The sequence below is a fragment of the Helianthus annuus genome, chromosome 12, assembly GCF_002127325.2.
Source record: "Helianthus annuus cultivar XRQ/B chromosome 12, HanXRQr2.0-SUNRISE, whole genome shotgun sequence".
Taxonomy (NCBI): domain Eukaryota; kingdom Viridiplantae; phylum Streptophyta; class Magnoliopsida; order Asterales; family Asteraceae; genus Helianthus; species Helianthus annuus.
This window is the reverse complement of record NC_035444.2, coordinates 151,228,125-151,300,213: the sequence shown is the minus strand read 5'-3', so window position 1 is coordinate 151,300,213 and position 72,089 is coordinate 151,228,125. Positions and strand designations below refer to the sequence as shown.

General features: G+C 39.4%; 2 protein-coding genes and 1 non-coding gene across 3 annotated transcripts; 1 reads left to right on the top strand and 2 right to left on the bottom strand.

The window, feature by feature from the left end:
• The first annotated feature begins 51,892 nt into the window (after positions 1–51,892).
• Positions 51,893–56,403, top strand: LOC110895689 (14-3-3-like protein GF14 iota). The gene is made up of 7 exons (XM_022143013.2): positions 51,893–52,053; positions 53,366–53,672; positions 54,563–54,650; positions 54,760–54,869; positions 54,961–55,109; positions 55,784–55,830; positions 56,199–56,403. The coding sequence occupies exons 1-7, from the start codon at positions 51,981–51,983 to the stop codon at positions 56,208–56,210; spliced, it is 786 nt and encodes a 261-aa protein (XP_021998705.1). The 5' UTR covers positions 51,893–51,980; the 3' UTR covers positions 56,211–56,403.
• Positions 56,404–58,026: 1,623 nt separating this feature from the next.
• Positions 58,027–58,098, bottom strand: TRNAP-AGG. Its single transcript has one exon. It is a non-coding gene; the product is annotated as a tRNA-Pro (tRNA).
• An 819-nt stretch (positions 58,099–58,917) lies between these two features.
• Positions 58,918–61,742, bottom strand: LOC110895691 (PLASMODESMATA CALLOSE-BINDING PROTEIN 1). The gene is made up of 4 exons (XM_022143014.2): positions 61,580–61,742; positions 60,460–60,702; positions 60,338–60,371; positions 58,918–59,596 (listed from the first exon to the last, which is right to left on the bottom strand). Exons 1-4 carry the CDS (start codon positions 61,632–61,634, stop codon positions 59,287–59,289), a joined length of 642 nt encoding a protein of 213 aa, XP_021998706.1. The 5' UTR covers positions 61,635–61,742; the 3' UTR covers positions 58,918–59,286.
• Between the last annotated feature and the right edge of the window lie 10,347 nt (positions 61,743–72,089).

The following is a 72,089-nucleotide window of genomic DNA, read 5'->3' as shown; positions in this document are numbered from 1 at the left end:
TAAATGTACATGGTTTTTAAATATAAATTTTTATTTAATGGTTGCATTTAAATCTGACCTTTGGGCTGTTACAGATGCTATATAATACCATTGACAATTCAAATGTTGTTTCATCATACACAGATTCATTCACTGAAAGCCAAAGATCAACTGTTATTGTTTGCTTTAGTTCTTATAAATACATTAAAATGGAGTCATATTCTGACGATTTCAAGCAACGCTTTATTAAACAAATCAAAGAGCAAGTTTTGGCTGATAGGTCTACTCTTCAAGAGTTGAAGAGGTGTTTTAACGGACTACAACTTGGTCTCTGACAAGAGACAGGTTTCGAGAAACCTGAGGGCGATGCCAACTACTTCCGTTCGTGACCTATGTATTGCGAGTAATATAGAGTGTGGCGATAGAGACCTAGAGTTCATGAGAAAGATCAATGACATACATCGAGAAGTTCAGTGCTCCATGGAGTTGAAGTTAAAGTTTCTTGATTTTTGCTATTAGAGTTTAAGTGTCTGATTAGTTTTGTTTTTATATGTAATTGTTACTTTTTAAATACTTTATATGGATAATCATATTATTTTTACTTCTTTTTAAACTTTTCGATTAACATTGTTTAATCTTTATTTAATTTTCTCCTTTAACAATTCTTGAAGCCAAACAGTTTCAACAAACCCGAGTAACTTTTATCTGAATTTGGATTATGTTAAGATTGTTTGGTAGTTGTATATATTCTAGGGCTAAAGTCGAAAGATCCATTAGTGACAGCAACACTCAATATGCTAGTCTTATAGAGCCAAGTTTATATCTTTTAATATATGTTCGTTTATTTAACAACATATTTTGATAACAAACGAAGGTGAACACGAAAATAATTTTATAGCACTGAGATTAGATAAAGACGTATAACAGGCAAGAAAGTAATTTTATAAAACCATGTTGAGGTAAAATGAGAAAAACAACCGTGTAGTCATTTAACATGATTTTCGTCCTAATTTACAGCAAAAAGATGTCAATAAAAACCCTAATGAAGGCTACATTCAACCTAAAACAGTCTACAACACCCAAAAGTTAGAGTTTATACTATGCGGCTTGCTTAAAAAAGGTCTCGGAAACACACAAACAGATTCAAACTGAAACTAAGTTACAACACAGCAATGTTGAACTTCTACTCTAATCACATTGTTTAACACCATGAATGACAATATAAAGTTTATGCTTAAGATACATACCAAAAGTCTTTACGATAGAACAACCATTAGTTGTTGGAAACATGAAGCTTTGACCTATCAAAAAGTTTGATGGTTGTTTTGGTATCTCCAATGGCCTAACTACACTTTCAAGCTATTCAATAGCTTTAAACCTTGTCATAGCTACAAAAAATGAAAAAAAAAATCAAATAATCAACAATGTTTCTATTGTTTTGTTAGAAAGAATTTGAAGGCAAAATTTTTATATATAGATAACTACTCCTTGGACTTACCTTGAAGGTAGAGTAACACTAAACAATACCGTTTCAAACTTGAGGGAAAACAACACTAAAGGATACCGTTTCGTAATTATGACATCAGCGAGGACTACTGATATGCACAAAATGCAACAGATAAATTATATCAATTGTGGCATAAAACTAACCCTTTTTTAGTACTAATGTTGGAAAAAGTGTGCTTTTGTCTTCCTTTTGTATTTTCAGGATTAAATGAGCTCAAATTTATAAAAGAAGTAAAAAGACAGCAAAATCTAACATAAATACAAGAAAAGGAACAAAAGTGGAATGCCCGACCCCTCGACAACATCTTCCCAAGCAAAACTGTAACACCTCGAAAAATTTTGTCCAATAATGTCTTGACACGTGTCATAAGGTTCCGGTATGTGAAAACAAACTTTAGAGGGACTAAAAGTGACAAACGGTGAAAACTATGGAACGTAAGGGTCCAAAGTGTCAACAATGGATAAATAAACTCTATGATAACCCTACATAATGTTTATAACCTTAAACGGATGGTTCATGGATCATACGACGCGGAAATTGCACAAAAGTGAGGAATTACAAACTATAGGGGCCAAAAGTGTCAACATGTTGAATTTATACCTCTGAGTGAACTTTTGGCAGACCCGAAGCTTTTTAATGCTAAAATATACTCACTAGAATATGTGGTAAAAATTTCGTGAAGTTTCGATAACGTATGAGAAAGTTATGGCCAAAACCGTACTTGAGGGGCTAAAAGCGTCAACGTCGAATTTCATGGCTTTTCGGTTGAGCGCAAAGTTATCCGAGGACATTACCATGTTGGTAAATGTCCCAAGGTTCTTAAAAACCAAGTTTGGGGGTTTACGAGTCAAGATAAGTAGCCAAAACATCGCGTGCAAGGACAGGGACCAAAGCTGCCAAGTTTGAAAGTTGTTTGGCTGAGCAGCAGGTCAGGCGACCCGCCTGGACAGGCCCAAGCGGGCCGCGTGGGACTACCAGCATCAGAATTTCGCGAATTTTGCATTTTTGGTCCGAATTTGAAGTGTGTAACAGCTCATTCCACCTCCACAAGCTCCAATAAAACCTCATGCATGCCTATGGTAACAGTGGCCTCTCTATAACCTCTGAATCCATCTTTAAATCAGATCAAAACTCATTTTCTTGGCATTTGCATTTGTAAACAAAGAGCTCTCAACTCTCAAGAACTCTCTCAAGACTTCTGGAGCTAATCTGAACGACAAGGCCACCTCCTAGAGTTAGATAAGCTTCAATAGGACCTTTGTAAGCTTCTAATTCAGTCTCTAATTCGTTCTTGCATCGATTATTAGTAAAAGTCAAACTGTTGTTCTTATACTTTGACTTTCTGATTATACGAGTTTTACTCAGTCATTTCTCAAATTGAAACCACATATATGTTGGTATTTATGTGGGAAACAAACCCTCAAAAGGGTATTCTCTAATTCCCACTTTATGCATGCTAATTGTCGAGTCAAACTTGTTTCTAAAAAGTCAACTGAAATGGTTTTTGTGAAAAATAGCTTAAATGATAATGTAGAGGACATGCAATCTGTTTGATCATCATAAATAACTTATAATATATGTAAGAATGTGTTTTATCATCATCAACTCGACAATCTTTAGTATAAATACGAATCGGAACCGAAAGTCTTGTAAAACGACTTTTTCGTAGACTATCGATTCGGATTCGTACATGCATGTTTGAGATCTGTATTGGAGAGTATTTTGAACCATTTTTATTTTGGTAAAACTCTCTGGAATTTTTGTTGCTTGAGTCTATACTTAACCGATTCATTTGCATGTTTCCGATTATGCTTAAAAGTTGACTATTTTGCCCTTTTTGATATAAAACATGATTTTTGGAAAAGTGAAAGAGTAGAGATCTTTATTTCTAATATATAAACTTGCACCGAAAATTTCGGATCAGTTGGTGGTCCAGATTTTGACTTATGGCCAATAGCGTAAAATAAAGCTTTATGTTTAATAAACGGCGTATTTCGCATATAACCCACTTCAAGCCACGTTTTGATACAAAACTTTTTACCCACTGATGTTATATAATATTTTGGGATTTTTGATGATTTTTATTTAATTTTTGGCTGATCGTATCTTAGATCGCTAAGTTATTTCGGTTTATGCCGGTTTTGACCATTTAAGCCATAAAATGAGTTTTACACATCCTTTTGACCCGAAACCTTTTCCTACTGATTTTTTATGTTAAATAAATTATTTTAAGTATTCTGGAAATATAAAAATCTCAGTTTTCTTTTGAAAACCCGTAAACGCCTCTAAATCGTATTTTTAGCGTTTTTAACGCATAGTGAGCGTTATACTCATTTTAAACATATAAAACTTATACCTACTGATGTAATTAGTATATTTTCATATAATAACAGTAAGTATAAGTATATGAACTCAGATTTCCAGTTTTGGCATTTTTAGCCCTTGTGAAATTACTAAAATACCCCTACGGTGCATAGTTTGATTTTAAATGTTAAGTTTGGTTTATGGGTCATACCCTACTGTTATAATATGTTAAATGAAGTATATTTACTGTATAACCCAGACCCGAAACTCAGATTTCTAATATGACTCTTTTATATCTTTTAAATGACCAAAATGCCCTTATAAGGCATAAATCGAGTTTAAAATTATTCCGGGCAATATAGAACATAACTTACTGATGTTATATCATATTTAAAGCATATTATCTCAGGGAACTTGCATTTGACTCTTTTGGCTACCCGTAACGCCCTTTTTGCGTTCGGTTCAGTTTACGTAACTAGTTTGCGTAAATTGACCGAAACGGGTCAAACGTTATCATTTTTATATCAAAATCCAGAATGTATTTAGTATACCCATATTATACAAGTATTCAAACTTGTCGGGTCTAAATCACATTCTATCCGGTCTTTCGCTTAATCGTGCGCTTGTACCGTATCGTCCTTAAAACTAACCGGTCAAGCTTAGGCTTAAATAAAAGACCCGTTAGGAATCTAATAGGTTATTATAAACCTTTGTTCCAGATTAGGAGGCCCAGTAAAAGCTACCAACACTTATCATTTGTGACTTATACTTGCTCAGGTAAATACATTTTGACTTATTTTCCCTATACGGGCTTGGGGTACGGTATTTAAAATACCGCTTGATCGGGCGCACAAGTCCTGCGCCTTATGGGTGTACAGTCTTGAATAGCTTGTGCGACTCGTTTAAACAGTCTTGTCTTACTTTAGGCTTTGGGGGGTTATTGACCGTGTCCCGGATATCCTTGGCATTATCTTACGAGATGGCCACGACCAGAGCACGGGGTGTAGGCGTACACCCGGCGTGTATAACTCTTTAATGTGGTGTGTCATTTAATCTTTAGCCCGGACAGCAGATCCCGGGCCACCATAAGTACGGGTACATGTAAATCGTTCACAAGTTTATATTGCATAAATATCCCAAGTTAATAAAAATATTTATGCCTTGTGCATTTAAATCAATTTTCAATCATTTTCAAAATGAGTCAGTCGATTTGTATTTACCAGTGTAAACTGACGTATTTTTCCCAAAAGGTTAAGTGCAGGTACTATACGAAATAGGCTGGCTGTTTCCTAAGAGCGTCCACTATAGTCTCGCAAGCTCGGATGACAAATAACTGTTGAACAATTTATTCTTATTTTTTTATTTGATCCACCTGTGGATCCGTTTCAACTACTTATGATGTTTATTATGTCATTTTAATTAAAGTTGAAATGTATCTATTCTGCTTCCGCTGTGCATTATTATATTGTGTTGATTGTCTATGACGATGCCAACTACGTCACTGTACCCCACACCGGGCCCACCGGTGACACGTGGAAATCGGGGTGTGACAGGTTGGTATCAGAGCCAACGCTGAGTGAATTAAACACTAGTCCTTTGTGTTTAATCTCAGTTACACAATTGCACATTGCTCGATTTTCGAGTCTAGACAAAGAACTTAGGAAATGTTCGACATTTCGTTTATTTTATCGTTATTTTGATTATCAGCTTTGTCTTATATATTTTGTTGTGCAACTTGTTTAATTTTTGACATTTTGACAGGTTCATCATGCCGCCACGTATGCGAGGACGAGGAGGATTCGCCACATCACATGACCACGAGGCAGGACCCTCACACAGGCGAGCCCCATCAGCTTCGCACAACACTGCAGCCCATGATCTTTGGAGATCATTCGCCGAGCCAGCCAGGCACTCGGTATCTTTGAGCACCTCACCATCCCTGCCCCAATCATTTGGGCCCCACTCTGAGAATGGGCCCCATGATTCCCATGGATCCTTCATACCTCTTCATCAGTCACCTCACCACTACCCAGCACCAGCTTATCAGGGCCTATACAACCCTGATGCTTACTTGGATGAGCCAGTGGGTCATAACCCACTAGGACCGGAAGACCACTTCTCTGGTGGTAACGAGATGGAGGTTGACGAGGACACTGACCCTTCCCTGCCACCGTCCGGCACGCCTAACCATCCCATTGAGATATCGGATGGGTCACCATACAGGGGATCACCCTTCAATGGTGTTGACAGCTACGAGGAGAGGTTTAAACAGCATGATTGGTTTTACACCCCCAGCCAACACAACTCTCCCATGCACCAGTCTTACCACGGTTCTCCCGTGCACTCTCAGCACCAGTCTCAGCAGCAGCAGCTTCAGCAGCCGCCTTTGCAACAGGACCCATCTGAGGCCTTTTGGCGCGACGTGATTACTCCGTCGCCACCACCACCACCGGTTTTGCCTCCTCCGCCTCAGAGGACAAGGAGGAACGCGCGTATGTCTACGCGAGGAGGGATTCGTATTGCCACCCCTCGACATTTCGGCAGCGGCCGCTACTCGCCGCTCCACGAGGAGTCAGAGACGGGAGAGTCTCAGCATCCCGTCTCAGAGGTCACTTCTGCGACTATTGCGCCACTACCGCCGCAGAACTTTGGAGAGCCCATTCCTGCGTATGCTAGCGCAGCGCAGTTCAACCCGTTCGAGCCGACTTTTCCTCCCGGTTATGATTATACGGGAGATCCCTACTGGTTAGCTTCAGGCTACAACCCTCTTAACCAGGAGAGTGCTTTTGGAGGTCCCTAGGGTACGGGACAACCAGCTTTTGGATTCCCACCGCAGGGATACCAGCAGCCGCAGCCTCCACAGCCACAGCAGTATCAGCCACCGCCGCCGGCGCCGATGATGTCGCCACCGCAAGTCCAAGAAATCCTGCAAGGGATACACGACGTGCGACGGGAATTGGAAAATGATCGCCGACACAACCGCGGTATGTTCAAGAAGATGGTTGACTTGATTAAGGGTAAGAGTAAGAAGGATTATTAAATCCTTTGTTGTTAGCTCTTTTACTCATGTCCCTGCGTGGACATTTATTCCTGTATTCTACCCCTGCGTGGGTATATGTCTCTTATTCAACCCCTGCGTGGGTATGTTGTTCTGTTAACCCCTGCGTGGGTTTGTTTTATTTTATTTGTTGTTGTTGTTGTTATTTGTTTAGCCCCTGCGCGGGCATGTTATTCATGTTATTTGAATTAAAGTCCCGTTTAGGGCAAAGATGTACTAGTTACTTTATTTAAAATTTGAAATGGTTAATTTGAATTTCTCATTTATTTATGTGCATGAAAATAATATTAAAATAAATGGAAAATATCAATTTTTATTTGATTTGCCATTTTAATAAGAATCTTAGTAAGGTAGAACCTAGCTTGAATGCCTTATTTACAGGCCTAGCCAATATGGTAAAACCTGGTTGAAAAGATTCAAATCTCTGTTAACATCTGAAAACATGTTAACATTCCTGGCCAAGCGTGATCTGTAAAATCACACAAGCCACCCTTTTTAATAAATTATCTACAGATTATATCTGTACACAAGTCTGTTTGTGACTTGATACCTACGGGTTATGACTATGTCATATAGTGGCAGTTGTGGTTTATGACTCCCTGCCTAGTAAAGGATTATTTGTTTAATTATACAATTTCTAATCCTATGAAAATCTAAATTTATAATTTAGTAATTGTCCGAAGTGACTAGGCCTATTGTGCCAATATATATATCTCATTCCATAATATAGTTGCTAATAAAAGCCTTGAATGAAATTAATTAAATTAACTATTATGGTTATTAATACCATGGTTAATAACTCGTCTAGAACGATAATACTGTTAGGTTTCTAAATAAGACCTTGTCCTTTTATGTAGCTTAAAGCTACATGGCCAAATCGGAGGAGACCAACAGTCATTCTGGAGAACACCCAGATAATACCAGGATTCACGTCACTGGTGAAGAATTGCAAGCACTGATAGATAACGCTGTTGCCAAAGCTATGGATAGGCAATTCAGGGAATCTAGCGGTACTCGGAGTAGGACCCGAACAGTGTCGCATGCAAAGCCCAAGACTCATTCTGAGGCTCATAGTAAGCCACCTTCTAAAAAGAGTGAGCCGAAGAAAGATGAGGAGGATAATCACTCCTCCAACCACAGCAGTATTCCTAAGCAAGAAGTTAAGCTGAAGCATGATACGTACAGCAAGTCCTGTACGTACAAGTATTTCGTTTCTTGCAAACCCAGAGATTTTACTGGGGAAAAAGGAGCAGTTGACTGCATGACATGGATTGATGAGATGGATACAGTTGTTGACATCAGCGGGTGTGCTGATAGGGACGTCGTGAAGTACGTGTCCCAGTCGTTCAAGGGAGATGCGTTAGCATGGTGGAAGTCACTCCTACAAGCTGCCGGTAAGGCCACACTGTACGGTTTGTCATGGGAACAGTTTGTGGCCCTGATCAAAGAGAATTTCTGCCCGCAGCATGAGGTCGAAAGAATTGAATCGGATTTCGTATCTCTGGTTATGAAGAACCTCGATTGTCAAGCGTATCTTACTACGTTCAACACTTTATCTCGGTTAGTGCCTTATCTGGTGACCCCGGAGCCGCGAAGGATTGCTCGATTTATTGGGGGTCTGGCACCGGAGATAAAGGCAAGCGTCAAGGCTTCAAGGCCTACGACATTTAGATCCGTAGCTGATCTATCCCTCTCCCTCACTCAAGATGTAGTCAGACTGAGAGCTATGAAGAGCTCAGAGGAAAACAAGAGAAAGCGTGAGGATGACACCTCACGAAGATCTGAGAAACGACACAGAGGAAACAACGACCATAAGAAAGGGTCGGGGTTCAAGAAAGGAGATCAGTCAGGTGAAAAACCCAGATGCAAGAACTGCAAGAGACACCATTTTGGGAAATGTCGTTTGGAAGCGAAATCCCAGTCTTCCGAGAAACGATGTGGAATCTGCAAGTCCACAGACCATAAGGCATTGGATTGCAAGAAGATGAAGGATGCAACTTGTTTTGGTTGCAACGAGAAAGGGCATATCCGGCCAAATTGCCCAAAGAATGCAAAGAAAGCTGACGACGGGAAGAAGACTAATGCGAGAGTCTTCAGAATGGACGCCAAGGAGGCAGTTTCTGACGACAACGTCATTACAGGTACATTTCTTGTAAATGATGTTTTTGCTAGAGTCTTGTTAGATTCAGGAGCTGATAAGTCGTTTGTAGATGATAAGTTTTGTAAATTGTTAAACCTTCCTGTTAAAACCTTAAGTGTGAAATATGAGGTGGAATTAGCCGATGGAACCATAGAAACCGCCTCGACTGTTCTAGATGGATGTGTTATATCCATTAGGAATCATTCTTTCCCGTTATCCTTGCTTCCCTTTAAGCTAGCTGGATTCGATATAGTGATAGGCATGGACTGGTTAGCGCAAAACCAAGCCCAGATTGTGTGCAACAGAAAGCAAGTAGTAGTAAAGACTCCGTCTGGTGAGTCACTCACTATTCAAGGAGATACCCAGCATGGATTGCCTGAGCAAGTGTCCATGCTCAAGGCATCCAGATGCATGCAGAAAGGATGTGTCATTTATATGGCACAAGTTACCATTGATGAGCCGAAGCCGAAGATTGAAGATATCCCTGTTATCTCGGAATATCCTGAGGTATTCCCTGAAGAACTACCCGGTTTGCCACCAGATAGGCAAATGGAGTTTCGGATAGACATCATTCCAGGCGCTGCGCCTGTAGCAAGAGCACCATATAGATTGGCACCAACGGAGATGAAGGAGTTGAGGACGCAGTTGGATGATCTATTAGCTAAAGGTTTTATTAGACCTAGCTCGGCTCCTTGGGGAGCGCCAATCTTGTTCGTTAAGAAGAAGGATGGATCGATGCGTCTGTGCATCGATTACCGTGAGCTTAACAAGGTCACTATCAAGAATAGGTATCCGTTACCCAGGATCGACGATCTGTTCGATCAGTTGCAAGGAGCAAGTTATTTCTCAAAGATCGACCTGAGGTCAGGTTATCATCAGTTGAAAGTCAAGGATGAAGATGTGCACAAGACAGCGTTTAGGACTCGATATGGACATTACGAGTTCCTAGTGATGCCTTTTGGGCTCACAAACGCACCAGCTGCGTTCATGGATCTCATGAATCGCGTCTGCAAGCCCTATCTAGATAAATTCGTTATCGTCTTTATTGACGACATCCTTATCTACTCGAAGAGCCAAGCTGACCATGAGAAACACCTTCGTTGTATTCTCAAACTTCTGCATCAGGAGAAGCTTTATGCCAAATTTTCGAAGTGTGAATTTTGGCTTCGAGAAGTCCAATTCCTTGGACATGTAGTAAGCGAGCGTGGTATCCAAGTAGATCCCGCTAAAGTAGAAGCAGTCATGAACTGGCAGGAGCCGAAGACTCCTACTGAGATTCGCAGTTTCCTTGGACTGGCAGGATACTATAGGCGATTTATTGAGAACTTTTCAAGAATTGCTGCGCCCCTAACTTCGTTGACTCGTAAGAAGATTAAGTTTGATTGGGGCCCTAAGCAGCAGGAATCCTTCGACATCCTGAAGAAGAAGTTGAGCAACGCGCCAGTATTGACATTGCCCAATGGTATAGAAGAATTTGTGGTGTATTGTGATGCGTCACATACTGGCATGGGCTGTGTACTCATGCAGAAAGGCAAGGTCATTGCCTACGCTTCGCGACAATTAAAGGTGCATGAGAAGAACTACACCACCCACGATTTGGAATTGGGTGCGGTTGTATTTGCATTGAAGCTATGGAGACATTACTTGTATGGAACCAAGTGTATAATTTATTCGGATCACAAGAGTCTTCAGCACTTGTTCAATCAGAAGGAATTGAACATGCGTCAAAGGCGTTGGATGGAAACTCTAAATGATTATGACTGCGAGATAAGATACCATCAAGGCAAGGCAAATGTAGTTGCCGACGCCTTAAGCAGAAAGGAAAGGGTAAAACCGATCAGAATCAATGCCAAGCGCATTGAGATAAGAAATAATTTGAATGAAAGGGTGTTAGCTGCACAGAAGGAAGCTGTGTTAGAAGCTAACTATCCTGCAGAGAAGTTAGGAGTAACTGAGGAACAGTTATCCTACGACAAAGATGGAATGCTACGACTAAACGGACGAATATGGGTTCCAGTTTATGGAGGACTTCGGGATGTTATCCTCCAGGAAGCCCACAGCTCTAAATATTCCGTTCATCCTGGAGCTGATAAGATGTACCAGGATTTGAAAGCAAACTACTGGTGGATTGGTTTGAAAAAGTCAGTAGCTGAGCTTTGACTTGTGCGCAAGTCAAGGCTGAGCATCAGAAGCCGTCAGGTTTGCTTCAACAACCTGAAATTCCCAAGTGGAAATGGGAAATGGTGACAATGGATTTCATCACTAAGTTGCCAAAGACGAAAAAGGGCAATGATACCATATGGGTCATAGTAGATAGACTGACGAAGTCAGCTCATTTTCTACCCATCAAGGAGACGTATAGCTCCGATATGTTAGCTCAATTATACGTCGATAAGATTGTAGCGCTACATGGTATACCTGTATCTATTATCTCCGATAGAGATACTAGATATACATCGCATTTTTGGAAGAGTTTCCAACAATCGTTGGGCACTCGTTTGAATTTTAGTACGGCTTATCATCCTCAGACTGATGGTCAGAGTGAGCGTACTATTCAAACTTTGGAAGACATGCTTCGTGCATGTGCGATCGACTTGGGTGGTAGTTGGGATAAGAACCTACCACTGATTGAATTCTCCTACAACAATAGCTATCATTCCAGCATAAAAGCTGCGCCTTTTGAGGCCCTATACGGTAGAAAGTGTAGATCGCCCATTTGTTGGGCAGAAGTTGGAGAAGTCCAACTGTCAGGACCAGATATCGTCTTTGAGATGACAGACAAGATCGTTCAGATTCGCGATCGTTTGAAAGCTGCCAGGGATAGGCAGAAAAGTTATGCGGATCCTAAACGCAAAGACTTTCACTTCGATGTGGGTGATAAGGTATTGCTTAAAGTATCACCTTGGAAAGGGGTGATGCGATTTGGAAAGAAAGGCAAGCTAAGCCCGAGATATATAGGACCTTTCGAGATCACCGAACGTGTCGGGTCAGTCGCTTACAAGTTAAACTTGCCTGAAGAGCTTAGCGCTATTCATAATGTGTTCCACATCTGTAATCTGAAGAAGTGTTTCGCGGACGAATCACTAGTTATACCGCATACAGATATACACATTGATGAGAGTTTAAAGTTCGTGGAAAAACCTTTGTCGATTGAGGATCGACAGGTGAAAAAGCTTCGAAGGAAGCACATACCTATTGTAAAGTTCAAATGGGATGCCCGTAGAGGTCCCGAATACACATGGGAAGTGGAATCCACGATGCAAGAGAAATATCCCCATTTGTTTCAATAAATCTCGAGGGCGAGATTTCTTTTAAGGGGGTGAGGATGTAACACCTCGAAAAATTTCGTCCAATAATGTCTTGACACGTGTCATAAGGTTCCGGTATGTGAAAACAAACTTTAGAGGGACTAAAAGTGACAAACGGTGAAAACTATGGAACGTAAGGGTCCAAAGTGTCAACAATGGATAAATAGACTCTATGATAACCCTACATAATGTTTATAACCTTAAACGGATGGTTCATGGATCATACGACGCGAAAATTGCACAAAAGTGAGGAATTACAAACTATAGGGGCCAAAAGTGTCAACATGTTGAATTTATACCTCTGAGTGAACTTTTGGCAGACCCGAAGCTTTTTAATGCTAAAATATACTCACTAGAATATGTGGTAAAAATTTCGTGAAGTTTCGAAAACGTATGAGAAAGTTATGGCCAAAACCGTACTTGAGGGGCTAAAAGCGTCAACGTCGAATTTCATGGCTTTTCGGTTGAGCGCAAAGTTATCCGAGGACATTACCATGTTGATAAATGTCCCAAGGTTCTTAAAAACCAAGTTTGGGGGTTTACGAGTCAAGATAAGTAGCCGAAACATCGCGTGCAAGGACAGGGACCAAAGCTGCCAAGTTTGAAAGTTGTTTGGCTGAGCAGCAGGTCAGGCGACCCGCCTGGACAGGCCCAAGCGGGCCGCGTGGGACTACCAACATCAGAATTTCGCGAATTTTGCATTTTTGGTCCGAATTTGAAGTGTGTAACAGCTCATTCCACCTCCACAAGCTCCAATAAAACCTCATGCATGCCTATGGTAACAGTGGCCTCTCTATAACCTCTGAATCCATCTTTAAATCAGATCAAAACTCATTTTCTTGGCATTTGCATTTGTAAACAAAGAGCTCTCAACTCTCAAGAACTCTCTCAAGACTTCTGGAGCTAATCTGAACGACAAGGCCACCTCCTAGAGTTAGATAAGCTTCAATAGGACCTTTGTAAGCTTCTAATTCAGTCTCTAATTCGTTCTTGCATTGATTATTAGTAAAAGTCAAACTGTTGTTCTTATACTTTGACTTTCTGATTATACGATTTTTACTCAGTCATTTCTCAAATTGAAACCACATATATGTTGGTATTTATGTGGGAAACAAACCCTCAAAAGGGTATTCTCTGATTCCCACTTTATGCATGCTAATTGTCGAGTCAAACTTGTTTCTAAAAAGTCAACTGAAATGGTTTTTGTGAAAAATAGCTTAAATGATAATGTAGAGGACATGCAATCTGTTTGATCATCATAAATAACTTATAATATATGTAAGAATGTGTTTTATCATCATCAACTCGACAATCTTTAGTATAAATACGAATCGGAACCGAAAGTCTTGTAAAACGACTTTTTCGTAGACTATCGATTCGGATTCGTACATGCATGTTTGAGATCTGTATTGGAGAGTATTTTGAACCATTTTTATTTTGGTAAAACTCTCTGGAATTTTTGTTGCTTGAGTCTATACTTAGCCGATTCATTTGCATGTTTCCGATTATGCTTAAAAGTTGACTATTTTGCCCTTTTTGATATAAAACATGATTTTTGGAAAAGTGAAAGAGTAGAGATCTTTATTTCTAATATATAAACTTGCACCGAAAATTTCGGATCAGTTGGTGGTCCAGATTTTGACTTATGGCCAATAGCGTAAAATAAAGCTTTATGTTTAATAAACGGCGTATTTCGCATATAACTCACTTCAAGCCACGTTTTGATACAAAACTTTTTACCCACTGATGTTATATAATATTTTGGGATTTTTGATGATTTTTATTTAATTTTTGGCTGATCATATCTTAGATCGCTAAGTTATTTCGGTTTATGCCGGTTTTGACCATTTAAGCCATAAAATGAGTTTTACACATCCTTTTGACCCGAAACCTTTTCCTACTGATTTTATATGTTAAATAAATTATTTTAAGTATTCTGGAAATATAAAAATCTCAGTTTTCTTTTGAAAACCCGGAAACGCCTCTAAATCGTATTTTTAGCGTTTTTAACGCATAGTGAGCGTTATACTCATTTTAAACATATAAAACTTATACCTACTGATGTAATTAGTATATTTTCATATAATAACAGTAAGTATAAGTATATGAACTCAGATTTCCAGTTTTGGCATTTTTAGCCCTTGTGAAATTACTAAAATACCCCTACGGTGCATAGTTTGATTTTAAATGTTAAGTTTGGTTTATGGGTCATACCCTACTGTTATAATATGTTAAATGAAGTATATTTACTGTATAACCCAGACCCGAAACTCAGATTTCTAATATGACTCTTTTATAATCTTTTAAATGACCAAAATGCCCTTATAAGGCATAAATTGAGTTTAAAATTATTCCGGGCAATATAGAACATAACTTACTGATGTTATATCATATTTAAAGCATATTATCTCAGGGAACTTGCATTTGACTTTTTTGGCTACCCATAACGCCCTTTTTGCGTTCGGTTCAGTTTACGTAACTAGTTTGCGTAAATTGACCGAAACGGGTCAAACGTTATCATTTTTATATCAAAATCCAGAATGTATTTAGTATACCCATATTATACAAGTATTCAAACTTGTCGGGTCTAAATCACATTCTATCCGGTCTTTCGCTTAATCGTGCGCTTGTACCGTATCGTCCTTAAAACTAACCGGTCAAGCTTAGGCTTAAATAAAAGACCCGTTAGGAATCTAATAGGTTATTATAAACCTTTGTTCCAGATTAGGAGGCCCAGTAAAAGCTACCAACACTTATCATTTGTGACTTATACTTGCTCAGGTAAATACATTTTGACTTATTTTCCCTATACGGGCTTGGGGTACGGTATTTAAAATACCGCTTGATCGGGCGCACAAGTCCTGCGCCTTATGGGTGTACAGTCTTGAATAGCTTGTGCGACTCGTTTAAACAGTCTTGTCTTACTTTAGGCTTTGGGGGGTTATTGACCGTGTCCCGGATATCCTTGGCATTATCTTACGAGATGGCCACGACCAGAGCACGGGGTGTAGGCGTACACCCGGCGTGTATAACTCTTTAATGTGGTGTGTCATTTAATCTTTAGCCCGGACAACAGATCCCGGGCCACCATAAGTACGGGTACATGTAAATCGTTCACAAGTTTATATTGCATAAATATCCCAAGTTAATAAAAATATTTATGCCTTGTGCATTTAAATCAATTTTCAATCATTTTCAAAATGAGTCAGTCGATTTGTATTTACCAGTGTAAACTGACGTATTTTTCCCAAAAGGTTAAGTGCAGGTACTATACGAAATAGGCTGGCTGTTTCCTAAGAGCGTCCACTATAGTCTCGCAAGCTCGGACGACAAATAACTGTTGAACAATTTATTCTTATTTTTTTATTTGATCCGCCTGTGGATCCGTTTCAACTACTTATGATGTTTATTATGTCATTTTAATTAAAGTTGAAATGTATCTATTCTGCTTCCGCTGTGCATTATTATATTGTGTTGATTGTCTATGACGATGCCAACTACGTCACTGTACCCCACACCGGGCCCACCGGTGACACGTGGAAATCGGGGTGTGACAAAAACTAAGAAAGCAGAAGACTGAATACGCCTCGTGCTCAGCGAGCAGGGGGCCGTGCCCAAGAAGCAGCAGAAAAGACAAACCTATAGAAGCTTCTACTGCCCACCACGGGGCCGTGCCCAGCGGACACAGGGGCGTGGTCAACTTGCTGCAGGCGCATTTATTGTAATTGCGAATTACAATTAATGAGGAGAGAGAGTGTCAGATGGACACGGGGCCGTGCCCGAGCTTCTGTTCAGCCTATAAATAGGAGTGTTTGGAGCCATTTCAACTGATCCCTCTGCACACCACCTCTCTCACACTTCACCCACCACCACAATAACACCATCATCCACCACCATCATCCATTGTCCATCATAGAGTGTGTGAGTCGTCTCGGGATCCAAGATTGATCATCAGAGTTCTTGACAATCAAAGTCCATGTTTGCCTAAGTCTCTTACATCACTTGGTGAAGACAAGTGTTTAGTTTAATACTTTTTATTTTTAATCTTTTGCACTTTTTAATTGGTTTTGTATTAATGACTTTAATTACTAGTTTCTAATGTTGAAGTTGATTCTTCCTTATCGTTTGTCCATGGTGTCTTGGCATTATTTTACTATCTATATAAAATAAAATATTTTCAACATTCATATCTCCACGGTCTATATGGAGGTATGTTGGCTACTTGGTCGGGGGTTAAGGGAACGGTTTGGTAAGAGTCTTGCCATTGTTCAGTGTATAGATCCTGCAAAGGACCTGGGTCAAATTTAGTAGGACCTCCTTCAATACCCAAAGGTATTGGATGGCGGGGGTCCAAACTCTTTGATCCCCTCATAAGTTAAGCTACTATTAAAACTTTAACCCAGCTACTTAGGACTGTATCCCTGCTGACTCAGACTACTTAGCTGAGGGTAACGTCGCCTTCAAAAGAGGGGCCTACCACATTATGCATTAATAACTTAATTAATTATCTTTCAATAATTCGACCCTTTAGGATTGTATCCTTGCTGACTCAAACTACTGGGTTGAGGGTAACGTCGCCTTCAAAAGAGGGGCCTACTACAATAACTAAGATAATCTCTTAAACAAGTGCAAAAGTGCGAAAATAATCAAAGGTTACACTAACACACGAGTCGGATCCAAGTGATTCATCTTGTCTATCTGTTTTTGTTTTTATTTTTATTTTCAGCATTTTAGTTAGTTTTATTTTCTTAGTTTAAAAATCTTTTTCTAACATTTTGATTTGATTAGACGTTGAGGATAAACCGGTACTAAAAGCTCTTGTGTCCTTGGACGACCTCGGTATCTTACCAACACTATACTACGTCCACGATTGGTGCACTTGCCCATATGTGTGTTTAGTGTTAGTAAATATCGTGTTTTATAAATTTAAAACTTGGCTAAAAAGTGTAAAAGGGCTTAAAATACATAACTAAAAATATAACACACTTCACGCACATCAAGTTTTTGGCGCCGTTGCCGGGGACACAAGGATTTTAAGAAAGTTAGGAATCAACGGCCTAATCATTTTTTTTATTTTCTTTTTATTTTTTTAGGATTTTCTTTTTATTTTTTTAGGATTTTCTTAATTTTTCAGCTTCTGCAGAACCCAGCACGGGCCGTGCCCGCTGAACACGCCCCGTGCCCAATCTTTGGAACTGGCAATCTTGTTTTAAGTCAGACAGTAAGCTGAACACGGGGCCGTGCCCACTCAACACGCCCCCGTGCCCAAGATTCAGTTACTGAAAACAGAACCGTAAGACCCCGACGGTTGGTAAATTCTGACACAAAAATGAGTGATAATGATCTTTTTTACTTTCGGCACTCTTATGGTACGTGGTGTCAATTATGTGGAGGCGGACATAAAGAATTAGAATGTTATTTTCTAAATTATAAGCCCCACTATATAGACCCATCGTTTCCCTGTATCCTTAAGAGAGGCGAAAGTAAAAATAATCCTTATCTCTCCCTCGAAGGAGCCCAACCAGATATTTTAGGGGAAATGCATCTCAAGACAGTGACCAACAAGAAGTGTTGGGACCGCATTCAAACAATCTCGTTGTTCCCAATCTTACCTTCAACTCTAGCGAAGACTTGGACGATAGTCGTCCCTGTGCCGATTGTGCCGTGAAGGACTCCCCATCGACTTTGTTCGGTGCATACATAGACCTGAGCGATTCAGCATACACCTTCTTTAACGAGAGCCCGGAAAAGGGTTGGACTTGTCCACCTACATATAGCATAGGAATCACCCTCACCGGCAACCTCTTGCATTCTCGTCTTGCTTAGATCAACTGAGGTATCTTAGGCACTTTGGGGTTGTTCCATCAAGTAAGGAACCGCCCAATCCGGATAAGTTCCTTAGGAATAGACAAACTTCATAATCCAGCCAACACGCCCCCGTGTCCACCAAAAGATTCCTTTCTGACTTTTACGTCAGAATACGGACAAACTTTGTCAGGATTCTATCTACACACGAGGTCGTGTCCAGTCGACACGGGGCCGTGTCCAGCACGCTGTCGTTTTCTATAAATGCAGCCAAGAATTCTGCACATTTGGACCATCTAGGGACAGAGATTTGAAGGAATCTTCTCTCCTACCATCCTAGGTATGTTCTAAAAGAAGGTTCCAACAACCATCTTGTCCTTTCCTCTTTTAACCATTTCCTTCTTCTTCATCTTTCTCCAAACCTCCATTAAAGCTTAAGGTTTCAAGCTTTGATGAAGGGATTAATGAGTTTTGTTCAAGAAATCTTGTTAAAAATAAGTTGAACAACATTGTTTTAAGTTAATAAGTTAGAGGAATAACTTAAAACTTCAAGATTTCTTGTTATAAAATTCTGCAGAATGATGAACACGGGGCCGTGCTCAATGAGCACGGGGCCGTGTCCAAGATACTGTTTCATAAAAATAAGTTGTTTTCGGTTTATTTTCATAGAATGTCGAGTGAAAACAGTGGAACATCTTCTGTGCATTCAACAAACAGTAGAAGAGGAAGGAGGCCTTCCATTGAAGCTACCCTTGTACACTACGTCATTGCACTTCGGGAAGCTCTCGATGAGATGACTTCGGTTGAGGAAATCCTAATTGACCGTATAAACTATCTTACGGTGGGGCTGGAAAATAGTTTTCAAGAATCTAACCTCTTGCACCAGAGGTTAAATATTCTTGTAACACCTCCGATGGAACCCATCCTCCCTCAAGAGGATTGGAACCTAGCACTTGAAGGTAACAACCCGACCGGATAGGATGACATTCCAGCGGAACCTCCCCTTGAAGACCTACAAGAAGTCCCGGTGGAAGTTGCACCTCCTCAAACTAACGCTAACGAGCCCTCTTTTCTCCTCCCAAGGGAGATAGAGGAGTGGCTCGCCGACATATGAGGAGTCCATGCCCGGAAGAAGGAGTTCTATGAAGCCACATCCAACCAAGACTATTAGCTTCTTGGAAATTTTGCTAATTAAAATAACTTGTAGGCTAGAACTCCATTGTTTATGCTTCTTGAGCTTGCTTATCTAACTTAGTAGCATTTTAGGACTACGTATCTCTCTATGGTTTTTAATGAAATGATGGTTTTAAGGTTTGGATGGTGTTATAATAAATAAAACACACTCGGGATGGTCAAGGATAACAAGGGAAACAAGAAACATAACTCCATGCACGAAAACAGGGCCATCCGACAACAATCTCTCCATTACAGTAGGCTCAACACGGGCCGTGTTCACCCAACACGGCCCCGTGCTGCACAGTCTGCAGCAAATCGCCCAGTTCAGGTAACTGGACACGGGGCCGTGTTCACTGGGCACGCCCCCGTGCCCAGGCTTCTGTTACTTTTCTTAAATTTTTGTCGCTGGCACCTGAACACGGGGCCGTGCCCGGTCCCCATGGGGCCGTGTGCAGACTGCCAGTAACATAAAATTTTGCTTTTAACACCATTTTACACATTCAATCAACCTAAAAACTTATTTTTGGGACACATTGAGGACAATGTGTAATTTAAGTGTGGGGGCGGATGCTAAAACCTTGAATTTTGCAAGTCCTAATAACAAGCCTTACACAAAACTCTATTGGAACCACTAATCACCCCAATTTTTTTCCAAAAATTTTTATTTTTTTTTACTTGTCTAAGTTTAAGTTGAGAATTCAAGTCTTAACAAAGTTATATTTTTACAAATTTACAACCGATAGCGTTGTGATAAAAAGAACCAACATAAGAAAATTATGAAAAGGCATGACAAACTTAGTTAAAATTTGATTATATATACTTGATCACATAAAAAACCCTTTTCCCACAAAAGTGAGTTTTGAGCCTTTAACGAGCATACAAATATATATCTTTACACTAAATGCTCATTTTTCGTTTCTTGTGTGAATAGCCGCTTGGTTCGTACGACTCTAGAACTTGCCACAACAATACATTCCTGGTCCTTACCAACTTAAAACCGAGTAAGTAAATGATGGAGGCATTAGGACTAACCCCTTTTTCATTCTACACCATTATTTTTCATTTTTTTTTACCACCTACCCAAAATCCCCCTAGTTAACCCCTTTGAGCCTAAACCTTTTCATTTCTCAACCCAAAACAACCCTTTTTACCCACCTAAACCTTTTTATTTTTAACTTTTTTTTTTTAGTAACGACGTTCGGTTCTCTTATGACTTTTTCAATATATATATATATATATATATTTATATATTTTGATGAAACCAAATAAACAAACAAAGTTTATCAAAGATAACATTGTTTGAACAATCCATCAAAATAAAATAGAAATATGAAAAAAAAAATAAAAGTCTTTCAAACCGACGTTCGTTACGCCTTTCGCCCTTTTTACTAACCACTAACCCAACCACCCACCTTTAGCCCAAGCCTAACCCTTCACCCATAAAGTCCTCTTGATATTTACAAAGGTATATAGTTAAAAAGGAGGAGGATTGATTGCTTGGCAAGCTTATGGTAGGAGTAAGTTTCATGCCGCTCTCGAGTGATTCACTAAAAATACACATTCGGCCGAGTGTTGAGTGATCCCCCGTGAGGTATGTGAGCTTGTATATAAATGAGATTTTAAAAAGGTATGTTATGCCCTAATAAGTAATTTATCTTAAGAAACGTTCTTAATAAATCATGCCGAATAGGATTGTAAATAAATAAAAATAAAACCTCAATAAAGAATCTTGGAAATCCCGACACTCTATGACAAGCCCAAAAACCTTCTCTTCTACCCATTCCATTTGGGAGTGAATAAAGCCACATTATAAAGAGTTTTGCTTGAGGACAAGCAAAGATTCAAGTGTGGGGGTATTTGATATGCACAAAATGCAACATATAAATTATATCAATTGTGGCATAAAACTAACCTTTTTAGTACTAATGTTGGAAAAAGTGCGCTTTTGTCTTCCTTTTGTATTTTCAGGATTAAATGAGCTCAAATTTACAAAAGAAGCAAAAAGACAGCAAAATCTAACATAAATACAAGAAAAGGAACAAAAGTGGAATGCCCGACCCCTCGACATCATCTTCCCAAGCAAAACTAAGAAAACCGAAGACTGAACATGCCCCGTGCTCCGTGCCCAAGAAGCAGCAGAAAAGACAAACCTATAGAAGCTTCTACTGCCCACCACGGGGCCGTGCCCAGCGGACACGGGGGCGTAGTCAACTTGCTGTAGGCGCATTTATTGTAATTGCGAATTACAATTAATGAGAAGAGAGAGTGTCAGATGGACATGGGGCCGTGCCCAGCGGGCACGGGGCCGTGCCCGAGCTTCTGTTCAGCCTATAAATAGGAGTGTTTGGAGCCATTTCAACTGATCCCTTGGCACACCACCTCTCTCACACTTCACCCACCACCCACCACCACCATAACACCATCATCCACCACCATCATCCATTGTCCATCATAGAGTGTGTGAGTCGTCTCGGGATCCAAGATTGATCGTAAGAGTTCTTGACAATCAAAGGCCATGTTTGCCTAAGTCTCTTACATCACTTGGTGAAGACAAGTGTTTAGTTTAATACTTTTTATTTTTAATCTTTTGCACTTTTTAATTGGTTTTGTATTAATGACTTTGATTACTAGTTTCTTATGTTGAAGGTGATTCTTCCTTATCGTTTGTCCGTGGTGTCTTGGCATTATTTTACCGTCTATATAAAATAAAAGATTTTCACCATTCATATCTCAACGGTCTATATGGAGGTATGTTGGCTACCTGGTCGGGGGTTAAGGGAACGGTTTGGTAAGAGTCTTGCCATTGTTCAGTGTATAGATCCTGCAAAGGACTTGGTTCAAATTTAGTAGGACCTCCTTCAATACCCAAAGGTATTGGATGGCAGGGGTCCAAGCTCTTTGATCCCCTCATAAGTTAAACTACTATTAAAACTTTAACCCAGCTACTTAGGACTATATCCCTACTGACTCAGACTACTTAGCCGAGGGTAACGTCGCCTTCAAAAGAGGGGCCTACCACATTATGCATTAATAACTTAATTAATTATCTTTCAATAATCCGACCCTTTAGGATTGTATCCTTGCTGACTCAAACTACTGGGTTGAGGGTAACGTCGCCTTCAAAAGAGGGGCCTACTACAATAACTAAGATAATCTCTTAAACAAGTGCAAAAGTGCGACAATAATCAAAGGTTACACTAACACTCGAGTCGGATTCAAGTGATTCATCTTGTCTATCTGTTTTTATTTTTATTTTTATTTTCAGCATTTTAGTTAGTTTTATTTTCTTAGTTTAAAAATCTTTTTCTAACATTTTGATTTGATTAGACGTTGAGGATAAACCGGTACTAAAAGCTCGTGTGTCCTTGGACGACCTCGGTATCTTACCAACACTATACTACGTCCACGATGGGTGCACTTGCCCATATGTGTGTTTAGTGTTAGTAAATATCGTGTTTTATAAATTTAAAACTTGGCTAAAAAGTGTAAAAGGGCTTAAAATACATACCTAAAAATATAACACACTTCACGCACATCAACTACATAGCATACCTGAGAGATTGACACGTAGCCAATTCTATGTCATCATCTAAGCTCCTTTAATAGATAACATCATGTTCAAGATAACCTCTTTCGTGTTCATATGAGCAAGAAGAGAGAAAGACACAAAGGATGTGTCAAACACAGTTCACATGATACAGATTTGACACCTGAACCTGTATCATCTGAACTATGTTTCACACCTCCTTTGTGTCTTCCTCTCTTCTTGCTCACATGAACACGAAAGAGTTTATCTTGAACATGAGTAATAACACATCTGTCTTCTACATCCAACGCTAAATTCAAAGGGCAAATATGGTCAAAATCAAGAAACACAAGATTAATAATATTTAATGTTTTGAATGTGATGGTTGATACCTTTAAGATGAAATCGAAGTGGTGAACAGTCTTACATCAGATGCAATATACCTACGCAAGAGACATCAATTAGTTTCAGCAAATAGAAAGGATATTTGAATTACCTAAATACCTAATTTCAAGACCTAAACTGTACGCAATTTAAATTATCAACAATTTTCATCAGCAATTTTAAAACAGAGATCTTGTACCTGATAGAAGACAGTTGACTGCAGAGATCTATGAAAACACTACATGTAATGAAAAAACCCCAAATTAGAACCCTAATTTCTAAAATACAACAAATTACCACAAATAAAGCTTTTAAATAAAGCAAACTTCAAAGTAAAATAAAACACCACATGCAATAAATAAATCTCAACCAAAATCAAGCAAATGACAACAAAATTACAAAATCTTGAACTAAAACAATTTGGGTTTACAACTACTCTTAACAGTTTTAATATAATTAATAACAGTTTTAATAACAATAGATTGCAGCAATATAATACAATATTTACCGTAGGAAAGTATTGGCAGCCCAATGACCACTGTTCGTTTCATCGCCACTTCTTTCTTCTTCGTTCTCGGATCTTTAGCAGGCTGCACAGCAATTGCCATAGCTTTACCTAAATAATAATCCATGGACATATTAAAAATCAAATATTTTTTAACCCCTAATCGAAAAACATCCAAAACACGATGCAAAATCAATAAACTTATCATTGGTTTACCAATCGTTGCACAGAAGATCTAAAATCAAAAATTGTATTAACACGATGGTCAAACACAAAGATTTATTATGCTGAAATTGGAAAGTATATAAAAAGAATACACAAGTTATTTACCTAACATCACTGCCCTTACGGAATATGCGAATAGATGGATAACCTTGTATGTGGTGACTGAAATCCAATTAGAAAAAATTAATAAATAACAATTTATATAAGTAGAAAAATATAGAGCAATGAACCAACAACTGGAACCACAACTAACGTGCAGAAAACAAAATAACACGATAACCAATGGTGTCCGAAAAACATAATATAAATCCTATCTGAACAATCAGTTGAAGCTGTATCAGTCCAATCAGATATATAATTCTTCATTACCTAACCATGAGCTGCACCACAATTATCACATAACATCTTAAATTCTATGAGTACTAATTTGAAACTTAATTTAGCGTTAAAACCTGTAATGAATACGATACCTGTTGCGATAGTTTACATTAACAGGTCAAACTGACAATCTGTATTCAATTTCAACTAATAATTTTAAATCATTTCACCTATAAAACAAATTTAAAACCATACATACACAACGCATACACATACAGCTATAAATAACCGGTCAAATAAGCGATAAATTAGCCAGTACAATCACACAACATCGTAAATACTATGAGTACTAATTTGAAACTTAAGTTAGCCAGTACAATCAAACAGATGATTAATAATTGCTGATTCAAAAATCATACAGGAAGATCCTTCTTACCGAAATCACCATGGGAACCCTAGCCATCATCGCCTCGCAGATGTAGACACAGGACATCGATGATTTTCGTTTTATCAATCCTACAATACTATTGATTGTAGAACCTCTTGAATCATTGAGAGAAGAAATCGAGAGGACGATGATGCTAAATCATTTAGATTGTAGAACCTCTCAGATGGTAGAAGCTTCAAGCCAAAGGAAGATGGAGGCTAGGGTTTCGGTGTGAAGCAGTGAAGGAAAAGAATGAGGCGACATGAATTTAGGTTTTTAGGTGACTTATATACCCGGGTTATAAAACGTGTCGGGTTTCCTAAAAACATGATCCGCGAGTAACTAAAATAACCCAGTTGATTTTCCCGCCAAAAATGAATCTAGGAGGCTCTAAGGAGATGCCACATCAGCCCAAATCTTTATGTTTATTATATATAATAGATTTTCTCCTTTAACAATTCTCGAAGCCAAACAGTTTCAACAAACCCAAGTAACTTTTATCTGAATTTGGATTATGTTAAGATTGTTTGGTAGCTGTATATATTCTAGGGCTAAAGTCGAAAGATCCATTAGTGACAACAGCACTCAATATGCTAGTCTTATAGAGCCAAGTTTATATCTTTTAATATATGTTCGTTTATTTAACAACATATTTTGATAACAAACGAAGGTGAACACGAAAATAATTTTATAGCACTGAGATTAGAAAAAGACGTATAACAGGCAAGATAGTAATTTTATGAAACCATGTTGAGGTAAAATGAGAAAAACAACCATGTAGTCATTTAACATGATTTTCGTCCTAATTTACAGCAAAAAGATGACAATAAAAACCCTAATGAAGGCTACATTCAACCTAAAACAGTCTACAACACCCAAAAGTTAGAGGTTATACTATGCGGCTTGCTTAAAAAAGGTCTCGGAAACACACAAACAGATTCAAACTGAAACTAAGTTACAACATAGCAATGTTGAATTTCTACTCTAATCACATTGTTTAACACCATGAATGACAATATAAACTTTATGCTTAAGATACATACTAAAAGTCTTTACGATAGAACAACCATTAGTTGTTGGAAACATGGAGCTTTGACCTATCAAAAAGTTTGATGGTTGTTTTGGTATCTCCAATGGCCTAACTACACTTTCAAGCTATTCAATAGCTTTAAACCTTGTCATAGCTACAAAAAATGAAAAAAAAAATCAAATAATCAACAACGTTTCTATTGTTTTGTTAGAAAGAATTTGAAGGCAAAATTTTTATATATAGATAACTACTCCTTGGACTTACCTTGAAGGTAGAGTAACACTAAACAATACCGTTTCAAACTTGAGCGAAAACAACACTAAAGGATACCGTTTCGTAATTATGACATCAGCGAGGACTACTGATATGCACAAAATGCAACATATAAATTATATCAATTGTGGCATAAAACTAACCCTTTTTTAGTACTAATGTTGGAAAAAGTGTGCTTTTGTTTTCCTTTTGTATTTTCAGGATTAAATGAGCTCAAATTTACAAAAGAAGCAAAAAGACAGCAAAATCTAACATAAATACAAGAAAAGGAACAAAAGTGGAATGCCCGACCCCTCGACAGCATCTTCCCAAGCAAAACTAAGAAAACAGAAGACTGAACACGCCTGTGCTCAGCGAGCACGGGGCCGTGCCCAAGAAGCAGCAGAAAAGACAAACCTATAGAAGTTTCTACTGCCCACCACGGGGCCGTGCCCAGCGGACACGGGGGCGTGGTCAACTTGCTACAGGCACATTTATTGTAATTGCGAATTACAATTAATGAGGAGAGAGAGTGTCACATGGACACGGGGCCGTGCCCAGCGGGCATGGGGCCGTGCCCGAGCTTCTGCTCAGCCTATAAATAGGAGTATTTGGAGCCATTTCAACTGATCCCTCTGCACACCACCTCTCTCACACTTCACCCATCACCACCATAACACCATCATCCACCACCATCATCCATTGTCCATCATAGAGTGTGTGAGTCGTCTCGGGATCCAAGATTGATCGTAAGAGTTCTTGACAATCAAAGGCCATGTTTGCCTAAGTCTCTTACATCACTTGGTTAAGACAAGTGTTTAGTTTAATACTTTTTATTTTTAATCTATTGCACTTTTTAATTGGTTTTGTATTAATGACTTTAATTACTAGTTTCTTATGTTGAAGGTGATTCTTCCTTATCGTTTGTCCATGGTGTCTTGGCATTATTTTACTGTCTATATAAAATAAAATATTTTCACCATTCATATCTCCACGGTCTATATGGAGGTATGTTGGCTACCTGGTCGGGGGTTAAGGGAACGGTTTGGTAAGAGTCTTGCCATTGTTCAGTGTATAGATCCTGCAAAGGACCTGGGTCAAATTTAGTAGGACCTCCTTCAATACCCAAAGGTATTGGATGGCGGGGGTCCAAACTCTTTGATCCCCTCATAAGTTAAACTACTATTAAAACTTTAACCCAGCTACTTAGGACTGTATCCCTGCTGACTCAGACTACTTAGCTGAGGGTAACGTCGCCTTCAAAAGAGGGGCCTACCACATTATGCATTTATAACTTAATTAATTATTTTTCAATAATCCGACCCTTTAGGATTGTATCCTTGCTGACTCAAACTACCGGGTTGAGGGTAACGTCGCCTTCAAAAGAGGGGCCTACTACAATAACTAAGATAATCTCTTAAACAAGTGCAAAAGTGCGAAAGTAATCAAAGGTTACACTAACACACGAGTCGGATCCAAGTGATTCATCTTATCTGTTTTTATTTTTATTTTTATTTTCAGCATTTTAGTTAGTTTTATTTTCTTAGTTTAAAAATATTTTTCTAACATTTTGATTTGATTAGACGTTGAGGATAAACCGGTACTAAAAGCTCTTGTGTCCTTGGACGACCTCGGTATCTTACCAACACTATACTACGTCCACGATGGGTGCACTTGCCCATATGTGTGTTTAGTGTTAGTAAATATCGTGTTTTATAAATTTAAAACTTGGCTAAAAAGTGTAAAAGGGCTTAAAATACATAACTAAAAATATAACACACTTCACACACATCAAGTTTTTGGCGCCGTTGCCGGGGACACAAGGATTAAGAAAGTTAGGAATCAACGGCCTAATCATTTTTTTTATTTTCTTTTTATTTTTTAGGATTTTCTTAATTTTTCAGCTTCTGCAGAACCCAGCACGGGCCGTGCCTGCTAAACACGCCTCGTGCCCAATCTTTGGAACTGGCAATCTTGTTTTAAGTCAGACAGTAAGCTGAACACGGGGCCGTGCCCACTCAACACGCCCCCGTGCCCAAGATTCAGTTACTAAAAAAAGAACCGTAAGATCCCGACGGTTGGTAAATTCTGACACAAAAATGAGTGATAATGATCTTTTTTACTTTCGGCACTCTTATGGTACGTGGTGTCAATTATGTGGAGGCGGACATAAAGAATTAGAATGTTATTTTCTAAATTATAAGCCCCACTATATAGACCCATCGTTTCCCTGTATCCTTAAGAGAGGCGAAAGTAAAAATAATCCTTATCTCTCTCTCGAAGGCGCCCAACCAGATATTTTAGGGGAAATGCATCTCAAGACAGTGACCAACAAGAAGTGTTGGGACCGCATTCAAACAACCTCGTTGTTCCCAATCTTACCTTCAACTCTAGCGAAGACTTGGACGATAGTCGTCCCTGTGCCGATTGTGCCGTGAAGGACTCCCCATCGACTTCGTTCGGTGCATACATAGACCTGAGCGATTCGGCATACACCTTCTTTAACGAGAGCCCGGAAAAGGGTTGGACTTGTCCACCTACATATAGCATAGGAATCACCCTCACCGGCAACCTCTTGCGTTCTCGTCTTAGCTTAGATCAACTGAGGTATCTTAGGCACTTTGGGGTTGTTCTATCCAGTAAGGAACCGCCCAATCCGGATAAGTTCCTTAGGAATAGACAAACTTCATAATCAGCCCCTCGACACGGGGCCGTGTCCAGCCAACACGCCCCCGTGTCCACCAAAAGCTTCCTTTCTGACTTTTACGTCAGAATACGGACAAACTGTGTCAGGATTCTATCTACACACGGGGTCATGTCCAGCCGACACAGGGCCGTGTCCAGCACGCTGTCGTTTTCTATAAATGCAGCCAAGAATTCTGCACATTTGGACCATCTAGGGACAGAGATTTGAAGGGATCTTCTCTCCTACCATCCTAGGTATGTTCTAAAAGAAGGTTCCAACAACCATCTTGTCCTTTCCTCTTTTAACCATTTCCTTCTTCTTCATCTTTCTCCAAACCTCCATTAAAGCTTAAGGTTTCAAGCTTTGATGAAGGGATTAATGAGTTTTGTTCAAGAAATCTTGTTAAAAATAAGTTGAACAACAATGTTTTAAGTTAATATTACTCAAACAGGCTTCATAAGTTAGAGGAACAACTTAAAACTTCAAGATTTCTTGTTATAAAATTCTGCAGAAAGATGAACACGGGGCCGTGCTCAATGAGCACGGGGCCGTGTCGAAGATACTGTTTCATAAAAATAAGCTGTTTTCGGTTTATTTTCGTAGAATGTCGAGTGAAAACAGTGGAACATCTTCTGTGCATTCAACAAACAGTAGAAGAGGAAGGAGGCCTTCCATTGAAGCTACCCTAGTACACTACGTCATTGCACTTCGGGAAGCTCTCGATGAGATGACTTCGGTTGAGGAAATCCTAATTGACCGTATAAACTATCTTACGGTGGGGCTGGAAAATAGTTTTCAAGAATCTAACCTCTTGCACCAGAGGTTAAATATTCTTGTAACACCTCCGATGGAACCCATCCTCCCTCAAGAGGATTGGAACCTAGCACTTGAAGTCAACAACCCGACCGAATAGGATGACATTCCAGCGGAACCTCCCCTTGAAGACCTACAAGAAGTCCCGGTGGAAGTTGCACCTCCTCAAACTAACGCTAACGAGCCCTCTTTTCTCCTCCCAAGGGAGATAGAGGAGTGGCTCGCCGACATATGAGGAGTCCATGCCCGGAAGAAGGAGTTCTATGAAGCCACATCCAACCAAGACTATTAGCTTCTTGGAAATTTTGCTAATTAAAATAACTTGTAGGCTAGAACTCCATGGTTTATGCTTCTTGAGCTTGCTTATCTAACTTAGTAGCATTTTAGGACTATGTGTCTCTCTATGGTTTTTAATGAAATGATGGTTTTAAGGTTTGGATGGTGTTATAATAAATAAAACACACTCGGGATGGTCAAGGATAACAAGGGAAACAAGAAACATAGCTCCATGCACGAAAACAGGGCCATCCGACAACAATCTCTCCATTACAGTAGGCTCAACACGGGTCGTGTTCACCCAACACGGCCCCGTGCTGCACAGTCTGCAGCAAATCGCCCAGTTCAGGTAACTGGACATGGGGCCGTGTTCACTGGGCACGCCCCGTGCCCAGGCTTCTGTTACTTTTCTTAAATTTTTGTCGCTGGCACCTGAACACGGGGACGTGCCCGGTCCCCTTGGGGCCGTGTCCAGACTGCCAATAACATAAAATTTTTCTTTTAACACTATTTTACACATTCAATCAACCTAAAAACTTATTTTTGGGACACATTGAGGACAATGTGTAATTTAAGTGTGGGGGCGGATGCTAAAACCTTGAATTTTGCAAGTCCTAATAACAAGCCTTACATAAAACTCTATTGGAACCGCTAATCACCCCAATTTTTTTCCAAAAATTTTTATTTTTTTTTATTTGTCTATGTTTAAGTTGGGAATTCAAGTCTTAACAAGGTTATATTTTTACAAATTTACAACCGATAGCGTCGTGATAAAATGAACCAACATAAGGAAATTATGAAAAGGCATGACAAACTTAGTTAAAATTTGATTATATATACTTGATCACATAAAAAACCCTTTTCCCACAAAAGGGAGTTTTGAGCCTTTAACGAGCATACAAATATATATCTTTACACTAGATGCTCATTTTTCGTTTCTTGTGTGAATAGCCGCTTGGTTCGTACGACTCTAGAACTTGCCACAACAATACATTCCCGGTCCTTACCAACTTAAACCCGAGTAAGTAAATGATGGAGGCATTAGGACTAACCCCTTTTTCATTCTACACCATTATTTTTCATTTTTTTACCACCTACCAAAAATCCCCCCAGTTAACCCCTTTGAGCCTAAACCTTTTCATTTCTCAACCCAAAACAACCCTTTTTACCCACCTAAACCTTTTTATTTTTAACCCTTTTTTTAGTAACAACGTTCGGTTCTCTTATGACTTTTTCAATATATATATATATATATATATATATATATATATATTTTGATGGAACCAAATAAACAAACAAAGTTTATCAAAAATAACATTGTTTGAACAATCCATCAAAATAAAATAAAAATATGAAAAAAAAAATAAAAGTCTTTCAAACCGACGTTCGTTACGCCTTTCGCCCTTTTTACTAACCACTAACCCGACCACCCACCTTTAGCCCAAGCCTAACCCTTCACCCATAAAGTCCTCTTGATATTTACAAAGGTATATAGTTAAAAAAGAGGAGGATTGATTGCTTAGCAAGCTTATGGTAGGAGTAAGTTCCATGCTGCTCTCGAGTGATTCACTAAAAATACACCTTCGGCCGAGTGTTGAGTGATCCCCCGTGAGGTATGTGAACTTGTATATAAATGAGATTTTAAAAAGGTATGTTATGCCCTAATAAGTAATTTATCTTAAGAAAAACGTTCTTAATAAATCATGCCGAATAGGATTGTAAATAAATAAAAATAAAACCTCAATAAAGAATCTTGGAAATCCCGACACTCTATGACAAGCCCAAAAACCTTCTCTTCTACCCATTCCATTTGGGAGTGAATAAAGCCGCATTATAAAGAGTTTTGCTTGAGGACAAGCAAAGATTCAAGTGTGGGGGTATTTGATATGCACAAAATGCAACATATAAATTATATCAATTGTGGCATAAAACTAACCCTTTTTAGTACTAATGCTGGAAAAAGTGTGCTTTTGTCTTCCTTTTGTATATTCAGGGTTAAATGAGCTCAAATTTACAAAAGAAGCAAAAAGACAGCAAAATCTACATAAATACAAGAAAAGGAACAAAAGTGGAATGCCCGACCCCTCGACATCATCTTCCCAATCAAACTAAGAAAACAGAAGACTGAACACACCCCGTGCTCAGCGAGCACGGGGCCGTGCCCAAGAAGCAGCAGAAAAGACAAACCTATAGAAGCTTCTACTGCCCACCACGGGGCCGTGCCCAGCGGACACGGGGGCGTGGTCAACTTGCTGCAGGCGCATTTATTGTAATTGCGAATTACAATTAATGAGAAGAGAGAGTGTCAGATGGACACGGGGCCGTGCCCGAGCTTCTGTTCAGCCTATAAATAGGAGTGTTTGGAGCCATTTCAACTAATCCCTTGGCACACCACCTCTCTCACACTTCATCCACCACCCACCACCACCATAACACCATCACCCACCACCATCATCCATTGTCCATCATAGAGTGTGTGAGTCGTCTCGGGATCCAAGATTGATCGTAAGAGTTCTTGACAATCAAAGGCCATGTTTGCCTAAGTCTCTTACATCACTTGGTGAAGACAAGTGTTTAGTTTAATACTTTTTATTTTTAATCTTTTGCACTTTTTAATTGGTTTTGTATTAATGACTTTGATTACTAGTTTCTTATGTTGAAGGTGATTCTTCCTTATCGTTTGTCCGTGGTGTCTTGGCATTATTTTACTGTCTATATAAAATAAATGATTTTCACCATTCATATCTCCACGGTCTATATGGAGGTATGTTGGCTACCTGGTCGGGGGTTAAGGGAACGGTTTGGTAAGAGTCTTGCCATTGTTCAGTGTATAGATCCTACAAAGGACCTAGGTCAAATTTAGTAGGACCTCCTTCAATACCCAAAGGTATTGGATGGCAGGGGTCCAAACTCTTTGATCCCCTCATAAGTTAAACTACTATTAAAACATTAACCCAGCTACTTAGGACTGTATCCCTGCTGACTCAGACTACTTAGCCGAGGGTAACGTCGCCTTCAAAAGAGGAGCCTACCACATTATGCATTAATAACTTAATTAATTATCTTTTAATAATCCGACCCTTTAGGATTGTATCCTTGCTGACTCAAACTACTGGGTTGAGGGTAACGTCGCCTTCAAAAGAGGGGCCTACTACAATAACTAAGATAATCTCTTAAACAAGTGCAAAAACGCGACAATAATCAAAGGTTACACTAACACACGAGTCGGATCCAAGTGATTCATCTTGTCTATCTATTTTTATTTTTATTTTTATTTTCAGCATTTTAGTTAGTTTTATTTTCTTAGTTTAAAAATCTTTTTCTAACATTTTGATTTGATTAGACGTTGAGGATAAACCGGTACTAAAAGCTCTTGTGTCCTTGGACGACCTCGGTATCTTACCAACACTATACTACGTCCACGATGGGTGCACTTGCCCATATGTGTGTTTAGTGTTAGTGAATATCGTGTTTTATAAATTTAAAACTTGGCTAAAAAGTGTAAAAGGGCTTAAAATACATACCTAAAAATATAACACACTTCACGCACATCAACTACATAGCATACCTGAGAGATTGACACGTAGCCAATTCTATGTCATCATCTAAGCTCCTTTAATAGATAACATCATGTTCAAGATAACCTCTTTCGTGTTCATATGAGCAAGAAGAGAGAAAGACAAAAGGATGTGTCAAACACAGTTCACATGATATAGATTTGACACCTGAACCTGTATCATCTGAATTATGTTTCACACCTCCGTTGTGTCTTCCTCTCTTCTTGCTCACATGAACACGAAAGAGTTTATCTTGAACATGAGTAATAACACATTTGTCTTCTACATCCATCGCTAAATTCAAAGGGCAAATATGGTCAAAATCAAGAAACACAAGATTAATAATATTTAATGTTTTGAATGTGATGGTTGATACCTTTAAGATGAAATCGAAGTGGTGAACAGTCTTACATCAGATGCAATATACCTACGCAAGAGACATCAATTAGTTTTAGCAAATAGAAAGGATATTTGAATTACCTAAATACCTAATTTCAAGAACAAACTGTACGCAATTTAAATTATCGACAATTCTCATCACCAATGTTAAAACAGAGATCTTGTAGCTGATAGAAGATAGTTGACTGCAGAGATCTATGAAAACACTACATGTAATGAAAAACCCCAAATTAGAACCCTAATTTCTAAAATACAGCAAATTACCACAAATAAAGCTTTTAAATAAAGCAAACTTCAAAGTAAAATAAAACACCACATGCAATAAATAAATTTCAACCAAAATCAAGCAAATGACAACAAAATTACAAAATCCTGAACTAAAACAATCTGGGTTTACAACTACTCTTAACAATTTTAATATAATTAATAACAGTTTTAATAATAATAGATTGCAGCAATATAATACAATATTTACCGTAGGAAAGTATTGGCAGCCCAATGACCACTGTTCGTTTCATCGCCACTTCTTTCTTCTTCGTTCTCGGATCTTTAGCAGGCTGCACAGCAATTGCCATAGCTTTACCTAAATAATAATCCATGGACATATTAAAAATCAAATATTTTTTAACCCCTAATCGAAAAACATCCAAAACACGATGCAAAATCAATAAACTTATCATTGGTTTACCAATCGTTGCACAGAAGATCTAAAATCAAAAATTGTATTAACACGATGGTCAAAGACAAAGATTTATTATGCTGAAATTGGCAAGTTTATAAAAAGAATACACAAGTTATTTACCTAACATCACTGCCCTTGCGGAATATGCGAATAGATGGATAACCTTGTATGTGGTGACTGAAATCCAATTAGAAAAAATTAATAAATAACAATTTATATAAGTAGAAAAATATAGAGGAATGAACCAACAACTGGAACCACAACTACCGTGCAGAAAACAGAATAACACGATAACCAATGGTGTCCGAAAACATAATATAAATCCTATCTGAACAATCAGTTGAAGCTGTATCAGTCCTATCAGATATATAATTCTTCATTACCTAACCATGAGTTGCACCACAATTATCACATAACATCTTAAATTCTATGAGTACTAATTTGAAACTTAATTTAGCGTGAAAACCTGTAATGAATACGATACCTGTTGCGATAGTTTACATTAACAGGTCAAACTGACAATCTGTATTCAATTTCAACTAATAATTTTAAATCATTTCACCTATAAAACAAATTTAAAACCATACATACACAACGCATACACATACAACTATAAATAACCGGTCAAATAAGTGATAAATTAGCCAGTACAATCACACAGCATCGTTGATGAAACAATGGTTAACCGGGCGGGGTTAACTCACTGGTCTCGTCAAGAAGGGTTAATCCCTTCCTCTCGAGGATCGTTGGCTGGATCACCGGTGGGTCGATCTCCTGCACAAGGAAACAAACCGTGACTCGTAACAAGGAGGATGGGGTGGGGGGTGCTCCTTGTTACCACTCTCCGGCGTGAGAATCAGTAGTCTGCTTGGGAAGCAAAGTATGATAGTAGTAGTAGTGAGAGAGTTGTGAAGAGATACCTCAAACCTGGTTTGGGGTTGGTATTTATAGCCGAGGAGTGAAGGAGGAGGTGGATGGATAGACTGACGGCATGCTGCACCCTTGCAGGTGTGTCAGACATGTCGGCCGGGGAGGCGACGCCACGTCAGTCTGTTGCTTATGTAGTCCTGACAGGCGGCTGCCATTGGTGCTACTTGCTCTGTGGTGTCAGTCCCACTTGATGAGTAGACAGGGTGCGGTGCAAGCCGCATCGCTGTTTGCGGTAACCGTAGACGTTCCCGCGTCTTACTCTTTGATCAAGAAATACGCGAGATGCGGTGCTAGGCCGCATCGTCGTCTGTGGTGACTGCTGCTGTTGTCTAGCTTCTCTGTATTGATAGAAGTGTTCACTGGATGTGGTGCGGGGCCGCATCGCTGTGAATACTTCCGTTTTCATACACCAGATGCGGTGCCAGCCGCATCGCTATACCGTTCTCATATTCCAGGTAAGTCCTCCTCCATCACTGGACAGATTGGATTCAACCACTGTGTCGATGTGTTCCCGCACGGACATAAGTAGGTTGTTAGCTAGTGGGGGTTTTGATAAGGGTAATGGTCACTCGCGGTCGATGCTGACGCGAGATCTGGGACCATACCCCTTCAAGTCCCCCCAGTCTAGTGTTGCTGCCATATGCAAGTTGCATGTGGGAGGAGTACTGGACTATGGTGCTTAGAAGGTAGTTTGGAATCTGGAGAAGATCCTAGGCCATGTGGATGGTCTTTGCTCTTTGTAAATCAAGCTGGAGGTCTGGAAGGGTCATTTGATGCCTCTTCCGTACCGGTGAGCATGTTTCGTTTGATGCGAAATTCTCAGCCTCGGGTTGGGTGCCACCTGTTGGTGTGTCGAACCAACCTTGAGACCTTGCCGGGCGGATGCACAAACTTCGAACCAATCTCTGAGATGGTGGTTGAAGGTGTGCACAAACTTCGAACCAACCTTTGAGGTGGTGAATGAAGAAGAGAGTTTTCTTCTGCCATGATTGGACATCGAATGATGATCCCTTTTGTGGGGTGTTCATGTTCTTCCAATTAGCTCTCTAGTAACCGCACGTCCTTTGCGGTTACCTCGTTGCTTGACATTGTTGGCCACGGTTGTGGGAACCATGTTGGGTACTTGCGTCATTGTTGGCCATGTTTGGTCGAACAATGTGAATCTGGATAATGGTCAAATAAACATGGTCATAGGCATGGTAATGCCCACCATTGTTTATTCTATCCGTCTTACAAGTAGGGTAACAAAGTCATAAGCAGACTTGTTACCGCTGTTCGGCCGCTTGCTGTTCGACGAGATCTCGTATGATAATTGGGGATCCCGTCCGCATCTCTTCCTTGGCCACTTTCCTTCACTCTCCAATACCGAGGAGTTTTCCTTGAAGTAGTTTTGTTCCTCGATGTGAAGACTTAGTTGTGGCTCTTCCGTAGCAACCGTTTGCGGAAGCTATGGTTATGTCCGCAGCAACTCATGAGTGTCTGCGGTTTTGTCACCCCATATTCGCTTGAAACGGGTGTGTTGCTCGGATGTGGCTCTTGAAGGATCAGGAGTCAGGGTTGCTGATGTGCGTACGCGTACATTCCCTTCCTTCTTCTCGTTGAAGAAGTTGTTTATGCACCCTCTGTGGTTGTGAACCGGACAGGAGGGATTTGAAGCTTGAAGAGAATAAAGGCAATGCGGTTTACCTATTTTTGAGATGCGGTTCAGTCCAAAGAACAACGCTGGTTCTGAGTATCTGACACACCTGTACGGGCTCGTGTGTGTCATCTCCGCATATTCCACGTGTGCTCGTGGGTATGTGCGGACATGTTTATACCCCTTAACCATGGAAAGATATAATTTTTTGGCTATTTTATGGGGTATGTAAAAAAAACGACATGCGGTATGGGTTATGGTGCGGTATACCAGAGAAACCGCATGCCGCTTGTGTTTGGAGAATGTTGTCGCTTTTTGTTGTATACGTGGCTGAGCGCACGTGTGAGTTGGTGGAAGTTGGTGAGATTTTCTGGCATGTGCTGAAATGAAAGGACATTTGCACTGCCCGAGGTCATTAAATGCACTGTAGCAGGAGTGTAAACGTCTCCTTTGTCAGGCGCGTGGGCGGCCACGCGCGCGTGGTAACTGTCAGCGGAAACGTCGCTTGACACGTGGTGCCGCGTAATTCGCTCTTTTTTGGACGTGATGATTCAGTTTCCATGCTGCATTTATTGCGGTGAGTATATAAGGGGAAACCGTTCGTGGTTTCCCCTCACTTGTTCAAAATTTCAAAAATTTCGGTGAGAGAAAAAGTTTCCTCTGTCTTCTCCGATAAGATTTTCTGAAATTCCGATGAGGTAGTTTGAGTTTTTCTACTCACGTTCTTCCCTACGTCTATATTTGTGATGGCTGAACCGTCGAATGTACACAATGTGGAGGGTGAAAACCCTGAGCAGCCGCTGGCAGGGGCTGAAGAAGATGAAGATGATGATGGTGGTGCCGTCGGTGGTGGTCTACCGGTATTGAAGTGGACAACAGTTGGTTTTAAAACCCTGATGACCACTATTCAGATGGCCGACGATTGGAAGGCCATTTACCCACAAGAGGGTGATACTGGTGCCGATGCCCCGGCCGGTTATATCACCCTGTGGGCTGATTTTTTCACTGAGGGCAATCTCCGATTGCCGGTGACAGTGTTCGTTGCTGAGGTTTTAGAGTACTATCATCTCCATATTTCCCAACTAAGTCCATTTGGGATGTTCCGGATTAGGAACTTTGAGTACACCTTTCGTGCCCATGGGTTGGACGTTACGGTTGAGAACTTCCGACGGTTTTACCAGTTAACGGTGAACACCGGTTTTTTCTCTTTTAATCAACGACATGGGAGTTTGAAGTTGATGACACCTCCCAAGGGTGTCTCGAAGTGGAAGACGAAGTTTTTTTACGTCAAAGCCTGTGCGGTCTATGCCCATATGACTTTCCGGGACGTAAATGTGGGTGTCACCGAGACTGTGGATTGGTTCTCTAGGCTGCGGCCTATTGAACTCAAGAAGTTAGACAACAACCAGTTGTGGGTGTTGCGGATGATGCTCAGTAGGTCGGATAGGAAGGCAAGGCCCGTTCTGCGGGAGAAGGGTGGTGGTAAGCCTGTTACTCTTGATTATTTTCCTTGCTTCTTTATCCTTTTAGTAATGTATGTGTTTTATCAGTGAATGCGATTGGCCTGTGGAGGATGTTTGAGCCCGATTTTGAGGGCAAGGTTGAGCTAATTCCGTGTGAGGTATGGGAAGGTTTCAACCTGGAGATTGTTGGCAATTTCCGCGTTCCTACCCGTGATGTGTTGAAGGCACCCATGCCAGAAGGCCTAGGTATTTTCTAAGTTGCTCTTGTTTTCAAAGATCACCTTTGTAACTTGTTTGCTTCATTGTTTCAATGCAGGTATTCTTGGGGATTTGGGGAAGTTTGAAAAGCGTATCCCCAAGAAACACGTGGAAAAGAAGCAGGTGAAGAAAACCGCGCGGGGCCGCGGTAAGGAGAAAACTGAGGGTTCTGCTGCCCCTCCCTTGGTGCCACAGGCCGCAGGTACCTACCGTTCTTGTTACTGTAGATATACCGATTACGTGGTAGTATCTGACACCTTTGAGGGTTTGGGTGTGCCAGGTAGTGGTGCGGCTATGGGTGGAACCGCTGCGGGTTCTACTATTGCCGGTAAAAAGAGGGAACCGGAGCAGACAGCTGTTGGTGGTGGTGAATTGAAACGTCGGAAGCTGCAGTCTAAAAGGGCTGCTCCGACGCAAAAGAAGCCTGCGGTCGCTGCTGGTAAGTATAACTGTTGCAAGTGTTTTGCGAGCACAACTTTTTTATTAATAGTTATTGCCTTGTTTGTATTGCAGAACCCCAAGATGCAGGATATTCTTTCTTTGATGCTCCTTTTTCTCCCTCGCATACCACAGCTGCGGATGCGGGGGTACCAAAGGAGCCTGCGGCACCTTCTGTTAAGCTGGTTCCTGATCCCACCGTGCAGGTGGAGAAAACGGTGGAGAAGACTGTGTCCCAGATTTTTGATACTGTGGATTCCTCCAACAACCTAATTAGTCCAAATGATGGTGAAGGATTGGACTTGAGGTTTTCTGATGTTGGACCGCAAAAATCTGGGGCTGGATCGCAGAAGTCTCCCAATGCTGAGAAGGTGTCTGGTTCCGCGTCCGGGGGTGCGGGTTATGAAGGACCTCCAATTCAGCCTGGAGAGTCTGAGTTGGAATATTACTACCGTACGTACACCCCGGATCGGAGTACGTGTTATCATCGACCCCCCTGGACTGTTTTGCAGGGGGATAATATTTCTAATGATCCTTCTGCATGTAAGAAATTCTGGGTGGTCTGGGCACCCCATTTGAAGTTGAACGTGCCCGTTCCGCACCCTGTGAGCTGCGCATCAACCAACTTTCTACCATGTTAGTAGGAAGTTCCATAGTGGCGAACGCCATTCTGGAAGATTACAATGTGCTAGGCCGCAGGGAGGAGGAAGTTGCTCGCTTGCGGGCCGAAGCGGAAGAGTTAGTGAAGGCTGCTCGTGCGGGTGCGGAGCAGCTTGAGAGGGATAGAGCTGCTTTTGAGAAGTAGAAACAGACCGCAGAGTGGGCTGCAACTGCTGAGTTAAAACAGGTTCGTACTCTTGCCAAGTTACTTTCTGAGGAGCGCAAGAGTTGGCAAGAAACTCTTTCTAGTGAGCGTAAGTCGTGGAAAGAATCTTAGGCCAAGGTGAATGAAACACTGTTTCGTGTTCGTCAGGAGTTGACGAATGCCAAGGCCGCGAATGCTGCTCTTGGCAAAGAGAAAGCTGCGGCCGAGGTGATTGCGGTTAAAGCCCAACAGGCGGAGGTCCGGGCTGTAAAGGCGCTTGAAGAGGCCAAAGAGGGGGGCTCGTGCTGCAAAGGCCCTTGAAGAGGCCAAAGAGAGGGAGAGCCGTGCTTCTAAGGCTCTTGAAGAAGTGAATGCTGAGCGGACCCGTTTGAATCAGGTTGCTGGCAGCCTTCAGGTATGATTTGTTTTACCTGTTTTATCTTTCCTTCTGCCTTTCAAGAATGTTTACCAACTTTGTGTAACATGCTTCTTGCTTTTTGAAAAGTTGAGGTTCAGTCTTGCGAGGCTAAGCTCGCAGACACTACTGCCCGCTTGACTGTAGCAGAAGAGCGGGCAAATGCGGCTGTCGAGGCCAGAGATGCCTTGACCTCTTCGTTTAACCAGCTTGAGGCTGACCGTGAGTGGATGCGGAGTCACGGTATTGCACATGTAAGTACTCCATGCCTTTGTGTTTACTTGGATTAGCATGTGAGTCTTATCATTCTTTTATTGCAGATTGCTCAGGCTATCATGGATGCACCTGAAACCGCAACTGGTTTAGACTTGGTCAAGCAACATGCCCGCGATGCCGGTTTTAAAGCTGGTTATAGCCGCTGTATCGGTCATATAAATGTCATGTCTAAAGGCGGCTATACTGAACAACGGTCCGGGTTCCGTGATGTGGACACCGAAGCGCTCCTTGATGCGGCCGTTGCCTCCTTTCTTGTGTGGAGAAGTTGGACGAATGTTTAGAAGCCGCGGATTATGTAGACCGGTTGCGGATGCTATATGCCGACGCAGAAGAGGAAAATCCTGCTGGTGGCGGCCAAGATGGCGCGGGTACCAGTGGTACAAAATAGGACTTAGGTTGGCCTGTATGCCCCTTTTTTGTTTTCCTCTTGTATATGTTGGAAACTTTATGTAAATCCATTATGCACCGCGTGGGTGCCTGAATTTTTTGAATATAAAGTTTGTTGTTCAATTTGTACAAGTGTTTCTATTTCTTGCATGATTGAGCATGTGTATGTGGGACTCTACCCATTGTGAATGGGGTTGAGTATACTCCATACTGTTGTCGTATGAGTATGCGTCAATTCCATTGTTTGCCTTATTAGGGTTTAGGAATTGTGTAAGTTTTGTAAAAACTTGTCCGGAACTCTACCCATTGTGAATGGGGTTGAGTATACTCCATACAGTTGTCGTATGAGTATGCGTCAATTCTATTGTTTGCCTTATTAGGGTTTCGGAATTGTGTAAGTTTTGTAAAAACTTGTCTATCCAGCTGGATAGACACTTAATATTCTGCCTTTTGCTGGCCTATTACAATATTTGTGTGTGGTTAGCACTTTGTGTGGGTATCGCGAATGAAGATTTTGCCAATCTGTTTTTGCGGATACCGCAAAGTGGAACATGCATTTGTAATAGTAGTAACAAACAATATTGCATTGAATTGCTCGTTTATTTATTTGCAAATGGCCTGCGGCCCGATAGGTTACATGAAAATGTAAAAAACATGGCTTACATGAAACAGCGTCTAAGCTGTTGTGCATTTCATGTACGTGCGATAGGTTCGCCTTCTAACGTTTGTAATTTATACGCGCCTTTGCCCAAGACCTCATTGATGAGGTAGGGTCCTTCCCACTTGGGGGAAAGTTTTCCTGGGCGTTCAGCATTAGATGCCTCGTTGTCGCGGAGGATGTAGTCTCCCGGGTTGAAAGTACAAACGCGGACGCGTGAGTTGTAGTACCTTTCAAGTTTGGATTTGTACTTGGCCTCATTGATGGCCGCGTTTTCACGCCTTTCTTCCAAGAGGTCTAAGTCAATCCTGCGTTCCATAGTGTTGTCTATTTTTTCAATAGCCAACATTCTGGGAGAAGGGATGCCTACTTCCGCGGGGATCACTGCTTCTGAGCCATAGACCAGGCTGAAGGGTGTCTCCCCGTTGCTTGTTTTTGGGCTTGTGCGGTGAGCCCATAAGATGCTTGGGAGTTCATCGACCCAGCCACACCTGGCTGTTCCCAACCTTTCTTTGATGCCTTCGACTAGACTTTTGTTGATACTCTTAGCCTGGCCATTCCCTTGCGGATGCGCCACAGATGAGAATATGTGTTCGATGTGTAGTTCTTCTAGCCATTTTTGAAATTCATCGGCAGCAAAGTTGGTGCCGTTATCGGTAACGATGCACATTGGTAGACCGAAACGGCAGATGATGTGTTCCCAAATGAATTTCCTTGTTATCATAGCAGTGGTTGAGGCGAGCGGTTTCGCCTCTACCCATTTTGTGAAGTAATCAACCGCTACTATGATGAATTTGACCGCACCTGGTGCGTTTGGGAAGGGTCCGACCACGTCGATTGCCCATTTCTGAAAGGGCCATGCGGTGGTGACCGGGACCAAGTTGTTCTTGGGGCGCAAAGTTTTTGGAGCATGTCGTTGACAGTTAATACATTTGCGCAACTCTTTGACGGCATCCAGGTGCATGCCGGGCCAGTAATACCCAGCATTCATGATCTTGGCCACTACCATGCGTGGTCCTGCGTGTATGCCACACATTTCTTCGTGTATCTCTCTGATGAGGTATGTGGCATCTTGGGGGTTGACGCATCGTAGGAGTGGCCCTAGGTATGATTTACGGTATAAGATACCGTCTCCCATTTGATAATGGCACGCTTTGTATTGTAGCTTGCGTGCCTCTTTCTTGCTTTCGGGAGTCACACCTGATTGCAAATATGCAATAATTGGTGTCATCCAAGATGTTGTGCCGTATTGGATGACATTGACCTGACGCAGGGGTACTGAAGGATTCTGTAGAATTTCGATGCGTATCTCCTTTGCCAGGTGTTGGAAGCTGGTGAATGCAAGTTTTGAGAGTGCATCCGCGGATTTGTTTTCACTTCTGTTGATATGTCGGATATTGAATGAAGTGAACTTTGATGTTAGTTGCAGAGCTTGCTCGAGGTAGAGGATCATGATATCCCCCTTTGCGGGATAGTTGCCGCGTATCTGCCCTGCAACCAACAAGGAGTCGACGTGTGCTTCCAAATGTTACACGCCGAGTTTGACTACTAAACGTAGTCCTGCCAGTAGGGCCTCATACTTTGCCTCGTTATTTGTGCTTTTGAAATCGAGGCGGATTGCATATGTAAGTTCTTGGCCATCAGGGCTGACGAGTCGCAGACCTGCGCTTGCACCTTCCTCGTTGGAGGCACCATCAGTAAAAAGTGCCCAAGTTTCGGAGGAAGATGGTGCTGGCGTGGGATTTTGTGCTTCTTCGCATTCTTGAATGCGATTGGCCGGTACCTCGGCAGCGAAATCAGCTAAGACTTGGCCTTTAATCGCGGGGCGCGGTTTATAGTTCAGCGTGTGCGCGCCCAGCTCAATTGCCCATTTTGCTAGCCTCCCAGAAATGTCAGGTTTGGATAGGATCGGGCCGATCCTGTAATTGGTTAGCACCGTGATGACATGGTTTGCGAAATATCGTTGCAACCGTCTTGATGCATGTACCAGTGCTAATACCGATTTCTCCATTATTGAATATCTTGTTTCTGGGTCGTTGAGCATCTTGCTGATGTAATAAATGGGCGTTTGAACCCCCTCCCGCTCCACTATCAGTACCGCACCTACCACGTTGTCTGCGGCAGATAGGTATAATATGAGTGGTTCATCCTTGCGTGGTGCGGTTAGAGTTGGGAGTTGTATCAAACACTCCTTCATTTCCCGGAAGGCATTTTCGGCCTCTGCGGTCCACTGGAATTGTTCTTTCTTTAAACAATTCCGCAGGGTCTTGATGAAAGAATATGACTTAGCTGCATGGTTGGCTAAGAATCTATTTAGTGCGGCTAGCCTGCCGGCCAGCCGTTGCATTTCTTTCATCGTTGAAGGCGACGGCATGCGTCGATCGCCTGAACCTTTTCCGGGTTTACCTTGAATCCATCTTTGGTTACGATGAATCCAAGGAATTTGCCTTCTTCCATTCCAAACGAGCATTTCCCTGGATTGAGCTTTATGTTAACGCTTCGCAGAGTTTGGAATGTTCGTTCTATATCAGTGAGCATGGTATCTTCCTCCATGCTCATGACGACTAGATCGTCCATGTAGATTTCGACACTTTTGCTTATTTGCTCGCGAAAAGTGTCGTTCATTAGTTTTTGATAGGTTGCGCCCGCGTTGCGCAACCCAAACGGCATTTTTGTATAACAGTAATTCCCGGTGGGAGTGCGGAATGCCATTTTGTCTTCATCCTCGACTGCCATCTGTACTTGGTGGTAGCCTTTATAACAATCGAGGAAACACTTCCATCTGAAAGGTGCGAGGTTATCGACTTTTTCGTCGATTTCTGGAAGTGCGTAACAATCCTTAGGACAGGCTTTGTTGAGGTCTTTGTAATCGACGCACATGCGCCAGCCCCCGGATGGTTTCTCTACCATGACTGGGTTGGATAACCAAGTCTGGTATTTAACTTCCCGCAGGATGCCTGCGGAGAGCAGTTCTTCCACCTGCTCATGCACCGCCTGGTTTTTAGCGTATCCAAGGTGGCGTTGGCCTTGGATCACCGGCTTAATACCTGGCAAGGTATTTAAGCAATGTTGCGCGATTTCACGCGGGACCCCAGTCATGTCTGCGGGTGTCCACACGAAAATGTCTTGATTCCTGAAGAGAAGCTGCTTCAGGTGCGCTTTGGTGTTAGCGGACAAGGCGTGGCCCAACATAACCTTTTGTTCTGGGTATCTCGCGTTGAGAACCCATTTTTCCGGTTGGTTGTTGGGGGTAGGCCTTGCTATCTTGGTCGGACGTATTTCGTCCGACATCATGACGTCTCTGCGTGCATATCGCGACCCCCGTTTCGGTTGGGAAACCGATAGCAGAGTGGGGTACGGACGTAATCATATTGAAATCACCCTGGGATTCTCTCCCAAGGAGTACGTCATATTTGGAGTTATGTGTAACGCCCTGCTTCTACGTACTTTCCATAAATAGAAAGTCTTATTTGTATTTCTATTTTTTTTGAAGTATTACATTCTTGTAGTCGTCTATTCGTTGTATCCGTTGTAAAATCCGAGACTTATATCAATAATAAAATTCGTATTTCTTTAAATTCACCATCTACATATTCATACATGTTCATACGTTCGAATTCATTGTACATCGAATCCTTATTTGTAATTCATACTTATACGATACTTATTCACGATACATGTCCATGCTTGTCCTTATATTGTTGATACCTAAAAACCCCTAATAATATGCTTATTTATACAACGGTTAATCATCTAATATGTGACATATACTTGTCACTTACAAACATGTTACATACTTGTGTATTACACTTTTTACCTAGTTAAATCATGTTTTATTTCATATTTCACCTTGTTACAAGTTAGGGGAAACATTGTTGCATATTATTACACAACTTAACTAACAAAATTACTCATTATAATGTTTTAAAAAAATAAAAAAAAATAAAGAAATATGGCAGCCCAATTCAGCAAAATTCAGCCCCATATAGTTGGGTTTTGTGGGCTAGTTTCAAGGTGTAACCCCTTCTAAACACTTCCAAAGCCCAACCCATTGAAACCCTAATCCTTCCCCCTATAAATACCACTTATAACCAGCCTCCCTACCACTTTTGCAACACTAAAAACTCTCAAAACATCCTCCAAACCGTAGCTGAAAGCAAAGGTTCGAGCAGATTGACACCCCTTCACGAAAATGAGCATAACTCACTCATTTCTTAACGAAATCACTTGATTCTTTTTCCTACTTACTTGGATAATCATGGGGTTCGATTCCTAGACTTCTCCTTGGAGAAATCAGACCTGGAAATGCCCCGAAATCGTCCATAAACTTTCTGTTTGTTTTTATGTTCATCAAAAACTTGTTTAAACCTATGTAACTTGTGTTCAACACATCTCATACCTATGTCCTAATGCTTACAACTTATACCATGGTTGGTTAAGCTTAAAAACAAGGTTGAGACATTTGAAATCAGAGGATTAAACCTCATAAACTTGGTGTTTTGTCTAGGGTTTCAACCCACAAATCATGTCAAACATAGTCTTTGATACATGAGTGATTATGGAACAACTTGGGTTATCCAAACATACAATCCTCACATGATTTGATGATTTCTATTAGTTAGTTTACTTTACATACATATAATGACCTTAGTTCATGACCCTCCTTGGTTGTTTTTACATCAAGTGTAGTGGTGAACATCAAAGGGGTACCTAAATGGAAGCCTTGTCTTCCTACCCCATCCATGACACCCATGACTCAACTTGAGGTACCTAAATGAAGATGTAATCTTCTACCTCTTACTTGAATACTTAAACATTTGGACTTAATAATATGTGTATATTATACAACCTAAATACTATCTATGTACACTCGAATCTTTGATGTTGAAATCATATTCATTTGTTAAAGTAGTAGGTTATCATCTAAGGACCTAAACCTTGTTATGATTCTTATGGGTGTTCAACTCATGAAATCATTATAACCCTTGTGGTTACCAAGTGTCATACAATTGCTATGTGTGAAGATGAATATTTTGATATAATATTTTCATGTCACTTTCATTCTGAATCTCGACTCTAAACATGCTTGAACTTAAACCTTTACGCATTCAACCTTCCAACCTCGTCAACTTTGTCACATTGGATAGTCGGAAAACATATGCAAACTTTGTGAGTATACTCGTATTCCCCCTTTTTACTTTTACCACTTTTGGGGTGTAACATGTTTATCTATCAACAAATAAACACATGAACATTTTGCTTAAACACATGAACATTTTGCTTAAACACATGAACATTCCTATAACATGCTTGTATACGTGATGGCTTGATGCTTTAAACTTGGATTTATCTTATGTGTCGAATTTATCATTAACTTCGTACGAGCCAAACCGTGACATATGTAGCGCTATAGGATTAACGACCCGCCTCTTTATCTTCGGTTATGTCATGAGTATATTGCGTTTCCTTGGTTTGATATGTTAGACACATACCATATTTAAATGTTCATCTTGAATCACATGCTTGCTATGAGGAATTGTTCAAACTTATCTTTTTGCTATGTACGTATCAAACTTGTATACTCGCCTTTGCTTTTGCATTGAACTTTATTTTAACATGTTACAGGTGGATGTTGACGATGCATGGAATCTAGTCGGATGCTTAGATACCCACTTAGAAAGAATTGTATTTGTATTGTATCATTTTATTATTCATGTTGTTGTACTTTGTTTCAAAACCTTGTACTTGATTCTTTAGAAATGAAATGAAATGATTATTTAAATACTTGTCACAATTATTAGCGTTATGATGTCTCGAGCAATCTTCACACTTCGTCTCATCCCGATGTTTCCGCCATTGGTTGGGGTGTGACATTATGAGGTAAAACCATGAAGTTTACCTCTTCTGTTCGTGTGTGCCTTCTGCTGGTAAGGCGCACAGGGAACGTAATTTGGCCTAGGGGAAAGACAGTTTCCCCTGCGAACCCAGCCAACGGTAGTCCACTGCTTGCAACCGATCTTTATCCTCCTGATCGAACTGGTTGAAGCATTGCTCGTAGATCATATCGGAAGTACTGCCTGGGTCGATGAATAGACGCTCGGTGCAGTAATGAGACAGTTGGCCTGTAATAACGACGGCACGTCTGTCGCGCGGGCCGCCTCGGACTTTTGGAAAGACGACTTGCTCGTCTTTCAGTCATTGTCCGGTCTTTTCGCCGCCTTGCGCGGCCTGCCTTTTCCTCCGTTGATCATGTGGGTTGAGGCCACATACATGGTCCTCTTCCCTGAGGAGGTGCCTTCGCCATGAGGGGTGATGCGCTTGGTGGGTTTCTACCAACAGGCAAAAGATGTTGCAGTTTCCCCTCTTTTAAGGCTCGTTCAATCTCCAGTCGGAGACTGACGCAGTTGTTTGTGGTGTGGCCCGAGTCCTTATGATACTCACAATAGAGAGTGAGATCCTGATTTTTCTTGGACTTCATTGGTTGGGACGGTCGCAAGAGTTGTGCGTCCGTAAGAAGGACTTCGCTTGGCGACGCAGTGATTTCGGTCCAGTTGCGGTCCCGAGAATCTTTCTTTGGCGCCCGGTTGTCCCGTTGCGGATTGTGGTTCCTTGGGTCAAACGGGTTGGTCCGCAGGAAGTATGGTTTGGAAATGCTGTCGCGATTTCTAACATCCCGGTTGCGTTTATTGTTACGCTTGGACCCCTGGTGGGAGGTTTCGGCTTGGGGCTGTGCCTTTGATATATGTGGTTCAAGGGACCGCTGCGTCTGGGCGTATGTCTTGACTGCGGCCATGACATCTTCCCATTTTTTAGGCAAGCCCTCCTTGCCAGAGATGGTCATGACTATCTGCTTGTCCCTGACGGCCTTGATGAAATGGTTCCGTGCCATTTGGTCTGCCACGTCACCTATTTCTAGGCACTCTTTATTGTATCGGACGACGAATGCTTCTAAAGATTCGTCGTCCCTTCGCCAAATATTCATGACGTCCAACGAATCACGTTCGTGATGTCGTTGCTGGCTGAAATGGGCGAGGAACTTCGCATGCAAGTCCTCGAATGAGACCAGTGACGCCACTGGCAAAGAATCGAACCAAGCCCTGGCCAGACCTGTGAGGGTCTGGGGGAAAAAATTGCACCAAGTGGGTTCATCCCACTGGCCGTTGCATCCCGCGCCCATGAAAACGTTCATGTGGTCGTCCGGGTCAGACGAACCGCTGTATTTCCCAATGTTGAATGGGAATTTTGTTGTGGTGACATGGGCGTGGGCAATTCGCGGGGCGAATTTTGAGTTTTCGGCCGCAGCTTTCGGCCTGTAGGGCTGGTTTTCAGGGCGCTTTGCAGCCCTGAGGTATGTGTTGCGTGGATGAGTGGGAGGAATATAGTTGCGTCCTCCCGGTCTGCTGCTGGTGTCATGCGAATCCCCGCAATATGTATGGTCGTCCGGGTCGGTACGGCCATAACCTTCATACTGGGGCAGCGGTCCCAGCCGGCTTTGGATGCCGGAACTGCGGTGGACTGTGGATTGCCGCCTATTACCACCTTGGGGGCCTAGGCGGCTTTGTATTGTTCCTTTGGTGCGGGACCCATATGAGGAGTCGTCCTCATTTAATGTGCGGACCTCACAGTAAGAGGATACGCGGTCCTCACGCCTGCTTCTGGAGGCTGGACGTGAGGGTGCCCTGCCGTCGTATTGTAAAATATGACCCGCAGGTGTGGTTGGTGCCGGGGTAGGCCCGGCCTGTATTTGCGCTTCAGCGCAAGCTCGGTTATATGTTGCGGCCAGCAGGGCGGCCTGCTGGTCATACCAGGTGTGAGGGTCCATGTCCGGAGGGATCACAGATGCGTACTGTGATAGGTCGTGTCCGAACGTTAGGGATGGACCCCTTTGCGTGGAGGTGCCAATGTGGCCCGGATTTGGGTCTGGGGGAGCTGTCCCCGCATTCCCTGGGTTGGTGGGGAGTAGATTATCCCCGGTAGTGTTGTTTTGGTGATCAGTCATGATCTTTTGAGAGGGAGAAGGGTGGCTGAAAAAGTGCTAAGAGTAACGGTGGGCGCCAATGATGAAACAATGGTTAACCGGGCGGGGTTAACTCACTGGTCTCGTCAAGAAGGGTTAATCCATTCCTCTCGAGGATCGCTGGCTGGATCACCGGTGGGTCGATCTCCTTCACAAGGAAACAAACCGTGACTCGTAACAAGGAGGATGGGGTGGGGGGTGCTCCTTGTTACCACTCTCCGGCGTGAGAATCAGTAGTCTGCTTGGGAAGCAAAGTATGATAGTAGTAGTAGTGAGAGAGTTGTGAAGAGATACCTCAAACCTAGTTTGGGGTTGGTATTTATAGCCGAGAAGTGAAGGAGGAGGTGGATGGATAGACTGACGGCATGCTGCACCCTTGCAGGTGTGTCAGACATGTCGGCCGGGGAGGCGACGCCACGTCAGTCTGTTGCTTATGTAGTCCTGACAGGCGGCTGCCATTGGTGCTACTTGCTCTGTGGTGTCAGTCCCACTTGATGAGTAGACAGGGTGCGGTGCAAGCCGCATCGCTGTTTGCGGTAACCGTAGACGTTCCCGCGTCTTACTCTTTGATCAAGAAATACGCGAGATGCGGTGCTAGGCCGCATCGTCGTCTGTGGTGACTGCTGCTGTTGTCTAGCTTCTTTGTATTGATAGAAGTGTTCACTGGATGTGGTGCGGGGCCGCATCGCTGTGAATACTTCCGTTTTCATACACCAGATGCGGTGCCAGCCGCATCGCTATACCGTTCTCATATTCCAGGTAAGTCCTCCTCCATCACTGGACAGATTGGATTCAACCACTGTGTCGATGCGTTCCCGCACGGACATAAGTAGGTTGTTAGCTAGTGGGGGTTTTGATAAGGGTAATGGTCACTCACGGTCGATGCTGACGCGAGATCTGGGACCATACCCCTTCAATCGTAAATACTATGAGTACTAGTTTGAAACTTAAGTTAGCCAGTACAATCAAACAGATGATTAATAATTGTTGATTTAAAAATCATACAGGAAGATCCTTCTTACCGAAATCACCATGGGAACCCTAGCCATCATCGCCTCGCAGATGTAGACACAGGACATCAATGATTTTCGTTTTATCAATCCTACAATACTATTGATTGTAGAACCTCTTGAATCATTGAGAGAAGAAATCGAGAGGACGATGATGCTAAATCATTTAGATTGTAGAACCTCTCAGATGGTAGAAGCTTCAAGCCAAAGGAAGATGGAGGCTAGGGTTTCGGTGTGAAGCAGTGAAGGAAAAGAATGAGGCGACATGAATTTAGGTTTTTAGGTGACTTATATACCCGGGTTATAAAACGGGTCGGGTTTCCTAAAAACATGATCCGCGAGTAACTAAAATAACCCAGTTGATTTTCCCGCAAAAAATGAATCTAGGAGGCTCTAAGGAGATGCCACATCAGCCCAAATCTTTATGTTTATTATATATAATAGATAATAGATGTAATGTGTGGCCCCTCTCTACTGAGCTATATTACTACGTAGTTGTTTATATGTAATTATTTTTTGAACCTTAGTTAGTTGAAGATCATTCCCTTATTATATGGTAGCATTATTGTTTGAACCAATCGACATCGACCTTGAATATCCAATTCTATATAGCTACGGAGTTGTTTATATGTAATTATTTTATGAACCTTAGTTAGCTGAGGATCCTTCCCTTATTATATGGTAGCGTCATTGTCTGAACCAATCGACCTTGAATATCCAAATCGAAATGCCCGTTAATTTCTCTAATCCAAGAAAATACAAACGCACTCTCAAAAGATTTTCTCAAAGACATTACAATACAAATGAAAAACCGTTAAAAAATTGTTGTACGTCACTCATCCATGAGCCTCATATGTTACCACAGTAGGCCCTAGGGCGGTTGGTTTCCTCTGGAATCGGTGAGGAGCCAGGTCGTCAGCAATGTCTGCAACCGCGGTCGCAGGTGGCCTCTTGCCTATTGATATACCCGTGTGGTCGGATTTTGTTAGCCGTTAAAAAAGAAAATTTGTTACAATCTCTCCTAACAAGATGTTTCGATTTTTTTTTTTAGATTTTTTTATTCCTAAATCAATCAAATATTAATTTATAATTAAGAAAACATATAAAAAAACCTAAACATCCGTACGAAGTGCACGGTAGTCGGTTCCACATTTAAACCTCAATCCAACGGTTGAGATTTAGTCTTACCCTTCTCCATAACTTGCTCTACCTATAACCACCCTATATACATACAGCAAACCCTTCATTCATTTCCTCTTTCTAATCTTTCCCTACAATATTCGCAAAAGAATTTTCACGTAATTCACTTTCAAATTCGCCCCATCGATCCATGTCGAACGAAAAAGAGAGAGAAAATCATGTTTATTCGGCTAAACTCGCCGAACAAGCCGAGCGTTACGATGGTATATATATCTCGATTTCTTAACTGTTTTTAGGTTTTTTTTATGTACATTTTTGTCATATGGTGGATGGATTTTGATCGACGACATATGCTTATATATTTAATGTGTTTGCATGCATGATTTATGTTACGTTTGGTTCTAAATTTCTAATTCATAGCGATTTTTTTTTGTATGTGTATATTAGATTTATCTTAATTTGTATGGTGGCAAAATAGTTAAAATTATTACATAAATTATAAAATGTTTGGTTAATCGTCGATAATCATTTAACCGATTATACATGTATTAGCAAAATAGTTAAAATTATGAAATAAAAAGTTCGTTTAATCGTTGATGATCATTTAATCGATTATACATCTATTAAATTCGTTTAAAATCCGACACAATAAATTGATATTTAATATTTTAGGGTTCGCGAATAGTATTACAATTAATCATCTAATAATTGCTAATTTCTTGACATGGGTTCTCAAATAGGAAGCTATCACTAGTATTTTTAGTATTTGAGAGAATTTGAACTATTCTTTCCACCTTTCTTGTATGAACTTCTATATTTGATGCTTATATGTGTTTATTTGAGTGGAAAAGATGTACAAATTTGACTAAATATTGTTATCGAAATATAGTAGGGAAATTTCACATGGTTATGTTTTTATATGTCCACAAGAGAGATACTGGGCAGAAGTTTCCACTTGAGCTAGCAAAATTTTTTTTGAGGTTCTGGTGTGCAAAACAGACAATATTGGTTAGTATGAGAGGTGGATGTTATGCTTATAGAAAGTTATTCATTGAAGTCAAATTGGTATGCTTAGAATAGTTTTATTAGGCCCAAGATCATAAGAATTTGATGCAGTTTCATAAGCATTCAAATAGCTCAAGAACAGTTAGTAATCAATGACGATAAAAACGAACCGAATGGTTCCAACAACAATGTTCTTTGAATTATAACTCAATCAAAAACTAACTAAAAAATAACCCTAGAGGTCATAGGATAGGAATCATAATTTCAAAAGGAAACTAGATAAAACAAAGTAGGAAATTCAAATTTAAATAAGAATCAATTGTGGAAAATTAAAAAAAAAAAAAAAAAACACTTTTACAAGCTGTAAGGATGACATATGTGCATTCAGCCTCACATATAAGTTGATCATGCATGATTTCAATATTAGCTTCATTATATGTTCATTATACAGTCAATATTATGAGTATTAACATACATCAGTTTACTCGCTGACTATATTGACTGTGCCGAAACACGCATATACACATGGTACAACAATATCCATGTCATGGTTCACTTAATATTTTACAGAAATGGTTGAGAGTATGAAGAATGTTGCGAAACTTAATGTTGAACTTACTGTTGAAGAGCGCAACCTGCTATCAGTCGGGTACAAAAATGTCATTGGTGCAAGAAGGGCCTCTTGGCGAATTATGTCATCGATTGAACAGAAAGAGGAATCAAAGGGAAATGAGAATTATGTCAGTCTGATTAAGGGATACCGCAAGAAGGTTGAAGACGAACTTTCCAAGATTTGCAGTGACATTCTTGATATCATAGATAAGCATCTGGTACCATCTTCTGGATCAGGAGAAGCTACTGTTTTCTACTACAAAATGTGAGTCATAAGTATGGTAGTTTCAATTGCTACTAGTAACATGTTGGGCAAATTCTTAAAAATAGTAATTTACTCTTTAAAGTTTTGTAAAATAGTATTTTTGACGCTATAATTACCATATTAGCCAATTCTTTCCATGATAAAAGCTACCTATATGCTACGTAGCGATAGCAATGAAATAGCGGGTGTTGTTTTATGTTTAGTGATACACTAGAAGAAAATTTTAGAAATGTTTTACATGTATACTTTATCAAAGTTTCTGTAAATACGGAAGAAAGACTAAGGGGTGCTAAGGCTAAGGGGTGTGCTTTAAAGCTCATAGAGGCTTTATAGTGCCACGTCAGATCCACCTCAGCGCCATGTCACATAGGGGGCTTTAAAGCCCCTGCCTTTAATTTGCATGCAATGGTTTAAAGCCCACCATTAAACAAAATACAAAACAAGATTTGATTGGTTGAAAAGAATGGGCCCCACCAGCACACCCCTTTAGCGCTCGTTAGTGTGCTGGTGGGCCATCAATGGCGCCCCCTCTTTGGCGGGCAGGGGGCGGGTGTGGGGCGCTAACGAAGGTGATGTGGCCAGGGGCAGTATACCACACCCCTGGCCTAAACATCATTTAGAGGGAAACTCACGCTTCGCTACGCTATTTGCTATAGCGAGCGCTATACTCGCTATTAACAACTATGCTACCATCATATAGTTAACATCTTAATGTAAGAAAGGACATACACACCAATATGATCTACTCCTGCACTCTATGCATGGAAGATGAAGAATATACTTTGAATATCAGTTATTGTTTTAAAATTTCAACTTTATGAACCACTTTCACATTTTCTTAATGAAATATGTTTTCAAATTTGTTGCTCTTCTGATTAATATGAACATAGGAAAGGTGACTACTTCCGCTATCTTGCTGAGTTCAAGACAGACCAAGAACGAAAGGAAGCTGCCGATCAATCACTGAAAGGCTACGAGGCATGTATCATTTGAATTTTAGTATAAAGAATTATAAATGTCATATTTATATGTTACATTTCTTTTTGGTAACAACCTATACTAAGTATATCAGTTATTGTCCTTATAGGCTGCTTCTGCGTCTGCGAGTACAGATCTCCCATCGACTCACCCAATCCGTCTTGGGCTGGCTCTAAACTTCTCGGTGTTTTACTATGAAATTATGAATTCTCCTGAGAAGTAATTAACCGCGGAGATCCTTTTTTTTTCTTACTTAAGACTTGTAATATAGAGTGTGGTATTAATTTAGTTATTAATAATTTGTTTACAGGGCCTGCCACTTGGCTAAACAAGCTTTTGATGAGGCGATTGCGGAGTTGGATACGTTAAGTGAGGAATCATACAAAGATAGCACCTTGATCATGCAACTGCTGAGAGATAATCTCACTCTCTGGACTTCTGATTTGCCGGAGGATGGTGGTATTTCATATTTTCATACCCTTATTATCTGTTTTTTCATACAAAAGGCAATTGAAATATTGATTTCAGTTTCTAAACTGGATTAATATGGCAAACCGCACGAAAAGAAACGAAGTTTAAACTTTTTTTTCTTGATTTTGGTAACCAACTTTATATGACGCGCAAAAAAAAATCCCTAACCTTTTTTAACTGATTTTATCTGATGCGGCACTAGTTGACGCTATGCCAGATGCCATATCAGTTGCCACGTATGCAAATACATGTTTGTAAAAAATAGGGATATATAGTGCATGCTTAATGGAGGTGAGGTGAGGTGAGGTGGTGAGGTGATTTCTACTCAACAAATAATTGTATGTTAACAATTTTACCCTTACTTTTTAAACATGTTTTTTTTTTTTTGTCTTTTATTATGATGCAAGGGTAAAGTGATCATACATTCACATGACAACTGCTTTTTAGTGCACCAATAACCTTTTGTTGTGTGCAAATCACCTCTATTAATGGAAGTGTATATTTTTTTTTATTAGTTATTTAAAGGTAATCAATATTGGATTTAAGTTTTCCTAAACATAACAAGGAAAAATTTAGCATTTTATCTGCAACACATATTTTGCATAAACAAATGAAGTTGATATATGAGTTGTGATGCTTTGCTTTGCTTTGCTATGCTACAGGAGATGAAAACCCCAAAGGCGAAGAGCCAAAATCAGCTGAACCAGAGGTTAGTATTGTATATATTTGTTTGAGTGTGTGTATAAGTATTATAACTCGATAAAGATTTTGTTTGGTGGTTGCAAATCGGACGGGTCAGACTTCTTGGGTTGACCCTGAAACATTTTTGTTCATATATATTTAAAAAAAAATTGTACTTATGAGCGTGGACGCGTGGTTAATATAATAACAATGCATTATTTCAATAACACTTTTTTAGAATAAAAGGATTTGGAAGCTTACATGCATCCAAAGTACACTCAAGCAACCTGTTAGAGATAAAAAAAAAAAAAAAATTGACCCGTTTGTAATTGGGTCATAACTGCCACCTCTAATTTTGTTACGACTTAAAAAATCAAAACCCGAATGTTGTTGCAGAAGAAGCAGTGACGAAGAAAACAAGAGCCCTTAATTAAACAGGCAGTATTTTGAACTTGCAAAGTTTGTTGCAGGAGAGTTTGTTATTATTATTTTTGAAAAATGGGATTCAGTTTGTCTGTTTTAGGTTAACAAGTTGATCTGCATGATATTTGGTTTCTCCTTGTTAAGTTCAGTTTTATGGCACACTTCTCCTTAATGTTGTTCTTCCATTTTTATTTTTCTGTTATACGGGCCTTTTTTGGGTGAGACTTAAATGAACACCACCTACGTTATTAGTCAACCCCCTATTGATTTGATGATATATGGTCGTATAGTGATGTACGATTTGTTGGTATGCGCTTGTATAGGGCACTGTATGGTATGGTATGGTATGGTATGGTATGGTATGGTCTGGTATGGTATGGTATGGTATGGTATGGTATGGTATACGCATGTATAGAGGTATATGGTCGTTTAAAAAGTGTTATACATCTATAAATGATGACTTGATATGATATAGCTAGGAGCCTAGGAGGTGTGCATACAACGTTTACGAGGGGGATAAGGTTTTCGTATGCTACAACTTCTCTTTGGCTCGCCCCTAACTCTAAAGGGGCTTACTCACTTTACTCACTCTCATCTCCGGACCTTTGTCTCATTCTTTGCCCGCCACTTGATCCTTGAGATTGTCACTACTTGTGATTTGGAAATCATACCATGAAATTGATTTATTGGATAATTATTTGACCATTTATAGAAGCTATAAAATAACTCTTAACAATACTATATTTTGATTTGTTAGACCTATGATTCAACATAAAACCATACTTATATTAATTAAAATAATAGTTACAAACAATGTAATGTGAATGCCAACAAAGTAGTAAGTTACATAAAAGAAAATTTAAGCTTCATTTGGGAAAATTCCCCACATTAAGAGGGAAGAAAAAAAGGTTTTCATTTTGCCTTTCTTGTTCTTGAATTTGAGTTCACTTTTATTAATTATTTTATCAAATTCCTTTGTTGGTAAGGAACAAAAGTTGGTCAAGATTTGTAAAGATTGTACATTTTATTTATTTTTTAGAATAATGTACTTATTCTTTAAAGCATAAAAGAACATATAAGAATTTGAAATTTCAAAGGTTTGAATGGAAACCAACCCAACACCTCAACTCATTTGTACAAAAAGCTATGTGAATACTTGCTTTCTAGAAAAAGGTTGTAGAAGAGGGAACTCTTAAGTCTTAGCTCTTAAGGTGTATTCCTTAGCTTGCTCCACAATAGACAAGACATTTGTTTTTTGGTAACTTTTAGACATAAATTAAGTAAATGGAATAAGTATATACATACCCAAACTAAATTGAACTATATTTAGTCTATAGACTCATATTTCTTTAAAAGACTTATTTTAATTTTGCTCACAACTTTGTTCTGAATTGATGACTAGTCAAGACCAATAAAATTGATGACAAGTATCAGTTCGTTCCTGGGTGTATATAATCTATTTGAATATAGAATGAGCCGGTGAGTGATAAGTATTAGTTTCGTTTATGTTATTTAACAATAACACTGTCAACGAATTTTATGTATATTAATTATTACCCGGAGTTACAAATCATTAACAATCCGAATTTCAACTATCAGTTAAAATGTTAAAAACCAAACTTGTATCGGTTTGTTTGGTCTGGTTTTCACTAATTATTAACCGAAGTTACAAAATATTAACAATTCGAATTTCAACTATTAGTTAAAATGTTAAAAAAACCAAACATGTATTGGTTTGTTGGTCTGGTTTTAACAAGAGTGAGGGTTCTCTGGTTAATCAGATCTTGTAACTAAAAATATTGGGGCATTCCGAGAATTGAACTCGGGACCTCTCGCACCCTAAGCGAGAATCATACCACTAGACCAAATGCCCAGTTATGTTTACCTCTTATGCTGAACTTTATAAAAACCAAAACACTTTTTATTACAGTAAATTTAATAGACATCTCACCATATTTTGTTCACTACAAGTTTTAACATTTTGTCGAAGTAAATAGATAACAATTTTTTTATAAGAAAGTATGTCGCATGTTGAAGCAATAATCTACATACGGGAATCGACAATCGCAAAGGACTCAACTGGAAATGTGTTAAACATGTATTAAGAGGCGTCTCCGAGAATTCATGTACCATGTTCGAGCTTGAAAAAAATGTCCTTCCGTAATATTTTATTATTATTTAAAAAATAATAATCAAATTAGTATTGGGCTCAATAAACCTAATGCCAAATGTGCTAAATTCTAAACCATAAAAAATTATTTGTAAATGGGTCTATATTGGAATTTGTATGTGTTTAATATTTAAAAAAAATAACATATACTTATTGGAATTTTTTAAATCGCGTGCCCCTCAAAATCACGGGCGGAGGTCATTCCCGCACACCATCAAAGCCGCCACTGCATGTATTAAATGTAAGACGATATAAGCAATGTTGTAGTAATCGCTAGTTGTTAATCAGGCGGTAGAGTGGGAACTAGCAATTAATTGAGATTAGTCAGGGATTAATCAAAACTAACTGTGATTAATCGGTGATTAATCGACGCCTAGTCGGGATTTTTACAACCATATAAGCATCATTGTGTAAATATTATGTTGATTTATGCTTTTTCAACGTTTGTTTTTGATATTACGTTATGATAAATATAATTAAAATACAGAAAAGATAAAATTATCAAATTATTCGGATTAAAAAGACAGGAAATACAAGATTAAAATGAATTGGGGATGAAAATTCACTGCAAGTGTAGATACAAATAGTAGCTTACCTAACATAAGGATCATGTGTGCATTTATCAATACTACTAGATAATACCACAACGAAGAACCATGACCGTTTGTACCATACGCACTAATTGTTGTACATCATGCAGAACTACAAGTACCAACCATTCAAACAAAGAAACTGCTGATAAAAATACAATAATAAGTGAATTAAGATATACAAAAGGCCGACTCTCTACTCCTATGGAATCCATCAAATACAACCGATAGTTGCTTTTGAGATCACAACCAAAACCGTGGCGAAATCTCATCCGTCCATATCATACCATATCATGTCATATCAACCGTAGATCAGCCTTGACCACACAAAGCCGAGGGCTAGTAGCACGAATCCGCTTGTGGTTTGGCGGATGGTCACACCACCCGAGCTATTATCATTGAGCCCGGTTGCACCAGAAGGCGCAAGTCCACCTGTTGGGTTCACATTGATCCCAGTACCAGTACCTGTACCGGTGCTAGTGCCTGTGCCTGTGCCTGTGCTGGTGCCAGTCCCAGTGCCGGTCCCGGTACCTGTTCCGGTCCCAGTGCCTGTCCCGGTTCCTGTTCCGGTGCCGGGTGGCGCTATGGTTGGATTTGTTGGAGTTGTAGAGCTACAAAGATTAAGATAAAAAAGATGATTTGTTATTTCCTACTTTAAAAAAGTAAAATTATTACTACTACATTATTGTGTGGTAAAGTGTATATTTATCATAAAAAGTCACAATGGGTGAATGGGACCTAACTAGCTTTTGATCAATCTTTTCTTTATTGTACAAAAGCTTTAGACCAATCTTTATAATGAAGAGGGCTATCTATCACCATGTGACACAAAACCAAAATTGCTTTAGATTTAACAAACAATAGCCTAACTTTATTAGGGATGAGATTTGTACCGAAAGTAACGATACCAAATAAAGTGGGTAACTCATTACAAAATGACTATCTCTACATGGTATCGGTAGAGGTAGCGAAAATAATGATACTGAATTTCTGAAAAAGTGGGTACCGAATACCGTACTGAATTTATTAGCACGGTAGAGTAACGGTCCAAATGTTCATCTCTATTCTTTGTAACCAAAAGATTCTCCTCTTTTAAAAACCAGACCAGACCGGTCACACTACCGGTTCACTGAACCCAAAAGGGGATCATTCCACCCTCCCCCTTTTCTCTCCCTTCCATATACCATTCAAAAGGTATCATATTCTTGATAATTCTTTCAATCATTTTGAAAAAACACTCACAACTAATATATGAATTTTTAAAAGAATATAATCTATAAATAAAGAACATAGATCCTAACTTTAATAATCAATAAACACAAGATCTAGCAACAAAGATTTCATAAACATACCTTGAGCTTCCAGAGAAACAAGCAGAATTGACACCTGTAATCATCAAGAAAATTAAAGTTGCACAAAAAATAATAAAAATACAAAGATGGTAACTTTTAAGAGGGGTAGAATGGTAAATTACCAGATGGGGGTGAGGATGTGACAGTGGCTGTGCCTGAGAATGAACAGCTGAGTGGAGTTTGGCCTTTTTTCTGGAAATAACTATTGACAGCAAAATTGCAATGGTCTCTTAAAGTGTTAGGGTTGTAACAAGGGCCACTTTGACTGATTTGTTTGCAATCAGCTCCAGCTCCACAAGCAAAATCTATGTTTGATTGAAGAGCAGTGTCACTTGCTCCAGTGTTGCATACACAATAAGCAGCACCTGTTTTTCAATAATAACTCATTTCAGAACTATAAAGATTATTTAAAATAAAAAATACCCCATTTGAGATCTACAAAGATTGCAAAAACCCATTTCAGAACTGTGAAAAATTAAAAAAAAAAAAATAATCCATTTGATAAGTGTAAATAAATAATAAATTAAAAATACCCCATTTGAGATCTACAAAGATTGCAAAAACCCAACTGTGAAAAATTTAAAAAAAAAAAAAGAAAAAAAAAATCATCCGTTTGATAAGTGTAAAGATTGGAAAAAACGCATTTAAGAACTACAAAAGTTACAAAAAAAAAAATAACAACAACAATAATAATAATAGTAATAAAAATAATAATAATAATAATAATAATAATAATAATAATAATAATAATAAATAAAAAAAACCCTTTTGAGAACTATAAAGATTACATGAAACCTATTTGAGACATACAAAGATTACAAGCTAAACCATGTTGGGAGTTGGGACTATAAAGATTACTAAGAGCTATAAAGATTATAAAAAAAAAAAAAAGATAAAAAAAAACCCTATTTGGGAACTATAAGTATTACAAAAAACCCATTTAAGAACTACAAAGATTATAAGTAACCCATTTGAAAGATTATAAGTAACCCATTTGAGAACTATAAAGATAACAAAAACCCAACTAAGAACAAGCTAGAATACCTAAGCTTAGCTTTTGCAAAAGTACATAAACACATTTTGAGAACAACAAAACCAACACAAACCCATTTGAGATCAAACATAAAAAGAGCAAAGAACAACCATAAGTCCTTAAAAAAGTGTTCAATCTAAACTAAAAAAAAAAAACCCAACTAAAAAAGCAAATATAAAATAAAATAAAAAAAATGTAAGAAATCTTACTTGAATAGCCAACCATGGCCAAGAACATCACCATAGGAAGAACAAGAACAGACATGACTGAAGCCAAAATGCTAAAAGCAAATAGTGATGAAAGTGTATGATAGAAGAAAGTTGTTGGTATTGATCTAAAGTTGCAAGGGGGAGATAAAGAGATGAAGTGAGTGAAGATTTATAGGACAATAATAATATGAGAATGACGGTGGTGAGTGCGAGTGGGGGTGGCAGGCTATTCGGTGGCAACTTTTTATAAAAGAGTAAACTTTCAAAATTATTCAACACTCAAACTTTTTAAATTCGAGTCATTTAGTTTTAATTTTGTTGTAATTTTTATCCAAAATCAAAATCTTATCAGATTTTTCAGTTAACATTCAGTTTTTTTTTAATCTTTTTTTTCCCTTTTAATGAATGGCAAAATGGTATTTTAACGTTTTATTATAGTAAATTAAAAAACTCTGACCATTTTGTCCTTCATTAAAAGGGAACAAAATTAAAAAAAAAAAAAAAAAAAGCTAGATATTAACTAAAAAATATGATCAGATTTTGTTTTTAAATGAAAATGGCAATAAAATTGAAACCACAAGAACCCATATTCAAAAGGTTTAAGTTTTAAACTTTTGAACTAAAGTGTTAAAAGTATCAAATCTCAGGGACTATTTTGTCTGTTTACCCTTTATAAAATATGGAATCATATTATTTTATTGAGTTATAATATAATATTTAATATGTCGGTACGTAGATTTGAGTTGTTTAGAATAGTGTGTAAAAATGTGTGGTAGGATCTTAACGTCTTTAAACTCATCTCTATGGTTAAAGTTACTCAAGATTGGTTAACTTAACCAACACAACCACATACCACTTTTTCCCTTTTGCTTTCTTTGTAAAGAACATATTAAATAAAGAAACTTTAATGTTGCTAAAACATTTTATTTTCATGAATCAACGAATAGTTAGTTATGCATAACATATTATATTTTGATATTGCATAAACCATTATTACAACTTGTATAACACTATAAAAGGGATCAAGTGTTTGAGAAGTATCAAATCTAGCTTCTATGATTTTTTGTTTTTAAATCTTTAAAGACCATATGTCTAGTGCAAACAGTGGCGGACCCAGGATTTTTGGACAATGGGGTCCCATTTTTTAGGTGTTCAAAATTTTTGGATCGGTCGTTGTTCGGGTCGGGTCTAGAAACATAATAGAAAACAATATCATAACTAAACTACAAGTTTCATTTACTACACATTCAGCTGTTAGAATACCCATTTTTAAAGTCAAGTTTAAAAAAAACACAAAAAACGAAAGAAACGGGTATTGAACCCAAGACCTTTTGTGTGAAAACAAGGGGTTTTACCAATACACCAGCTCACTCTTCTTGTTATGGGGTCCAATTAAATTATTTTATGGGGTCCAAAGAAAATTTTATATATAACGTTTCTACTACTTTTTATAAAAAGATTGGGGTCCCGAGACCCCGTTCCGCTTGACGTGGGTCCGCCCCTGAGTGCAAAGAGTATTTTATTTGATCTTATTAGCTAGAAAGGGTATTGATGAGCTTGTAAGTTTTCATCATTGTAAAAGAATAGTTCTATCAAACATGAGGTGGTTTTTAGTGTGTCATTAGATTGAAAATGTATAAAGGTTAGACTACACGGAGTCATGAGGGCAAGGAAAAAGCCCCCACACTGCCACATAAACCATGTGGGCTTTGCCCTCCACATCAGAAAAGACAAGGGGTGATCAAGGCCAAAGGCAAAGCCCCAAAAATCACGTTGGTCAAAGAAATAAAAGGGGGCAACACTGGTGGGAGGTATTGACATCAAAATCGACAATGCCCTCTCCAAACTTAAGATGGGGAGGTGATGGGGCATGGAGGGGCGCCCACCTTCCCCTTTCAAGTTTCAGCGCCTCTCTTCGTGTATTCTTACAAAGGAAAAAAGTATAAAAAATATATAGACAATTAGGAGAAAAATGTTTGTTTTGTATGTTCAAAATTAGGTTTGCTCATTGTTCAAATGAAAAACAATATACATGCATAGAATATTAACCTAAAACTAAGTTTGATTTATTTAATATCCGACAGCCGACACATGATTTTATTATTTTCTACTCATTAAGTCATTATTCTCTTCCGTCTGTCTTAAAAAAAATTAATACACTGTCCTAAGTACTTATATTTTATACAAACAATAAGTAAACTATTTAAAAGCAGAAAGATTATACATGTTTTCACCCTTTGAAAAGGTAATAATAATGTTAAATAAATTTTAAAGTTATAGCTTTTGTATTGTTGTGCAAGGGCCAGTGTATTGTCATTGTGCAAGCTCATAATGAACACCACTATTATTGGAGCCTTCTTTTCTTGGTTTGGTTTGATTGGGGTGCGTGGGGGATCACTCATTAGCATATGATATCACATACTATATTTTATCAATCGACATGTGTCTCTTTTCTGTTACTCTTTTTTAATGGCGTACGGTTAGGATGTCGCTAATCGGGTTAGTAGTTAGTATTAAAACCCTCCTTACCTGGATTTAAACCCAGGACCTCCAAGAGAAGCAAAGTTTCTCACCTCCTGTTGACCACTAGGCCAAGAGATCATTGATCTTTCTATTTTAAATTACAAACATTTCAACCCGATTTAACACAAAATACTGGATTCGTCTTTAGTCTTCCCTAAACTCATGATGCAAAAGGTTCTAGACCGTCCTCTCATTTTCTTATAGTTTCTGGTCCGGCCAGCCGACTGGTAGCAGCGTCGAGGACTACAAAAGAGAGATTGTTAGGTCTCGAACCAAGCGTTAGGAACCATAGCTAAGTTATTCATGTTTGGTTTTGAAACTATTGATTGAGGGATTAACCTAGCTAATCAAAAGATTAATACAAATGATTTAAAGACATAGGATAAAGAAAATAGTCAAGTCATTAGTTATTTGAAGATGTACTGTACAACATATATTAAATAAAAACCCCACACTTTTACTTTCTGTCACAAACAAATGAAGGTGACACGTTTACTCATGCCTTTGTCCTTTTAAATGATTTAATTAAAGTATGCATTTCGGTGTAAAAAATTACTTTGTCCCTCTTTGATGTTTCTACTTTATTTATTCTAGAGTTAATTGCCCGGATGTTCCATGTGGTTTAACAATTTTTCACGTTTAGTTCTTTTTTTTTTTGGAAATAGCAGGAATGTTTCCTATAGTTTGTCATTTTGTTACTCGAATAGTCTCTTGACATTTACTCAGGTAACTATCAGAGTAACAAAATGACAAATCATAGGGAGCATAAAAACTAACTGACATCTACTCAGGGGACTATTCGAGTAACAAAATAACAAACTATAGGGAGCATACCTGCTATTTTCAAAAGGTGTGAACTAAACGTGAAAAAATGTGAAACCACATGGACCATCCGAGCAATTAACTCTTTATTCTATTTGATTTAAGTCTTTATTATTTTCTTTCTAGTTAATAAAAAGTTACTATGGGTGGAGGGTGTCATACCATTCATGCCATGTCGTTGCATCCTGCAAGGGTCACAAGGAGGGGCGGTGCTCCCGCTCCTAGTGCCACACCACGTCCCCTTCCATCCTACTTCAAATTTTGCTTCTTTGTTTCTTCTTAACTTCAACATGGAAATATTGCTCCACACATCACATTCACACCACCATCTCCCTCTCACTTCACTCCACCACCCACCTTGTATCACCTTGCCTCTACAAAACCGAGTCCACACCCCTGCACTTAAGTAAAGCTTAATAAATGTTTTTAACAAGTTTATGTTAACTCGCGCGTTGCGGCGGGATGTTAATTATGATTGTCTTTAGTATCACTATATAAAATGCGAAATTTCTTAAATTTATGCAAATCATACTTTTCATCTTGCTTTATCCCCAACATATTACACCACACTAAAATATTTTACTTCAAAAAACAGAATGTGTTTTGAGGAGCAACACTGGATGGAGTTTGCAACTTTTTGGTTACGCTACTTTCGGATTCAAATCAACTAAACTCTGACACCACCTGCAATTACTCTATATAAGTTAAAAACTGATTGCCAACAACACTTCGTATTATTAGAATTTATATCGAGTAAGAATTTGATCTCCTTAACATATGAAAGCACACTCTACAACCCTCTCTTTTTTCGCTATTTTACAAAAGCTAAGTTAATAAATCGAAATACCAATAATCCACTAAACTGTCATTCTCCACCATTCTTTTCCACTTTTGACATAAATTTAGAGATTTCCAACTTATACTAAATGTGAAAATTAACTCAAATACCATCATAAGTTGGATGAAGGTATCAAAAATTCCATAAAAAATTGCTACCAATGATCTTAACAAAATAACAAACCTAAATGGGCTGGAAAAAAAAAACAAAAAGAAAAAACAAATCAACTAAGAAAGTAAATAAAGTGTCCATAACTTAAAATTCCAACCTAATTCAAACCTCATCTGCAAGGTTTGAAGTGTTGTTAAGTCCACATCCCATATCTTCTTTTGCACACAAAGGGGCATCTTTTCTCTTCATATACTTTCAAGGATTTTAACTCTTTATACATATGTAAACTCTCTTTAATTCAAGATTAAAAGTAAAAATAACTAATATTCATGAAAGGTTACATACATATACTCTACTCTGCTTTTTGGGCACCTTTCCTACTTGCAACTACATTGTATATATATGTATTTCATTGCAATATTTAGATATTATAAGTCAGAATGCAAAACAAACCAAGAATTGACAATTACATTAATTATTTAATCAAATTTAACTATGCACACTTTTGTAAAACAACTTTTTTTATGTGAACCTACAGTTTATATACACATTTTTCATTACAATATAAATGCTTCTTAATATGACTATGAACTAACTATCTATTGGCCATCTGTGTATATATATACACACACATACGCATACATACAAATATACACATGGCATACGTTCCAATAAACAATTGACACTTACTTCGCGGGGGATTAAGATGTGCATGTATACATCCCCGATAACGGGTCATACCGGCTTTGGGTAATCGTATATACATATTACAGAGGCTCATAGCAAACATCAAAATTACACAATTAAGCATCAAAATCAAAAATAAGTATCAAAATCAGACCATTATACATCAAAACCTAACAAATTCTATATACACCTGTGTGAGGGATATATAAAATAATTTGAAGAACCTTTTAATAATCAAGAACATTTAATTTCCTAATTGCAAACCATGGGAGAAGAAAAACATAGTAAATGGCAACGAATTTCAATCAAGTTTACCGGTTTCCGGCATGTTTATTGTCGTGATTCAAGAACGTAAATTACGTTGGAAGAAGTGACTACGGTATTCGCCAATGTTAAACTATGTTTGACTGAGCGGAATTTTTCCAGGCAAAGATGACAATTGTTGTGACAACTCGTATTTCAGAACCCATCTTTGTGTTTAATGTAACGTATGTGGACTATGATGATTAATGAAATATGTGTTATTATGTTATGTGAATATGTGTTGTGCATGTATGTATGTAATAAAGATCACACAAAACGAACCGATCACACAACACAACCCGATCGCACAAGTCGGTTGGGCCGCATAACTCGTTCCTTGTCATACACATCCCTCGGCCCAATCTTGCACTCCTTGTATCCGAAACCAATGGGCAGCCCAATTGAGGGTTCGGCCCACTCCCTTTTATACGCATACAAGCACTCATGAGTGGGGTTACTTCTCATTTGTTACAAAACACAACACACACAAACCCTAAATCTTTTTCTCTCCTCTTGAAGTCGACGGCAACACATCCTCACCCCTTGAAGCTTGTGGGTTCGAATCAACCTTTGTCCATCCTCTAATTCGGTTAGTGTTTTATTGTTGTTGATGTTATGCATGATTAGATGATGAATGATTGTTTGATGTTTCCATATGAATTATCTAAATTCCGTTTAGATGTTGTGAAATTAGTATTGGTTTGGAAAGAGGGATTTTGTGGTGATGTTCAAACAAATTAGATTTACATGATCCTGACCTAGAACCAATTGTATGTTAGTCGACTGTTATACGAGACATGGGTGTGTGAGATTGTTAGAATGCATGTTAGTCATGAACGTGTGATTATGATTAATGGTTGAGATTGTTGTTCATGTGTCACGGCCCCCGTGCCCGGTTTGACCCGGTCCAGGAGCCGCGGGACAGAAAACCCGTGGTATTTATTTTCACAGCGGAAATCTTAACAGGATCGTTTAAACTTGAAAATGCCCGAGTATTATTTATTTACAATTCGGGATAAACTCCGTAATTTACAGTGGAGGAATTTCATAATTCCTTTATTTTACAAAACATGTTTATTTATTTATTTGAGCCACTATTTTAAGCTTCGGAGTGCTCCTGAGCACTTGTACTTGATTCAAAGTAGGTCACCTGAAACATGTTGTAAAAATATTTTGTCAGCGGGGAAATACTGAGTGAATCATTCATTTTAATAAAATGGCACGTTGTTATAATTTACAGTATTAAGGGAGATTACAATGTTTCTATCAACCAATTACCCACAGTATTTGTCACTCGACCGGATCTGTGACTATGGTCATACCACTATTGGGTCCTGTTACCCAATAGTGACGAGTATCACATATTTTAGGCTCGCCCACCTAAAGTGATAAAACAGCAGTAATGTGCACAATACCCCACATACTGGCTGTAATATGGTGATTACATAAACTTAATCCCTGTAATTATAACTTTGAAAATATACATGATTTTGTAAACAAATTTGATAAAAAGAGAATGACTCACATTGCAGATTTAACGAGCAGTGTATAAGCCTACTGATTAGCCATGTTTAACCTAATTTAAATAACAATGCACACAAACTGGGTTAGTAACTAATACAGCAGTTACGACAATTCACGAGATTCAACCCTCACAACGAATGACAAAGTGCGATACTTAAATATTCAGCGGATTCGCAACGAATAACAGAGCATAGCCCAGATTTGGGCAATACCCAAATATCCTGTCAGAATCACGACGAATAACAAAGTATATATCCCTAATGCGGGCATCACTTAAACATCCATTGGATAGTTTCAATCGATCGGACGTTGAATCGTAATAGCGATCGAGTTAATACCCAGTATTGCAGCAGCGCCTCGCTATACCAATTGAATTTTCGAGTTTACAGTAGTGAGAATTCATTTTTTTTACGAAAAAGTTTCGACACCAGTGGACTGTGCATGCAACAGGCTATTTATAGCTGAAATTGGGACTTCACGCGGCCCGCGTAAGCCTTCGGCTTACGTTTACGCGGCCCGTCTGGCCGCCTAATCTAGGCGTAGGCTTGATTGGTCACAAGTAGGTTCCCAGCTGGTCAACACGTGGCCCCGGCATCCTTATCCGGTCAACCTTAAGTTGACGCGGCCCGCGTAAGGTTGGGCTATCCCTTACGCGGCCCGCCTAAAACCCAGAATTTTGTTTTTCTTGATTTTTCAAGCTGGTTAGGGTTTTAGGGGTCCGGGTTTTCATGTATGACTAAGTTAGGGACATTTTTGAAGGTCCTTACATCCTCCCCACCTTAATTATAATCTCGTCCTCGAGATTTATTGAAATAGGTGTGGATATCTGCGCTTCATCTCTGATTCCAGCTCCCAAGTATATTCAGGTCCTCTCTTTGAATCCCACTTGACCTTGACTAGCACCAGTCGTTTATGTTTGAGAAACTTAATCTTTATATCTTCTATTTGAAGCGGTTTTTCAACAAACTTCAACTTTTCATTTACTTGCACATCTTGGAGAGGTACTACCAGAGATTCGTCAGATAGACATTTCTTGAGGTTAGATATATGAAACACATCATGTACCCCAGCTAATTCTTCTGGTAATTGTAGACGGTAAGCAGCTGGTCCTATTCGTTGGATCACTGAAAATGGTCCTATGTACCTTGGGCTCAGCTTTCCTTTCTTCCCAAATCGTACTACTCCTTTCCAAGGAGAAACTTTCAAAAGTACCTTATCTCCGATTTGAAACTCTAACGGCTTGCGACGATTGTCTGCATAACTCTTTTGGCGATCTCGAGCTGTCTTTAGTCTTTCCTTGATCTGCGTTATCTTGTCGGTGGTTTCTTGCACAATCTCAGGTCCTGATAATTGACTTTCTCCTATTTCTGCCCAACAAACTGGAGTCCTACACTTGCGTCCATACAGTGCTTCGAACGGGGCAGCTTCAATGCTTGCGTGGTAACTATTGTTATAGGAGAATTCAATTAAGGGCAAACGATCATCCCAATTTCCACCAAAATCTATTACACATGCTCTAAGCCTGTCCTCCAAAGTTTGAATGGTTCTTTCACTTTGTCTGTCTGTTTGGGGATGATAAGCTGTACTTAAATTTAATCGAGTACCCATGGCTTCTTGGAAACTTGTCTAGAAGTGTGAGGTAAAACGACTATCTCTATCCGATACAATAGAGAGTGGAACTCCATGTAGGGATACTACCTCATCTACGTATAACTTGGCTAACCTTTCTATGCTAAAGGTCTCCTTCATAGGTAGAAAATGAGCTGACTTGGTTAATCTATCCACGATTACCCAAATCGCATCATTACCTTTTCTGGTTTTGGGTAACTTAGTAACAAAATCCATGGTTATTAGTTCCCATTTCCAAACAGGCATTTCTAACTGTTGAAGTAACCCTGAAGGTTTCTGGTGTTCTGCCTTAACTTGTAAACAAGTAAGACACTTAGATACATAATTAGCTATATCCTTTTTCATACCTATCCACCAGAAATTATTTCTTAAATCTTGGTACATCTTATTATTTCCAGGGTGCATAGTATACCTAGATTTATGGGCTTCTTCTAAAATCTTATTCCTTAAATCTCCCTGTTTAGGTACCCAAATCCTTTTCTTGTGGAATCTCCAAATTCCATCACTTCCTTGTTCCAATTCTTTTGTTCGTCATTTCATTTCTTCAGCATCATCCTTGATTGTTGTGGTTTGAACATTCTTTAATTGTTCCATTAAATCTAACTGTAGATTTAATCTAAGGGCACGAACTCGCTTTTGGTTTTCATGATACTTACGACTTAAGGCATCTGCAACTACATTTGCCTTTCCCTCGTGATAGTGAATATCACAGTCGTAATCGCTTAGAATTTCCATCCATCTTCTTTGTCTCATGTTTAATTCTTTTTGCCCAAATATATACCTTAAGCTTTTATGATCTGTATAGACAGTAAACTTACTTCCATACAGATAGTGTCTCCAAATCTTAAGGGCAAAAATTACTGCTCCTAATTCTAAGTAATGAGTCGTGTAGTTTTCTTCGTGCTTTTTCAATTGTCTTGAGGCATATGCAATTACCTTTTTGCGTTGCATTAACACACATCCTAATCCTAGCATAGAAGCATCACAGTAGACTTCAAAATCTTCTGTTCCATCTGGCAAAGCTAAGATTGGTGCATTTGTTAATCTTTGCTTTAAAATCCTAAAGGCTTCTTCTTGTCTAGGTCCCCATTCAAATTTTACAGCTTTACAGGTTAGCTTGGTCAATGGCACGGGTATCTTAGAAAAATCTTTAATAAAGCGCCTATAATATCCAGCTAATCCTAGAAAACTTCTAACTTCTGTTGCTGATTGTGGGGCCTTCCATTTGGTGATTGCTTCAATTTTGGAGGGATCTACGTAAATACCTTCGTGATTCACCATGTGTCCTAAAAATTGCACTTCCTGTAGCCAGAATTCACACTTCAAGAATTTGGCATAAAGCTTTTCTTTTCTTAACAAGGTTAAGAGTGCATGCAGGTGCTCACAATGTTCCTCCTGACTTTTGGAGTAAATAAGTATATCGTCGATGAAAACGATTACAAATTTATCCAAGTACGGTTTACAGATTCTATTCATCATGTCCATAAATGCTGTTGGAGCATTTGTTAATCCGAAGGGCATGACTGTAAACTCGTAATGTCCATACCTAGTTCTGAAAGCAGTTTTAGGTATGTCTTCTTCTTGTACCTTCAATTGATGATATCTGGAGCGCAAATCTATCTTAGAAAAATATCTAGCTCCTTGCAATTGATCAAAAAGATCATCAATCCTAGGTAATGGTGTCACGGCCCTCGACCCGGTTTAACCCGTTTCAGGAGCCGCGGGACAGAAATCCCGTGATATTTATTTAATTGAGTTTAGCAGCGGAATTTTAACATCAGGATCGTTTTAAAGCTAAAAACTTTTCCCGATTATTTTATTTCACAACTCGGGACAAAACCCCGATAATTTACAATAATAAGATTTTTCTGATAATCTTTATTTCAAAACATATTTCTTTATTTTATATTGAGCCACTATCGTAAGCTTGAAATGCTCCTCGGCACTTTTCCTGAATTACAGTAGATCACCTGAAACATGTTTGAAAAAGGTTTTGTCAGCGGGGAAATACTGAGTGAATCATTCATTTTACTGAAAATGACACATTTATTTTAATACACAGTGTTAAGATCT

Coding starts and splice junctions, on each gene's coding strand:
- LOC110895689 (XM_022143013.2), top strand. CDS start 51,981: ATGTCGAACGAAAAAGAGAGAGAAAATCATGTTTATTCGGCTAAACTC. Junction 54,870..54,960: donor ATTATGAATTCTCCTGAGAA/GTAATTAACCGC, acceptor ATTTGTTTACAG/GGCCTGCCACTTGGCTAAAC. Junction 55,110..55,783: donor TGATTTGCCGGAGGATGGTG/GTATTTCATATT, acceptor GCTATGCTACAG/GAGATGAAAACCCCAAAGGC.
- LOC110895691 (XM_022143014.2), bottom strand. CDS start 61,634: ATGTCTGTTCTTGTTCTTCCTATGGTGATGTTCTTGGCCATGGTTGGC. Junction 60,703..61,579: donor GGCCATGGTTGGCTATTCAA/GTAAGATTTCTT, acceptor ATTGAAAAACAG/GTGCTGCTTATTGTGTATGC. Junction 59,597..60,337: donor TGTTTCTCTGGAAGCTCAAG/GTATGTTTATGA, acceptor TAATCTTTGTAG/CTCTACAACTCCAACAAATC.